The sequence below is a fragment of the Miscanthus floridulus genome, chromosome 4 (genome assembly GCF_019320115.1).
Source record: "Miscanthus floridulus cultivar M001 chromosome 4, ASM1932011v1, whole genome shotgun sequence".
Taxonomy (NCBI): Eukaryota; Viridiplantae; Streptophyta; class Magnoliopsida; order Poales; family Poaceae; genus Miscanthus; species Miscanthus floridulus.
The window spans coordinates 67,021,684-67,093,772 of NC_089583.1; the positions used below are offsets into that span (position 1 = coordinate 67,021,684).

At 44.7% G+C, this 72,089-nt stretch overlaps 3 protein-coding genes across 3 annotated transcripts; all 3 read right to left on the reverse strand.

Annotated features, from left to right (window-relative positions):
- Positions 1–11,330: 11,330 nt before the first annotated feature.
- Positions 11,331–12,215, reverse strand: LOC136551617 (probable glutathione S-transferase GSTU1). The gene has a single exon (XM_066543172.1). It carries the CDS (start codon positions 12,170–12,172, stop codon positions 11,501–11,503), a length of 672 nt encoding a protein of 223 aa, XP_066399269.1. The 5' UTR covers positions 12,173–12,215; the 3' UTR covers positions 11,331–11,500.
- A 35,160-nt stretch (positions 12,216–47,375) lies between these two features.
- Positions 47,376–58,805, reverse strand: LOC136551618 (calmodulin-binding receptor-like cytoplasmic kinase 3). Its single transcript, XM_066543174.1, has 5 exons — positions 57,766–58,805; positions 57,416–57,575; positions 57,244–57,333; positions 48,086–48,366; positions 47,376–47,921 (listed from the first exon to the last, which is right to left on the reverse strand). Exons 1-5 carry the CDS (start codon positions 57,934–57,936, stop codon positions 47,532–47,534), a joined length of 1,092 nt encoding a protein of 363 aa, XP_066399271.1. The 5' UTR covers positions 57,937–58,805; the 3' UTR covers positions 47,376–47,531.
- Positions 49,942–52,457, reverse strand: LOC136550652 (uncharacterized). The gene is made up of 4 exons (XM_066542278.1): positions 52,085–52,457; positions 50,964–51,958; positions 50,725–50,871; positions 49,942–50,661 (listed from the first exon to the last, which is right to left on the reverse strand). Exons 1-4 carry the CDS (start codon positions 52,455–52,457, stop codon positions 49,942–49,944), a joined length of 2,235 nt encoding a protein of 744 aa, XP_066398375.1.
- Positions 58,806–72,089: the final 13,284 nt, after the last annotated feature.

The following is a 72,089-nucleotide window of genomic DNA, read 5'->3' on the forward strand; positions in this document are numbered from 1 at the left end:
GCTACCGGACACGTCCGGTATGGTGACCGGACACGTTCGGTATTCGGCGATGTACTCAGCGACTGGACGCGTCCGGTGTGAATCAGAAAAGGCGGTGTTTGGTAGTGCAGTCGATCGGACGCTGGCAGCGTCCGGTCTGGTGCGACCGGACGCATCCGGTCACCAGAGGATGCTTACTGTACTCGACCGGACACTGAGGCTCAGTGTCCGGTCGGTTTCTAACTGTCGCGTCCGGTCGGCCCTGGTGGCTTACTAGACTCGACTGGACACAGCGGTGTAGCATCCGGTCATTTCATGTTGAGCATCTGGTCGTCTTGTCAGAGAGCCGTTGGAGGCAATGGATGGACACGTGGTGGTCAAACAGCTACTGGACATGTCTGGTATAGCGACCGGACACGTTCGGTATTCGCGTCTGGTGCGTCCGGTGCTGCGTCCGGTCGGCCCGAAAAACGCCTAGTAAAAAGGGTAACGGCTAGTTTAGCCCATGGGGCTATAAATAGAAGTGGCCTTCAGCCATGGCTGGTGCTGAGCACCTTGGGGGACTTTGTGTCCATGCTTGAGAGTGCTTAGGAGCCCTCCATCTCACACATACTTGATAGTGATCATCTGATTGTGTGAGTGAGCGATTATAGTGCGATTGCATAGTGAGGTCGCATTGAGTGGCACTAGGTGATTGAGTTACAAGCCGGTGGTGCTTGTTACTCTTGGAGGTTGCCACCTCCTAGACGACTTGGTGGTGGTCTCTGTGGAAGCCCACAAGAAGCTTGTGCGGCGCTCCGGAGAAGAGCTTGTGAGGGGCATTGTGCTCGCCCCATGAGAGCCACGAAGAGCAACTTTAGTAAAGCGTGTCATTGAGCTACCATCACTTCTGAGGTAGGTTCTTGTAGCGCCCGACGTACGGGCTTGGCGGGTGATGCCAATTAGCCACCGAACCACCAAGTGAGCGGTTGATACAACGGGGACTAGCGTGTTGGCAAACACGTGAACCTCGGGAGAAAAATCATCGTGTCAACCTTGTTTTTCTCATTGGTTTGCATCCCCATTACACAAGCTTGCTGATTATTTTCATATACATTAAGCTTGTGTTGTTGCTCTTGTAATTAGTTAGCTTGTGTAGGCTTACTAGTTACCTTCTTGCTTGTGTAGCATAGAAGTAGCTCCCTTACATGGCTAATTTGGTTTGTTTAACATTGTTAGTCACATTGCTTAGTTTGTGTAGCTAAGTAATTGCGCTCTCTAATTTGGCATTGGTTGCCTTGTTATTAAGCATTGCTAGTGAGCTTAGTTGGCTTTGTGCTTTTGCTTACTAGCATGTGTAGGAGCTCCTTTGTAGCTTAAAGTACTAGACCTTGCTTCTAGAATTGGTTAGGAGAGCTCTAGCTAGCCCTGGCACCTTTGTTGCTTGATTAGTATCTTTGCAAGGTGCTAGAGAACATAGATAGAGGGGTATAGTCTTGGCTAGACTGATAGTTATAATTCTGCACTTGTTTCGGTTAGCCAACACGATTAATTTTAGAAAAGACTATTCACCCCCCCTCTAGTCCGCCATCTCAACCCTTCAGCTAGTCCTTAGAAGGGCTCAAGGGCACAAAGGGATAGGGACAGGGTGAGTTGGGCCCCTACGGCTCTAATTGGTGGTATGGAGCCATGTGACTATCTCACTTTGTGTCCGAGTCATCTACTTCGAAGTCGCTCAGGTTGACCCCCTCTAGGGGGAGGCATCTTGCCCTCTGACCGTTGCGGAGGCGGTCGGGGACCAATAGGTTTGATGGCTGATGATTTATGGGATGTCTCTCGACAAGGCACAGTCGAACTCCACATCGATTGGGGAGGATATCGGGTCCCGCTCGGATTACCCATCGATCCTTATGAGGCGCACCGCTCCGACCATGTGGTTATAGTGGACATGCCTCTCCTTGTGTGGGACGAAAACAAAGCCACCTATAACAGGGCATCATGACCTCTCGAGGTCAGCAGGGATGCTAGGATAAAATAGGAGCTGGGTCCCCATGACCCCATAAAAGAGTTGAGGCTAGGCCACGTCCAAATCTCCTCCCGGCATCTCCAGGTCTAACGACCTAAGGCTAGCTTCGAAGGCTCACAAACCATTAGAGGTCCACTGACCTCTTCAGGAGAGATCGATGAAGCAGATAGCCTAGGTAACATAGCGGTGTCTTACATATGAATTGATGTGGGGCCCAAAGCGTGATCATGGCTCGGTCACACGGAAGACACAAAAAGGTCCAACACCAATGAGCCAACACACGATTGTAGAAAACAATCATGACCATGGAAAAAGAGGTCAGGAAAGTTCCTCGCATCATCAGGATATAATGACCCTTGTGGTGACCCAAACCAAAAGTATGACCCCGAACCCATGGCTCGAGGGCTTCTTGCAACCATAGGGGAAGCCTAAGAATTTATAGATACAACAGCAGGCCATACCTCTAAAACACATACCGCACCTGGTCCTCAGCGAATGGCACATCCTTGGGGACCACATGCTAAGGGAACTATTGCCATCCCTTCGGCAACAAAGGGAGCCCAGCTATCACCACAAGCGAAATGCAGATGGGACATAATCCTGATCTGTTCGACACTGGATAACATGATAGGGCCGCACAACTTTGTCCTCCCCTACTCTGCAAGTAGTCCCAAACAGATGTTGGGTGAACCTTTAGCGGGATCCTAACATGACACCGAACTACGTGTGAAACTCAGGGAGAAGCCAGAAATGCCTCTGGCCAGTCGCACATTTCGAGCACACGAACCACCAAGGTTCGAGGCGACAAGTGGCAATGGAGTAGTGGACTGATGTGGCGTATGACCCGACTTGATGGCCACACTACCTCTCAGTCCCTAGCTCACAAGTTCGCCTTCTAGTACCAGTTGTCGGGAGGGGCAATGCCAGCCTCTAGCCACCACAAACGATGCCCAGCGGATCACACGCTTGAAGCCCCATGGTTCCCTTTAGATTTTTCTTTCCTTCCTTCCTCTCAGACCCCTAGAGGGTATAGAACCAAGTTTGCAAAAGTAGCTAAAGGTGCCTTAAATGATAGAAGGGTCCCTATTTATAGGCCCAAAGGTAGACTGAATAGCCTGAGATCAGCCGCACCATGTGGTGGACCATGGGAGGTCACAGCCAATGTTAGATACCCGCATGAGGTCAGGGACTCAAGACGCTCCCAGAAACAGGGCCGGTATAGCGTCGATGAGACCACTCGGCCCCGCTTGGGTCACGAACCATGATACGTAGCACACTAACATGGTAGGGCTCAACAATCACGTACCACATTGTTAGGATGTCCTAACGGGGTAGAACATAAGGCCACTTACCGCATTGAACGTACCAGCCTACAAGGGATCAAGCAACAAAGCTCGGACAGGCCACGACCATGAACCGACAATCAACGAACATGCAACGCAAAAATGCTCGGGGCTACTGTTTGGGTTCTGATCTCCATGTGTCTCAAGGCAACAATTAGTTAGTAGGCCGACCGGCCTGCTATACATAAGCCAACAAGGTCCCGAATGACCGAGGACTAGCTGATCCAAGAAAACCAGGCCAAGCACTAAGGCTAAAGTCGGCCACGACCCCTTCACAGACTTGGCCACACGACACTGTAACATCTCTAGTGTTATGAGCTTGTTAGCACCGAGGTTTAGACATAAGAGGATTTACCGAAATGATTTTCTCGGATTTTAAAAATTTAGCTTATGTTTAAAAAGCATCATTTGGCGAATTATATTGAACAACGGGTTTTAAAAACACACATGGAATGACGAGCGAGTCTTATGTGGTTCACTTTGATGGACTAAACTAAATATCTGAGTAGATTCACCTAGGGCGTAAAAGTAATTAAAAATTGTCCAATAACGATTCTAGCAATTAAATGACGAATGGCTTGTTCGGTTGGATTGAGCATGAAAACAATTTTTATAAATAAAATTTGTTGAAAGTAAAAGTTGCTAAATAATAAAACCTTAGAGCTTTAGTTACGCTTGTACATGCATAAAGTTGTTTTAGAAAACGAATTTTTGGATGTTAAAATAATATAAAATATAAACCGGAAACATCATATCATCAGCAAGATATGAACATCGTGAATATGTGGGTATGCTTGTTCGAGTGTCAATGTGGTGTTTGTTAGTTTTAAAATTAATATAAACAAAATAAAATATAACTTGTATTTAGTACTTGAATAACCCTAGAGCGCAAGTTTAATAGATAAAAATGCAACTCTTGTTTTGGTGAGTAAAAGTTGCCCAATAGTATATTTGATAGCTCAAAAATCGGATCCAAGATTTAAACTAGAACTTTTCGTTGAGTCAGCGAGAAATTAGATTTATGTTCAAAAGGTCGTAGTCGTGTTGGGGACATGTCGTTGGCGTTCTGTTAGTGAACCAGCGACTGTAGGGAACGATCTCGGCCGCTCACATCAGCTACTTCGCCTCGCTCGCTCTTGGCCGTTCGTTCTATCCACTCGAGCTACTGCTGCCTGGGTCTTGTCTTTGTCTACCTCTACGGTCTGCCTCCATTGTCCCATAGCGCTACTGTCCTGGCCGCTTGAATACGTGGTGTGTCCCCCCGCTAGGAGTCAAGTCATCCAATTTATTTGCATCGCATTGTGTTGTCGAGTCATCGTTTGCTCTTTCTTTTCTCTGCTTGCCTGTCTAGCTTTGCTTTTGTTAATGCAGCGGAGCCCAGCATCCCGAACAAGTCCACCGTGCAGGAGCATCTAAAAGGGAGCACGTGGTTCTATCCCTGTCATGCTGTCCTTTCACTTCCCTATGCGTGCGCAGGTGCACCGCTGCCGGCCACGGCGCCCCGTCCCATCCTGGCCCTGCGTCCATGCTCTGGTGGGCGTACGACGTTCCCACCCTTGTGCTGCTTCCCCTCTCTTTCTTTTTCTGCTGCCGCACGCCACCGGTGCTCCCTGCTGCCTCGCATGAGCACCCGCCCTGACTACGCCATCATCGCTCGGCCACCATGCACGCGTGTGTCCTCGGTCCCGTGCTGGACCATAGCCCCATGGCGTGCCCGCTTCATCGTCTGTGGCCAGCGCCACCACCGTCCCTGCTGCTGATGCCGTCGTAAGGCTCGAGCTCGGCCAACGCTTTTCCACCGCTCTGCCTCTCCGCGCTCGGACGCCGGCACCATTTACCTCCGCCTCGCTCTCTGCCATGCCCCATGCGTGCTCACCTCACATCCACGTCGCCTGGAGCTGCCTGGGCAGTGCTGCTGCGCATCGAGGTCATTGTGCCACATCTCTGTTTCCGCCGTGGTCGCGCCACTACAGCCCCCACACCACCACCTCACCGTCGGCGCGCTCCACCGCTGTTTCCCCTCCTTTTCCCTCCTCACGTCGCACGCCCGTACCTCATAGCACCACCGCTGTCGTCGACCCCCATGCTGTGCTGCTCTTCTCTAAGCCGCGTCCGTCGCCTACGCCTTTGTGCTATGGATGCCATGGTCGCCGTAGCTCACCACCGCGTCGCCTTGGCCTACTCCCCGTGCCCCGTCCATGCTGTGCACCCCTGGCTCACACTCACCACGCGCCAAGATCTACAGCCACCCACTCCTTGCTCTTCTCCTTCCTCTTCTATTCGTGTAGAGAGAAGAGTGCCCCGTCGATCTCCTTCCTCGAGCTACAATAGACCAAGGTAGATAGTCCCCATACATCCCCTACCTCCCCTCTACCTCCCCATGCCCTTGGATTTGGAAGTCGTGGCCAGAATCGCTGTCAGGCGAAGGTCCAACAGCTATCCATGGCGGACGAGCTGAGGAGCACAAACACCCGATGCTCTCTATGTCTCTCTCGAAGAGTCCTAGCCGTATACCCGCTCTGCTCTTTGTTTAATCCATAGCAGCAGCTTGCCCTATGCCCATGTGCTAGTAGCAAAGCCGGGGACCAACTTAGCTCCTACACATGAAAAGTCAAGAGTCGTGAGCCATTAATCCACTTCACCCATTTCTTTATTCTTTTTCCCTTTCTAATAAACCAGCGGCAGCACGTGGCCACTAATCACGTTTCATTTTCTCTCCTCATGATTAATTAGCGGCCACCTTGCATACTTAATATCTCCACCATGCTAACTCTGATTCCGTCACTTCTTCTTCCTAAATTCATCTAAAATCGAACCCTACCTATCCATAAAGTTTCATAATTTTTGGAACGCATTTGAATTTATATGAATATTTATTTGTGTCTGTTTGTCGAGTACTGTGAGTTCGACACCGATGGAGGGACGTCGATGGATCGCGGAGTCATCGGGAGTTGCTAAAGAAATGGTACTTTTGGAAGCGTGATTAGATTTCTAAGAATTTCGGCTGTTGTTGATTATTTACATCTATGCATTTGCATCAATACATATCACAATAGGAACGACGGTGGATCGATGGTATCAACTGGAGTAGCTGAAAAGATGGTGCCAGGGATCATGTCACGAAGATGGAATGCTAACTTTTGGTTATATTTTACCTAGGCAAGCCTCGGTGCATAACCCCTACTCTTCTGCACTTTATATTATATTTGTGCATTAAGTTTTAAGGAGTTGAATGAAACCCACTTGCATATATATATATATATATATATATATATATATATATATATATATATATATATATATATATATCTTTATCCCATGAGTCTTACTAGTATGACAGGATCATGTAGATTGCTATGCTATAGGAGTCCGGTAGAAGTCGAGTGATTACCTATCACTCGCGAGAGATAGGAAGTATATATATTATTGTATTATTATCACTTAGAATATATAAAATGGTGGAAAGAAAAATGGTGACCGGGCAGGGATATGGTTTGGGTATTGGTCGGTGTAAGAGGTTGTGTCCTGCGGCCAATGGGACATAGCTTGGTTACACTGTGTTCCATGTCTGTGTCAGTTAAGGATCGGCCGTTGCATAAGACTCTATGCAATTCACAGACTTATTATCCCAAGCACATACTTGGGTATGGGCGCTTGGAAGACTTGTTACTCTCTTGTCGTGGGTTCTGGCTCTTTCCGAACCGACTGTCAGGGTGGTTTTTGGGTTTAGCAGGTCCTTGCACCGCATAGAGTCTGGGACTCAGGGGTGCGGGCTTGGAATCCTAGTTTGGATAGGGACCTAGGACCCCATGACAGGAGGGTAGTGGGTTGGTCCTGCTTGTGCCTGGGGTACAGGCGGGGTGTGTGTTTTCGAGTTACCCAGCTGGGGGCATTGATTCATGAATCGCCAGCGTTTCCGGTATGACTTGTCTTAACTCTAGGCATCATAGTAAGAACTGGAAGATGAAAGATGGAAAAAGGAACTCTGATTGCTTACCACCTGCTTGAAAGTAGTACAGGTGCTTACATAGAATGGTTAGTTAATGAACTAATGCACTGCTAATAAAAATCGAATATAAGGACGCACATTTAGTAATGCTTCCTGCAGACGAAAGAAATCCACAAGCCAGATAGCCTTGCATATCCTTGGGGTCTTTTCTTTCCTCCTGTCAGGTAAGTCTTGCTGAGTACAATTGAGTACTCAGGGTTTTAATTCTCCCTGTTGCAGGTGATAGGTGGAGGCTAGAGCTGACCTTTGTGTGTGAATTCCTCCTAGTGGGCTTGGACAGGATTTTCTTTACGCTGTGATTATAGTTTTTATTTATATCTCTCACTAAATGTTTTTATAAACAAAAGTTTTATAATCTGTTGTCATAGTTTATATAGAAATATTTCGTCACGTCATAAATAGATGTTTAATTCCGATCTAACTTTGTTCACATGTGTTATATTCCGTTGTTCAATTAAATTGTCCATAACTCTGATAATATGATTACATTCCGTTGTTTTAACAATAAATATCATACTCTGATGTTGTATTAAAAGTAATGTAAGAAATGGTTAAGAATGTTGTAAGCTTTATTCTCTTATTTGTAATCCTAATGAAAAATATGGATTTTCGGGTTCTCCCTTGGGGTGTGCCCGATGGAAACTGTGTAATTTAGTGTTTTCCTTGAGTGCTGTATCTAATGGAAGACAAGCACTCCTAGGAAGTATTAGATTAGGAGGTTCTACCATAGATGCTCAAGAAACTCATGACCTCTCCACATTCCTGACCCCTAGGAGGAACAAGGAGAGGTCGAACCTAGCCAAGCATGCCTGCTCTGATAGGAGTGAGCATGTTGCACTAACCCTGCAAGGACTGAGGGGACAGCGGTCACCTTGGTCTGGTCAAACGCCATCCCTGCACCACGTAGCTCAGACAAGATAACACCGCCTAGCGGTGATGGTCGGTACGGTGCCCACCATTAAGATATGGTCCAACAAGACGAATGTACGATTCTACCCACCAAGGGATGGTATCCATGAAGGAGGCCTTGACTTAGAGGCCACCTGCTCCACAAGCCAACCAGGCGACCAATGACCTGGGGGCGGCCACCAACTCTTGTACAGCTCCCCCAGGACACCAGGAAGCGATGATGAAGGCCACGGCAGAGACCACATCGCGTAGGATGGCTGACGAACCACCACTATGCCAATGGCGCTGCCACGGCCAGCACAGCGGCCAGCATAGTGGCACCACACCATACCTTACCGCGACATAGGCACAAGACCATGATGACAACCACGCCTAGACATGCACCACAAGATGGTGTAGCTTGCAAGCCAAGATAGATAGGCCCCTCCCTTAGGCTCACGACCCCTCGGTCGGGAGAACCTCCTTCTTTGTACATGCCCTGGCCCCGAACACTATATAAGGGCAGATAGGGCACCCTCTCCGAGGACATTCTCTCATTCTACACATCTCTGGACTCCTAAAGCTTCCCTTCAGGCAGTTCATCTTCTTGCTCTAGCTCTCCTACCTCTTCCACCATTCTTGTACCCCCATTGTAAGAACTTTAGAGCATTCAAGTGAGGAACACACACTTGATCATCTCTGAAACTAGACGTAGGGCTCTGGCCTGAACCAGTATAAATCCTTGTATCTTTTGGATGCTACCATAGTCTTCCTAGAGCAGCGCGGCAATTGTATAAATTTACTAGTCCGGTTTACAAAAACACCAACACCGCTATAAAGAACTCCTTGTAGACAACAACCTCATTGTCACAAGGGTCTAGAACAACTTCCCCTTTCGATGGCCTTGCAAGATCATGAGGGAACCAACCCATCTTCACGAACTCATCCAATTCCTTCAAGGTGACCCTCGTAGGACCAAACTCAAAACTCATAGCTGCATCCGACGAAGAATCAACAACATTAGAGCTGTCAACAGGCCTCGCAGTCCTCTTCATGCGAGCCATCAAGCTACAAAATGAAAACGCAAAGACTCATTAGCACAAATAATAGCGAAGTAAGTACACTTAAAACAAAAAACAACTAGCACTCACCCAAAAGGAAAAGACGACGGCAGACGGAGCAAGCAAACAACAAACCCTTGACCAAACCAACAATCCTCGCACCAACACAACCCTCGCTCACCAGATACACCAGCAGCAACTAGCCAGAAAACAAGAAGCCGAACAACAAAAAACCCTAAAACCTACCACACCTATTTATAGGTGCCCCATGACCACTCGAAAGGAATGTGTGCATCCCAAATCCCAAGAAAAACAGGAAACAACCCTCGACAATCGCGTGTCACATCAAACCTTAAGTAGCACCACCAACTAAAAATAGTGCAACCTCACCCCTCAACTACGGGCCCAAAACAGTTAAAGCCGAGCATTGGTCGAGCAAAATGGGGGGCGTCGTTGGGCCAGGCGGCAGGCTAGGTACCCTTGCCTACCCCCTTCCACGAGTTTCAACGTTGCTTCGACCCATCATGCTGGGCCCGACCCTCGTGGGGCTACTGTTGGGGGAAAGCTATCCTGGCACAGCTCCTACACTAGCACTCGACCATCTGCTGGCTTCGACTAGATGGCCTCGCGGCAGGAATCCAACCTCACCGTGAGGGTTTTCTATTCATAATGATGGACCCGTGTTTTCAGGTGTCGCGCGCGAAGGCCCGCCTCTTCGGCCGAAGGACCACTGCGGGCGAGGCGCTAACCAATGGCAATTGACGAACCCTCTCTCAGGACACGCGAAGGTTGGGTGCCGACCGCGAAGAGCAAACCACCTTGAAGGCGCGGTGGCCTCATCACGATGGCTGGGGTTCAGGGTAGTTGGCCAAGGGAAGGAGTTTACCGCCGTACCCTTGGCCGTTGTACAACAATTGTCTTCTCCAATGTAACCCTAGCATAATTTCACCGTAGCCCCGGGTGTGGTCTATAAATACCCGGGGCGCTCGTGTAAGAAAATGGACTCTTCTTTCCCAAACAATTTAATGGACATTTAATCCGCATTTACGCTTTGTCTCGTGCTCTGTAACCTTCGCTCATACATTCTCCCATGCCCACTCGATCTTCTCCATGTGGGAAACCCTCGGTCTCTCCCCGCGCGATCCTCAGCGAGGGCAAGAGGTCAGGAGTGACCCCACACACGGGCACATTTGCTAGTATTTTATAAAAAGGCAAAAATTTCTGCCTCTTTTTTTTGTCTAGGTTGTTTTTGTCTGGCCCATTCTAATGTAGGCTAACAGTCTGGTTCGCAGCCCACTCGCTCGTGGCCTTCTCCACTCACTTGTAGCCCACTGGCTCACGGGCCACTCCAGCCACAGTTCAAAATTTTGGTCATGCCCCACTCCAGCCAGCCACCCGCAACCTAAAAAAATGCCACTTATGGGATTCGAACTTGGCCACCAGGATTGCAAACAAAATTACCTACCACCGCACTACAGGAGACTATGGCTCTATTCGTTTTGTTGAAATTTGGTTGCTGCTGATGCTGATGCTAATTTCTTGCTAGAGAAAAACATGATTCCTTTGCTGAAATATACTATTGAAGTAGTGCTGAAGAACAGCATGCACGTGTTATCTAACAATACCTTTATGTATTTACCCGGTAAAACTTCTGCCATATAATTTTCCCTTCCGTTTGATTTTTTGTTGGCCTTCCGTCCGATTCTTTATTTAAGATTTCTTTTGCTTTTTCTTTTTGCATCCGTTATCCTCGTAGGTGACTTTTTCCATTGATTTTTCTTTAAAAAATAAATATTATGGACCTTTGAACCGTTGATTTTTTTTTTCTCTAAGAATTTTTTTTCTATTGTGAAGTTGTTAACGTAATTTGATCAGAAACATATTCATATTCAAACATGATGGCAGAACCTTACCGTGTTTGAGATCTCAGATGTAAAGGACAATTGGATTGTCGTCGAAACTTGTCGGTAAGTGGTAGAGGTTCACTGGGTTTTGCTCCATTTGGATGCAACGATGAACAATGGTTGCCCACAAGAACAGAGCAATTAGGAAATATCATTTTTATTGAATTGTCAAACACGGAGCCGTCACAAAATGACAAAAGTAGGAGACACAAACAAAATCAGCATCAAACATCATTGACCAACTATAAAAGAACATAAAAAAAAGAAACCGACCATCGTGAACATGCATTGTGATCGATGGATTTGTGACTCTACTTGTCGCCGTACGTGTCCTTGAGATAGCCGATGAATTCGTACACCTTCTCCGGCGGGTACAGGTTCTTGGCGACGCTCTCCCTCTCGCCGCAGCGCTTGGCCCACGCGAGCAGCCTCGGGCACACCTCCTCGACGCTGAACTCCGCGAGCCGGCCGTATCCGAGGATCCACGTCGCGAACGGCACGACGGCGATGTCCACGAACCCGAACGCCTCGCCGGCGAGGTAGGCCTTGTCCCCGAGCTCGGCGTCCAGGGTCCGCAGGGCCTCCACCATCTCCGGCCTCGCCTGCGCCTGCGCCTGGCCCGTGCGCTTCCACAGCGTGGTCCCGCAGTCGAAGACCTTCTTCTCCGCGTAGTCGGCCCAGAACCTAGCGTGCGCGCGGGCGACGGGGTCGGCGGGGAGCAGCGGCGGCGTCCCCGGGAACGCCTCGTCGAGGTAGTGCAGGATGATGAGGGACTCGCAGACGGGGGGCCGCCCGTCGTGGAGGAGCACGGGGATCTTCTTGTGGACCGGGTTGACGCGCAGGAGGAGCTCGCCCTTGTTGGCGAGGTCCTGCGGCAGGGACTCGTACGCCAGGCCTTTCTCGGCCAGCGCGATGCGGCACCGCTGCGCGAACGGGCTCACCCAGAAGTCCAGCAGCTGGAGCCCCGTCTTCTCGCCCGCCATTGCTGCCTTGCTCCGTCCGATGTTTTCTTCCTGTCTGTCTCTGTGTATGAGCGTCTACTGGGTACTGGGAGGGAGAGGATGATGCTATATGCCCATGGGAAGGAGGAGACGGTCAGAGGACGGAGAAGAGGCTGTCGCATGCAAAAGGCGCGCTACTGTCACGGCTTGCGTCATGGGTAGGCGCCTACAAAGTGGCTGCCGTGGGTTCAGGCAGCACAGACCAACATGCGACCACATTGCCCGCAGAGGATCAGGGGCTCCGCAGCGAGATGCGACACAGGGTGACGTACGCCGGCTCGTTGTCGAACGCAGGCTGCTGCGCGCGTTGGAAGATCGATCATCGCTACTCTACCCAGGGCCAAACCAATAGTCAAGGTTTTGTCACTATGGACACTATAGACAGCAACATGCAAATTGGCAAAAAAAAAAAAAAAGTGTACTCTGGTTATATTTTCTGTCAAGGTAACTTTTTCCAGCCGCATTAGGTGACTTGGCACGGTGATCTCAAGCCTTGGATATGGTTTGTACTTTGTACAGATTACCATTCATAATGGGTTAACGTTTTAACCCACTAGTCTTGATCGCTGTCCATTGGTTTGGATATTTTGTAGCGTGTTAATTTTTTTTTTAAAGTCATATGATATTCTTTATAATTAAAAAATATATTCCTAAGGTGCTGTTTGGATATTGGAAAATGTAGGGTGGGATAGGGAAATACATGTGCAAATTGGTTTACTGCATGTAAACAAGTAGCAAGGTGCAAAAGGATAGTGGATGGTTATGCAAAATGTTCTTAGAAGCGTCCTAGCATTTTTAGGACTGGTATATGCAAATTTTCAGAATTAATACCAAGCCTTTATTCATCCAAAAAATTCATTATGCTATGAAAAACAAATATGAGTATCTCAAGGATGAAAAGTCTAAGGTCTGTAGAATTGACAAAGCTCATATACCTTATACCATGTTTTTAGTGTAATCTTTCAATATTTATTCTTACAATTACATGGTATATAATTCATAATAATGTTGCGCTCGTATTTTTCAGATTTAAATTCAAAGCGTAGAAAAATTTCAGAATTAATAGACAATTTGATTCAGAAAAATTAAAGCTAGGCAAAACAACAATTAAACTACAGATTTAATGTTGTATATACAAACTCCATGAATATCCATCATCAGAGAATCTATGGTTAATTGGTCAGAAAACTACTATAAAAACTGAATTCTCAAGGGATTATATATATTCATAAACACTATGATTCTATAATTCCTATAGAAAATATAGTGTTAACTCTACAAGAGTACGGGTCAAATTCTTAAATTATTCCGGAAACAGGAGCCTATCCGTCGTGTGCGCTTGTCCATTAATGGGCCTGCTATGGCCTGTTTCTCGATTCGATCTGCTAGTAGACTGGACGGTTATAGGGTTAAAATCCCTTTCCCAAGCGAGGAAAACCAAAGGCGGTTCGTCTGGCGAGTTGGACGATGCGGCTGCTGGCCGTGATGCGTCACACGGTCGGCACGTACGCTGGCGGCTTGCAGTTGCAGGGTACCACCACGCGCGTGCAAGCGGCTACGGCCGATGGATAATGGCGTACAGGCCACAGAAAGTGGTACGTTGCAATTTAGGGGATGTTTAGTTCCACCATCTAAACTTTAGTCATTGTGTCATCAAATATTTGAATATATGCATGGAGTATTAAATATAGACTATTTATGAAACTAAATACATATATTGAGACAGTTTTGCGAGACGAATTTTTTAAGCCTAATTAGTCCATGATTTGACAATGTGGTGCTACAGTAAAAACATGTGCTGATAGCGGGTTAATTAGACTTAATAAACTCGTCTCACGGATTACTGAGAGTTTCTATAATTTGTTTTTTATTAGTAAGCGAACTTTAGTCATGCGATCAAACACACCCTTAGGCAAGATAGCGAGCTATTGCGGCATTCATGCCTGGCAGCCCCTGCACATAGGATGCACATGCTTGTGTAGGAAGGCGATGCCGTAAACTCCATGCCATGCATGCCAGGAAGCAGCTAGATTCCTTTTTCTGTTTAATCAACCCTATAGCAAATCCGATAAAACATATAGTGTTCGTGTACTGCATGTACAAAATAGTACGTATGTACTTCGTGTACACCATTAATATGTAGTATTTTTTTAATTAACCATAGATGCAACTCTGTATATACAAAAGCCTAGATGCTATTGCTTTGATATATTTATATAAGTACTTCTTGTACGTGTATCTACTACGTGTAGAACAAAAATTAGTGCAAAATGATCCGGACAGGCGCAATCTACGGGATGCGATTTTTTTTCATACCTGATACATGATGCCAATTTGATCTACATCATGTGCCACGTAGGGCAATTGTTAGTAGATACATACCGCGTAGGGCGTTTGACATTGTCGTAGATCTATCTGCTTGACGACAATGGTGCATGTCGATGAGGTGCACATTAGTAGCAGGTGGAGATAGCAAATCCGTTCCGCTAGCAACGTCGATGATGTCGACGTCGTCGATGTAGTCGCGACGGGACGTCGACAGTTCAAGCACCAACATCAAAGATCGGCGATGGCTTCAACGGTGATGTCGACGAAGAGTTTGTCGTGCTGATAATGTGTTATAAAACATGTTGCCAGCGGTTAGGACATTTCCCTCACCGTCTCTCATGATCAACATAGTAGATGAAAGTAGTAGAACAAGTAGACATAAGATAGGGAGACTATTTTATATTCCTCTGAATATTGGTGATTACAACATAGAGCCCCCACGTATATATAGTCCTTCCAAGATCTAAGAGTTTGATAAGAGCCCACATATAAACGGACTAGGATTAGGATTCCTCCTTCTCATTTTCTGATCTGATCCCATGTTTAGATAATGAGAAATGAATAGGGATAAGGAAATAAAGAGCAGTATACTCATTCCATACTCCTTTCTCCCGTCACAATCCATTTCCCAATCCCAATCTAAACGTGGGCTAAAGGAAAGTGCAGTGCTCCTTCTCATTGTTGAAACAAAAAAGATCTTCATTATTATAGTATTTGTACCCACAGGATGATAGGGACACACAACTTATCTCATATATACATATACAATTAAATTAAGAGCATGGATAAGATGAAAACTACAGCCCACATAAAAGCATGGTTTGTCAATAGATCTTTATCTTGCTATAAAATTGCTAGGGGCTTTGAAATTAACTGAAATAACGAAACAAGTTCCGAAGCTAGACAGGTGAGCCGACTAAACAATAAATCAATGTTAGCATTCTTAGAGCAAGTTCAATAGTTGAGAAGTGTTAGTCTATATAAGACAAGTCATAATAAACAAATCATACAACAATAGTCTTTTCTCTTATCTACAACTGTTTAATATATAAGACAAGTCATAATAAACAAGTCATAATTGTTTTTATAAGCAGCTTTGTTTTTTTTTTTTTTTTGGAACCCGTGATCAGCTGGTCGACTACAGGAGCGCCGAGCTGCCTTGGCTCCTATTGTCTCTCTCGTTTAGATTGGACAACAAGGCTCTGACAAGCTCGGCGAAACGACTACTAGTGTACCTGCTCTTAGGGCTTCTGGAGAGCTACCTGATGCCAGTTAAAAGAAGCCCAAACTTATAAAGGCTCAGCAGGCCTGTGAGGCTGTGAGTGATTCATGAATGTGCTGGAGATGTGAGAAGGTAGACGACAGCACTTTTACCTAACCCAAATCAGCCCAATTATGCATCGTTACGGATGTGGATTAAAATATAGAAACGTATGAAATTTCATTTTTATTTTTTTCTGGTATAACGTATGGGCATTTATCTAGTATATAATATATTCGGATCAGTTTATGAAAGTTGTACTTTCCATAAGAATCTAATCATTAGAAATTTAGAATTACAGTTTATAAAAACAATTATTTGCAGAATCAACAGCAAAGAAATCAACAATAGTGGTCCGACCATTTACATTTGCAGTAGGCACACGGATGAAGTCTAGTAACTCCGTTGACCACAGCAGGCGGCTTGCCAGGCCTGGACTCTGGTCTCTAGGGCGGTTTATGCTCTGGTTAGAGCATCTTATCCGGACGGTTGTGCTCGCGGGCCGCAGTACCAGCCCAATAGCCTAACCGGTGTAACTTTTTATCCACTTGCCTCTAGCCTTATCCTACTACTCCATTCTCCATAAGGCTCTCCACCGCAACACCACAAATAGTGCTCCACCGTGACCGTGCTCCGGAGCGCCGCGACCATTTCCTCCGCTAGCCGTCGGCTTCGCCAGTGCCCCTCGGAGTCCTTAATCTGTGGTGCCCCGAGGCCAACCGCCGCCCCATCGTGCCCCCTAGCCAGTCCGCATCTGCCCAATGCCTGGTTCACGCCAAGGCTGCGGTGTCCCCTGGCCGGTCCACCGACGACGCGAAGCTCCATTGCCTCACTCAAAGAAACGAAGGGCAGCTCTGCTCCGACTACCGCCCATCGTGCCCCTTGGCTGGTCCGACGATGACGCAGAGCTCCATCGCCGGTCTCAAAGAAACAAAGGGCAGCTCCACTCTAGCCGCTGTGCTCGATGGCTATCGCGCCCCTTGGCTGGTCACTCCGTGCCACCGGCGAGCTCTACACCGATGAACTTCACACACCGACAAGCCTCCATTTCTCCCAAGCATCAAAGAGATGTTGCGCTGAAAGCGCATGTTGCAAGCGTACATTTTAAATGTTTCAGAGGTATGTTGCAAGTGTTTCATACGGATGTTGCAAAAGTAAATCGGGATGTTGCATTTGTTGCGATAGTTTGTACACGTATGTGAAAGCTCTAATTTGGTTTTGGTTAATTGATGAAACCCTAAGTGCTAACCTAGTTTATCAAAGTGGTCATGAGATAGGTAGCACTATTTCAAGTGATGAAGCAAGGATGAAGATCATGACAATGGTGATGGCATGGTTATGATCAAAGGCTTGAACTTGGAAAAGAAGAAAGAGAACAACAAAAGGCTCAAGGCAAAGGAATAAAATGTAGGAGCTATTTTGTTTTAGTGATCAAGACACTTAGTGAGTGTGATCACATTTAGAATAGATAGCCATACTATTAAGAGGAGTGAAACTCGTATCGAAATACGGTTATCAAAGTGCCACTAGATGCTCTAATTCATTGCATATGCATTTAGGATCTAGTGGAGTACTAACACCCTTGAAAATATTTATGAAAATATGCTAACACATGTGCACAAGGTGATACACTTGGTGGTTGGCACATTCGGGCAAGGGTGAAGGAGATAGAGATATTAAAGGGTCAGTCTCGCTGTTTTTCTACTGACTGGACGCTAGCCTCAGGGGGACCGGCGCGTCTGGTCAGGCATGGCAGTGATGTCCCAGCGTCGGTCATGTGACCGGACGCTGGGCCTCTGACTGACCGGACGATGGAAGGATGCGTCCGGTCAGAGCTGACGTGGCTACACTGTTGTCAGGGTAACTGTTCGGACGCTGGATGTGTCCGGTCAAGTACCACCGAACGTGTCCGGTCAAGTTTTTCAGTCTTTGGGAGCTTACTGGAAATGACCGAACGCTGAGGGTTCAGCGTCCGGTCACTTTTGATAGAGCGTCCGGTCAACTGTCGACCGTTGAGATCAATCGATTCCTATTGAACACAGGATGACACATGGCCACCATCAGGCGACCGAACACTGAGCATTGCGTTCGGTCACCCCGATCAGTACCCAGTGAAGGGGGTACAACGGCTCAATTTTGTGGGAGCTTCTATTTAAGCCCCATGGCCGGCTCTAGCTCACACCTCTTGCACATTTTCATTGACATAGCAACCTTGTGAGCTTAGCCAAAGCCCTCCCACTCATCTCCATCATTGATCCATCATCTTTGTGAGATTGGGAGAGAATCCAAGTGCATTGCTTGAGTGATTGCATCTAGAGGCACTTGGTATTCGTGTTTTGCTGTGGATTTTGCTTGTTGCTCTTGGTGGTTGCCACCACCTAGACGGCTTGGTGTAACAGTGGAGGATTAGCATGAGTTGGTGATTGTTTGTGGCCGTCTCTGGTGATTGTGAAGGGAGTTGTACCTTCCCCGGTGGAGTGCCGAAAGGTAACTCTAGTAAATTGCTCGTGTCATTGAGTTACCTCACTTGTGGGTAGGTTCTTGCGGTGTCCAATTGTGTGGACGAGGTTCATGCAACACCTCTTAGCCGCCGAACCACCAAGTGTTGGTCGACACAACAGGGACTAGTGTGCCGGCAAGCACGTGAACCTCGGGAGAAAAATTGATTGTCTCTTGCCCTTTGGTATTCTCCCAGTGATTGATTTAGTATTTATCTTGTGATTGGTTCACTCCTCTACACGGCGGTATAATCACCCTACTCACTCATTTATATTCTTGCAAACTAGTTGTGGCAAGCTCTTTAGTGTAATTAGAATTGAGAGCTTGCTTTATTATTTTAAGTTCATCTAGTGGAGCTCTTTAGAGTAGCAAGATTGAGAGCTCTTAGTGAGTAGTAACTTTACAAGTTGTGTGCCTAGTAATCATTGCTACTAGAATTGTTGGATAGGTGGCTTGCAACCCTTGTAGAGCTAGAGTAAGTTTGCATTTCGCTATTTGTCATACTAATTAAATTGCTCTAGTTGATTTGTAGATTTTTAAATAGGCTATTCACCCCCCCCCTCTAGCCATATTAGGACCTTTCAGTATGTTGCAAGCGTCTGTTCCTAATGTTTCATCTATTTTCAAATGCATGTTGCAAGTGTGTTTATCTGGATGTTGCATATGTTTCACATATGTTGCAAGTATTTTATTTGGATGTTGCGTATGTTTTGCTATGGGTTTCAAGTGTTTTTCTGGTGTTTTTTGCAAGTGTTTCATCTGTCTTCTTTTGTATGTTGCAAGTGTTATATCTGGATGTACTATACCACACACAAAAAATAGCGTCAGACATCTGTCACTAAAAGTGGATAATTAGTGATGCATCATTGGTTGGTCGCTATAACGACTTATAATGACTCTTTTGTAGTTGCTGTAAAAAGTGTGTGGTACAGTGATGTTTCAAAAGTAGATCTGGTGTTGCACATGTTGCTATGGCTATGCATACATGTTTCAAGTATTTCATCTATTTTCAGACATACGTTGCAACCGTTTCATTTAGATGTTACAAAAGTATGCTAGCAGGACAACCGTCTGATGCTAGAACCCTGGATCGGACATCCGGACGCTAGCAGGATGAGCTTTATTAATAGCATCTAGCTGCTAAGAGCAGGAACGACTCCCAATTTACACTAGTTATTACATCCCTGATCAAGCATGAGATATGATGCTCTTGCTTAGATCAAATTACAACTGGACTTGTATTAGAAGAGCTAGAGGTCAGGAATAGAAGGGTCTGCTTAGCTAGAAGATCAGTGGTTGTATTTAGTTGTCTTCCAATCTTGAATGTGATTTGATTGTAAGAGTGGAGATTGTTGAATGGATGGATGCGTGATTGACTGATTTGAGGAAATGTCGTGTTACATATAGAGATGCCAAAGCATGCAGGCTGATCAAGCCTAACTAACAGCATGCAGGCCACACACATGCAGACCACACATGACTAGGTTGGCCGGCTAAATAGGCCAGCTCTAGACCTAGCACACACCTACACGTCCTAACATAGCATGCAGGCCACACATCTCTAACATCCCCCCCCCCGCAGTCGTAGCGGGAGCGCCACAGACAATGAAACTAGAGAAGTCAATTGACATCTCCCCGCAGTCACAACTTGGTGCGGTGCAGACGCTGTGACTGGAGAGAAAAGATTATAGCCCTTTGTGCCAATGTCAAGGTAGTCATGCTTAAGGGCGCAAGTGCTGTGTTCAAAGAAGTCATGCTGGAGGCAGCCGAGGTCGACGTAGTTGTGGTCGGGCTGTTGTGTTGATGGAGCTGCAAGCGCACAAGGGGTACTAGAATGATGATGGAGATGCGTCGAGGCAGTCGTCGTGGGAGGAGGTGATACCAAAGTCGACGCAGTCAGGGCCATCATGGATGTAGAAGAAAGGTGATGACACAATCGAGGCAGACAGGATGGGAATAGGAGGGCCAGTGCCGAAGTCGATGTAGTCAATCTGCCTGAGCCGAAGCATGGGTGGGTTTGCCAGACCCAACAATGCGTCGAGGACAAATGCATGCACTGGTGTTGCCAATGCCGTACATACAAGGTAGAGGACCCCAACCATGCATTAGCATTTGAGGGACCAGCAGAGAAGATCTCGATGACGGTTGTGACGTGCGCAGCAATGGGTAGATGGCGCAACACGTAGTTGTTAGAGTAGATGAAGTAGGTGGGGACGAGATGGCGATGTTAATGGCATGGTTGTGTTGGATGAAGAAGAAGCAATGCGGGAGAGGACACGTCGGTGAGCAAGGCTCAGCGATGATGCGAGGGGGCGGCTGGCGAGCAGAGCTCAGCGATGGCGTGGGTAGCGGTAGCTCGATGATGAAGACCTAATCAGTAGGACAAAATCCATGTGTAGACGTATGGCATCAAAGATTTCACAACATAGTCGTTGATGCACAGGGGATGACGATGTAGATGCAACGGGGAAGTGAACACACAGGCGGCAGTGCTGCGGCCTGATGAGGTGACATAGCGATGGCCCCGTGGCTCAGAGAAGATGCGCGTAGTATTCGACGATGGTGTCGATGACGAATCGATGATGGAGACATCAATGTAGTCAATGGTGAAGCCATATGTAAGGGACCATGATGCCTAAGAGGGGGGTGAATTAGGCAACATAAAACTCTAACTCTAAACTATGGCCTCTAATTTCACCTAGTCAAAACCAATGCAAAAGATAAACTATCTAAATGTGCAACTAAGGTTTTGCTAGGTGTGTTGCTATCTCTACTGCAAAAGAGTAATGCAACCTAGGTTCTAATCCTATCAACTAGCCTATCACTAAGCTAGGAAACTAAAGCACAAACCAAGATTGCAATGTAAATGTGGAAGCTAAAGAGTAAGGTAGAGATATGCAAACTCCCATCGATGACTCTGGTATATTTTTACCGAGGTATCGAGAAGCGCTCAAGCTTCCCCCTAGTCCTCGCTAGAGCCTCTCGCAAGGAATCCCTTGCAAGGGCCAACCTCCCGATTGGATAACTCCATAGATAGCCTCAGGCCTTCCCCATGTGCAAGTGGGTCTCTGATGTGCCTTCCGGTTAGCCTATCCTGGACCGCTCCCCGCCATCTTCACTATCAAGCTTCTGGCCAAACTGCCGTGGGCCTTGTTGAAAGGGTCGAGATGGTGACTAGAGGGGGGGTGAATAGTCCTTTTTAAAACTTAATCATATTGGCTAACCAAACAAGTGCAGAATTAAAACTATCGGTCTAGCCAAGACTACACCCCTCTATCTATGTTCACTAGCACCTTCCAAAGATACTAATTAATCAACAAAGGTGCCGGGCTAGCTAGAGCTCACCTAACCAATTCTAGGAGCAAGGTCACACAAACCTATACCACTAGTACTTTAAGCAACAAGGGAGCTCCTACACATGCTAGTAAGCAAAAGCACAAAGCCAACTAAGCTCACTAGCAATGCTCAATAACAAGGCAACCAATGCCAAATTAGAGAGCGTAATTACTTAGCTACACAAACTAAGCAATGTGACTAACAAGGTTATACAAACCAAATTAGCCACGCAAGGGAGCTACTTCTATGCTACACAAGCAAGAAGGTAACTAGCAAGCTACACAAGCTAACTAATTACAAAAGCAACAACACAAGCTCAATGTATATGAAAGTAATTGCAAGCTTGTGTAACGGGGATGCAAACCAACAGGAAGAACAAGGTTGACATGATGATTTTTCTCCTGAGGTTCACGTGTTTGCCAACACGCTAGTCCCCGTTGTGTCGACCGCTCACTTGGTGGTTCGGCGGCTAATTGGCATCACCCGCCAAGCCCGCATGTCGAGCGCCACAAGAACCTACCCCAAAAGTGAGGGTAGCTCAATGACACACTTTACTAAAGTTGCTCTTCACAGCTCCTGCAGGGCGAGCATAATGCCCCCCACAAAGCTCTTCTCTAGAGCGCCGCACAAACTTCTTGCGGGCTTCGACGGAGACCACCACCAAGCCATCTAGGAGGTGGCAACCTCCAAGAGTAACAAGCACCACCATCTTGCAACTCGTCACCTAGTGCCACTCAATGCAACCTCACGGTGCAATCGCACTAGAATCGCTCACTCACACAATCGGATGATCACTATCAAGTATGTGTGAGATGGAGGGCTCCTAAGCACTCTCAAGCATGGACACAAAGTCCCCCAAGGTGCTCACCACCAGCCATGGCCGAAGGCCACTTCTATTTATAGCCCCAAGGGCTAAACTAGCTGTTACCCCTTCACTGGGCAACTGTCGGGTCGACCGGACGCTCCGGTCGAGTTGACCGGACGCTGGACCTCAACGTCCGGTCGCTCGATGATAGCCACGTGTCACCTATGTTCAACGGCATTCTTCTGATCTCAACGGTCATCTTTTGACCAGACGTAGTAGCTTCAACTGACCGGACGCTGGACCTCAGCGTTCGGTCGTTTATAGTAAGGTACCAACCTTGACCGGACACGTCCGGTCGCACGTGATCGGACGCAGCCTAGCGTCTGGTCAAACTCTAGCTCCTGCGTCATCATGCGTCAGCCTGACCGGAACGCGCCCTGCCAGCGTCCGGTCACTTCTAGTGCTAGTGTCTAGTGCACCTAGTGAGCCTCTGTCTTTTCTGTGTAGGGCGCTGGTGCACCGTCAGACTTTCCGCACTCTACGGGCGGACACTCCGCCGGTGGAGTTTCTTCACCAAGTTGATCCACATCAACTCCAACTCCATCTCTATTGTAAATGTGCCAACACCACTAAGTGTACACCACCATGTGTATGTGTGTTAGCATTTTCATAATCATTTCCCAAAGGATGTTAGCCACTCAACTTGCCACGCCACTCGATCCTAATGACGATGCAAAGTTAGATCACTCGAGTGGCACTAGATGACCGATATGCAAACAAGTTTGCTCTTCTTGATAGTACGGCCATCTATCCTAAACCCAGTCATAAACTTCTCTACACACCTATGACCAGTGAAATGAAATGCCCTAGGTTATACCTTTGCCTTGCGCATTCCATTCCATCTCCTCCAATGTCGATGCAACACATGCACCAACACGATCAACAATGATATGATCCACTTCATATCATCACGTGATCATATTGGTTCATCGATCTTGACTTTACTTGCTCTTCACCATTGCCATCATCCATCGGCGCCAAGTCTTGCTCAAGCTTCACCGCCACGCGGTCCATCACTCCAAAGCCTTCGACTTGCCCTTCACGCTTGCAACCGATCCATCAAGCCAAGTCTTGTCTTGATCTTCTCCACCTTGATCACATGACTCAATGTCATGTCTCATGTGCATTTAAGCTCCTTCATCATCACATGTGTGAGCTTTGCAACATCTCCAAGCCATTTTCACCTTCATGGCATATGTTGCTCACACACATGTACCTGTGGACTAATCACCTGTGTATCTCACATAAACACAATTAGTCCACCTAAGTTGTCACTCAATTACCAAAACCAAACAAGGACCTTTCAATCTCCCCCTTTTTGGTAATTGATGACAACTCTACAAAGATATGGAAATTAAGCTCTTTTGGATTCATGTTGCTTGCCCAAGCAATTTTACCATGTGAAAATGATTTTGGACAAGTACCACAAACCCAAAATGGTAGTATTAGCTCCCCCTACATATGTGCTAGAGTGCTTGATTTGAAGCTCACACATATGCATAGATTAAAAGTGTGGGAGAGTAAATACTACAAAATGATGCTAAGGTGTATAAAATAAACCTTTGAAGCGTGTACCAATCGGAGTTGCACCTTTAAGTTTATCCTTAGCACCATGGTTAGCTAAACATCACTTGGCAATAAAAACACTAGATACCTCATGAGATCAACATTAAAAGCAAGGTACTAGCATTTCTTGAAAAACATACCAAGTGTCTAGCTATCATCCTATGCATGCTAGTTATCAAATCATCATCCAAGTTCTACAACTAGCATACACCACACAAGCATGCATATTAAATTTGAAAGCTTATGCAATGCAAGCAAGCACATGAATATGCACATATCAAATGTAATCAATCAAAGTTCATGAGCTTGCTCTCCCTACTTGTGTGCTTCTCTTGTCCAAGAATTTTGATCCATCTCTTTTTCTTCAATGTTGCTCCCTCTTTGTCCATGTCCAACCTCTATTTCTTTTATATCTCATCTCTCCCTATTGTACAATCTCTCCCCCATTCAATCAAGCTTTCATATCTTTGTACAATCTCTCCCCCTTTGTCATCAATTTCCATAAAAGGTGTGCTTCTCATTGATGCAAAGGTATGCATTTGGGGTAGATGGTTGAGGCTTGAATCTTGCATTTTTAGGGACATCACTTGATTGTTGGAATGACACCATTTGTAAATACCACTTGTAGCTTGTACCACTTGTATCTTGTGTAGGGCTTCTTGAGATACCACACATAAGATTTTTGATCTTGTGATCAATTTGTGGGACACCTCCCACTATGTGATAGCATTGGTCATCCATTTGATACACTTGAGCTCTTGTAGGTGAGGGATGCATTCTTCATTTGATGATTACTTAAAGTTGAGGATCACTTGTGGAACCATCATCTTGCATGATTGATATTATGTATAGATACCACTTGTAGGAAGTGAATATCATTTGAAAGAATCTTCTAGTATGGAACCACTTATTTGATTTATCAATAAAGACCATTTCTTGAACATTTGCTATCTTCATGAGTACCGCTTATAGGATATTACTTGTGAGTTGATCTAGACATTATTTGTAGATTCTTGATAAAATACTTGAGTCTAGATACCATTTGAAACAAACTAGATATCCATTTGCATTGTTGTCTTGTGCTTGTACTCTTATCACTATCATGAGCTTTTATAATTGACTTGAACTAAAATGATTTGCCTAAGCTTCCAAGTTCGGTTTGAACCAATGACAAGCTTCTTCACACCTCTTGCAAGGGTTATCTTGCTAATGTTGTACTTGTCACTTGTTAGCAATCCAAATTAAGTCAAGTACTTGGGTTCACTAGCTCATGAACAAATTCATGTACTAACCACTAGATCAAGTAATCATTCAAGCAATAGTGGTAGGCTATGAATTTAAACATTTCATTTGTTATGCATGATCCTATGAAGCATGTACTATATGCACTAACCGCATACTAGTAAGGGATGAAATGATCATGCACATTACAATGATACCTTTGCTATGTTGGAGTAGAGGATAGTCACATAGATTCCAATTTATTACTCCAATAGCAATGTGAAGTCCAATTATAAGCTTGATGAAGACCAATAGATACCATATTGAATTTTATTATTCACCCATATGAAATGAATACCACTTATAATCAAGTGCACTTTCTTGTTGTGGTTGACTTGCTTTATCTTTTGATCTTTGCTTGCATGAGAGTATCAATTTGTGAATACCACTTGAAATATCATGACTAGCTCTCTTTTGGGTGTTGCTTGCTTTTCTTGATCAACCCTTTTGATTTCTTCAACTAAGCATCTCAAATGTTCCTCATATCACTACTTCCATGTTAGCCTTCCAAGTACCACACTTGGTTTACCTACACATAGGTAGCAAGCCCCTTCACTAGGGAGACGTGACCTCTCTCCAAGAACCATTATTGACACTCACTTGAAATAACTTGATTGATTGATCCAAGTGATGGACTTAACTTGATGAGTAACCTTGATTTCTTCTTTAAGTCCTTTTCTTTCTTCTTGTTTAAGTTCTTTTCTTTCTACAAGATGATTTCCAATAGTCACTAAAACTTAAACTTCAACTTCATCTTGAGTTTGATCTTGATCTTCCAATTTGAGTACCAAATGTGTGCAAAGTACACTCCACAATCAAATAGCCTTATACTCATATCTTGTCATGCTTCTAGATCATTTCAAAACCAAACTTAGGTACCTCAGACACTTGTAAACATGTTTCCAACTTGAGGACCTTTCAATCAAAGTGACTCTAGATCAATCCAACATTTGTCACTTTTCTGACAGATTTTGTACCCTTTAAAGAAATAAGCATATATCCCAAAGTACAAATCCAAATACCACGAAATTTGGTGGAGATGTTATTTACTAAGTTATATAGCAGCTGTAAAAATTTGAGCTTCATTTGACTTCTAGATTGCTGCTATATATCAATTCTTCCACCACTGCTACATGCTGAAAACTGCTGCACTATAGCGGACAAGAACTACTCCAAAACCGAAGCATTTCTTATCCAATTTTCATGAAATTTCTACAGCATCTTATACCATAAGTCTAGAGCATGTACACCGATTTTTATGCCAATCCAATAAGTTTTCAATACTCAAACATGGCTAAGTTCACAGCTAGCTCAGATTTTGCAATATAGGACAGATTTCAACACTTGAGCTATTCTTCATCAAATATGAATCAAACTTGAAGCTAACTTGTTTGAATACTTCCATAAGACATATATCCATTTAAATCACTTACTAAATGTTATCTCATGAATTTATCCAACACAAATCAATCCAAATTTGATTACTAAGCAATTATCCATTCAATCAACTTATAGCAAGCAACTTTACATATTTATCCAATTCAATCAACTCATATGCACCCAAATGAAATGATCAACAAGAGATATACCTTGGTTAGCTCATGATCATCCAACTAGCAAGCTTCAACTCAATTATTTGTAAGTCATCAAATATATCCAATGAATCATCACTAACTTGAAATTTACACTTGTATATTGTAGCACATTTGGACTTCATTCAATTTGTCATGGCATTGGGATAATGATCATCACTTAGCAATACTTGGCTCAAATACATGATCAACAAGATGAATATCATTTGAACCAAGCCTCCAATGCCGTTGGTACCTACAAACAATCATCCACTTTTTGATGGTACCCAAACAAGTTTGGGTCCTCTCAAGTTAGGAGCAACATACTTAGGCGTAGCCTTAGTATGAATAGCGGGATGTTTTGCAATTGCAACCAATGAGGTACCATTGCCATCCTTTCTAAGCACATTATTATCAACAATTGAAATAGGCTTAGAAATATCACCTAGGGGACATGAATGTGCCATGTGTCTCATTTCCTGGCATGAGTAGCACTTTCTCTTTGATTGAGCCTTCTCTTCTTTGCTCATGTGGTGCTTCTCATTGCCTTGCCTCTTATGGATTGCTTGAGCCTTCTTCTCAAGCTTGGTAGGACACTTAGAGGCAAAGTGTCCCATACTTCCACACTTGAAGCACTTGATGTGAGCATGATCTTTCTTTTCATCTTCATTCTTGCTCATTATCTTAGCATCTTTAGTTTGCATTGGGTGCCTTGCCTTTCCACCCCTTCTAGTTTTCTTCTTCTTTATCATCGAATCACCACCATCTTCATGGTTGATCTTGATTTGAACTTGAGGTGTCTTCTCTTGCTCAACTTGTGGCTTTGGTTGAGGCTTCACTTGTTGCTTCACCAATTGCTTGCACTACTAGAAATGTGTTCATCAATGATGATTCAGTCGTGACGCTTACAAATTTCATCACAGAACAAGCGCTTTCTATGACGAAATTTCTAGCTTTGTCATAAGTAACAAGTGATGGAGCTTTGGCATGAAGAATAATGACGAAAACAAAAGAATCGTTATAAAACAACAAAACTAAATCATCATAGATCGTTTGGCTCGTATACCACCTCGAGGACATGGCACCGTGGTCCCACTAGCAGGTCCCACCTCGAGGACATGGCGATGTGGTCCCACCATTGGGTCCCAACCTCGAAGACGTGGCGATGCGGTCCCACTAGCGGGTCTCAGCCTGAGGACGTGGCGGTGAACAAGTGGGGCAGCGTGGCCCACACGGTCCAGGTGGACCTGCATCCTTCCGCCTCCCTTTTTTTTTTGCCAAAAAATAGCGCACGCAGGGAGATTCGAACCCGTGACCTGCTGCAAGACATGTTGGTGCGTTACCACTGGAGCACTCGCCGTTTTGTGATAAAGGCATGCATGTTTTTCTATTTGTAAACGTATAACATGATAATTGATGATTTTTTCCTAAAATTTTATAAAATTATTCTCAATCAATTTATTTTGTTGGTTTTGTCAATATATACATATGAAAAATTTGAGCAATTTAAATTTTGAATTTCAAAAAAATGCAACTTCAGACAAGATTTTGGTTCCCCAAATGATTTCAGCTGAAAAAGTGATAAATACCAAAGTTGAATAACTCATCAAGATCTACAACTTTTGTATTGGTCATTTCTTCATATGACAAAGTGGTAACGACATTGTTCACAAATATGACACATCTCTCATAAGGTTTTATAAACTATATGAGATATGTGTAAGATTAGTGAACAATGTGTGCTAAGAATTTGTCAAATGAAGAAATGACCAAAATAAAAGTTGTAGATATTCATGAGTTGAACAACTTTGGTATTCATCGCTTTCTATGTTGAAATCAATTTGGGTCTCAAATTTTGGTTCGAACTTGTTGTTTTTCAAAATTTCAAATTTGAAAGGTTCAAATTTTGTCAAATGACAATATGACTAAAATAAAAGTTGTAGATATTAATGAGTTGAACAACTTTGGTATTCATTATTTTTTATGTTGAAATCATTTTGGGTCTCAAATTTTGGTTCGAACTTGTTGTTTTTCAAAAATTCTAATTTGAAAGGTTCAAATTTTGTCAAATAACAAGATGACCAAAATAAAAGTTGTAGATATTAATGAGTTGAACAACTTTGGTATTCATCACTTTTTATGTTGAAATCATTTTGGGTCTCAAATTTTGGTTCGAACTTGTCATTTTTTAAAATTTTAAATTTGAAAGGTTCAAATTTTGTCCAATGACAAGATGACCAAAATAAAAGTTGTAGATCTTGATGATTTGAACAACTTTTATATCCATCACTTTTGCATATGAAATCATTTAGGGTTTAAACATTTGGTTTGAACTTGTCAAATTTCAAATTTCAAATTTTAAAATGTGTAAAACATTGTCACATTCAAGTTTGATCAAACCTAAATGCTGAAGCATAATTTTAGAAATTTTTAGAAAAAAAAACCATCACATTTGGAGTTAGTACGAGGAAGAACAACTAGTTACAAAGTTTACCCACAGATTAAAAAGAGAAATCATACTATTCTAGATAATCCTTATATGATCGTAGTGAACAGTGTTATTTCTTTTTTTTAATTTGTGGGTCAACTTTGTAACTAGTTTTTCTTCCTCATACTAACTCCAAATCTGATGATTTTTTTCCTAAAATTTTATAAAATCATTCTCTATCAATTTATTTTGTTAGGTTTTGTCAATATATACATATGAAAAGTTTGAGCAATTTAAATTTTGAATTTCAAAAAAATGCAACTTCAGACAAGATTTTGGTACCCCAAATGATTTCAGCTGAAAAAGTGATAAATACCAAAGTTGAATAACTCATCAAGATCTACAACTTTTGTATTGGTCATTTCTTCATATGACAAAGTGGTAACGACATTGTTCACAAATATGACACATCTCTCGTAAGGTTTTATAAACTATATGAGACATGTGTAAGATTAGTGAACAATGTGTGCTAAGAATTTGTCAAATGAAGAAATGACCAAAATAAAAGTTGTAGATATTCATAAGTTGAACAACTTTGGTATTCATCGCTTTTTATGTTGAAATCAATTTGGGTCTCAAATTTTGGTTCGAACTTGTCAGTTTTTCAAAATTTCAAATTTGAAAGGTTCAAATTTTGTCAAATGACAATATGACTAAAATAAAAGCTGTAGATATTAATGAGTTTAACAACTTTGGTATTCATCACTTTTTATGTTGAAATCATTTTGGGTCTCAAATTTTGATTCGAACTTGTTGTTTTTCAAAAATTCCAATTTGAAAGGTTCAAATTTTGTCAAATAACAAGATGACCAAAATAAAAGTTGTAGATATTAATGAGTTGAACAACTTTGGTATTCATCACTTTTTATGTTGAAATCATTTTGGGTCTCAAATTTTGGTTCGAACTTGTCATTTTTTAAAATTTTAAATTTAAAAGGTTCAAATTTTGTCAAATGACAAGATGACCAAAATAAAAGTTGTAGATCTTGATGATTTGAACAACTTTTGTATTCATCACTTTTGCATATGAACAACTTTTGATGATCTTGTTGTAATTGCAAAGAAAACTTAGAAAAAAAACAGGCTGAACCTTAACTCAAAGTTTATTGGATCTTCATGCTCACTGCCGAAATTCAAAGCCAAAAAGATGGCCAGCTCCTCCGGCAGGACCACCCTCCACGTAGCCCAAAATAGCCTCAGCCGTCCGATCACGCGCTCAATGGATGAGGTTTGTTGAATAAGATTTTACAGGGATCAGCTTCTTCTGCTTTTACTTGCCACCTGCAGCTTTTCATCTACTTCTATTTATCTTGCTGGCCTCCTAATGAGAATCTAGGAAAACAAAATAAATACTCAACTTCTGATTCTCCTTCCCGACCCTTCTCAAAAAAATCTCGCCTCCTCCCGTACAGGCTGCCTCACCGCTTCCTCTCTCTCACTCCCGTCTCCCTCCTCCCCCAACGCGGGCGGAGCGTCGGCACTCGCGGCACGCGGTGCAGCGGCCAGTCCCGTGAGGCCCGCTGGTGGCCGTCCCCGGTCACGAACCGGCGCGGGTCGGCCTCATCGGTGGCCGCGGTGGCGGATCCCCATGCGCTGCCTCCTCTGGGCGGTTTGTAGCCACTCCACGAAACCCTAGGTGCCTCCTTCGACGGTTGCGGCGAGCCTCACGGCTGTATCTCACCGAGGCCGTGCTCGTGGGCTTCCCCAGTGCTGCCTCCTCCCACTGGTAAGAAACCCTACCTACCTCTTCGGCGGCGGCTCCGAAGCTCGCGACAGCAGCAGCAGCAGCCACGTGCGGGGGCTGGCCTTTTGGGATGCCCCTGTTCCAGGGATTTCTTTGGTATTTCTTTTTAAAATTTTGGGTGAATCGATGTATAGTATATGGAGTGCAATCCATTCCCTTGGCAGGAGATGTTTCCAAGAGGCTGATGTTCAATCTATGACATATCGATAGGTAACCTGTGAGTCAATTTTTGATCGATTCTTCTCGTTCTCGATTCTGATAAATATGCAGGTCGTTCATACATGGGGAACTGCATACTCAATAGCGGCTGAGGCCATCGGCTGCTGGTAGGTAAAGATAGGCTTACATTTGGGCCTTTCGGTGTGGTTTACTTTTATTTATAGATAGATTTCCTGTAATGTGTGGCTCCTTCTTGATTTTTTGTTGGATCCCCATTTTTCCCTGTAGAGTGCACGTCGTCATCTACCAGGATTATAGGGGCAGGCTAAACAAAAAAAAGTAGGCAATTAGTGACTCCCTCTTTTGTGCACCAATAGTTCAACTTAAATTTCTGGACAAAGCACTTTGTAGGTCCCTGCAAGTGTGAGATTTGTACATGTATATTTCCTCGCACTATGGATGGCCATGCAGTAATAAACACATGATGAGAATTTATTGCTGCTCCTTGCTATGCTTCTTGCCAACAATTTTTATGAAAGTTTTTTTCTCTTATTATTGTCTATTGGACGTCGATAGTACATGTTCTAGGTATTTGTATGTAACTCGCTTTTCTTTTTGGACCTATGAGTTCTGATTGTTGCTAGGCAAGCAGATGGAGAAATGGTGGCAGCAAGGACAGCCAGCTAGGACAGTATGATGAGTTCTTAGTTTAACCCAACCACTTCAATTGTGTAATTCTTCTTGGCAAACATGATAAAATGTAGGAATGGATTTATTTTTCGTTCATTTAATATGTCTTCATTGCTTAGACACAAATGACATGCTCTATTGTGCCACCACTGGTGTTGCGTTTCTATAATAATATAGTCCTGTTTCTCAGTTAACCTTTGCTGAATAAACGTGCATTGTTAAACATAGTGTATGCACTGGCCTTGATTATTTCTTATGTCATTGTAAGGTTTAGTTCTTGGGCTACTAGATAAAGGAGAGGGATTGTCCTAACTTTAGAGGTTGCATATCACATTATCTAAGTGCTTCATAACACATCATAGCACTCATTTTTCTCTGCACGAGCGCGCGAATGCGCGCGCCTTTCTACTAGTCCTATACATTTCTGGTGGTTTCCCTGTTTGCTGCCTACAGGCTGGACCTTAGCCACTCATTTATTCCTATGATATATTCAGTACTATGCTTTCAGCATATAACATTTAGTGCTAATGGTCAACAACTATTGATTGCTTTAACTTGTATACTCAACAGAAATTAGTCATTATTTGAGAAAAACTAGAAGATGTGTGATGACTGATTATTAGTAATAACATGATGTTTGAGTTATACTTGTCAACATAGCAGCAAGAGTCTTGCCTGCTTGACTAGAGAATGAAACAACTTAATTTGCTACCTAAAAATGGTCCTAATTTTCTTGTCAGTAAACTTATAAAGTTCTTATGTAGTAAACTTTCTTGTCAGTTTAGTACTTACAATAAGTTCTCATGCTTGTCATATCTCTTTGATCATTGAGCAGAATGACTAATAAGTTGTCAGGAAAGTTTCTTTGGGGGCATCATTAAAATCAAGCCTATGAAGTAAAGAAGATAGACTATGAATCATATCCCCTTCCCTGTTGCAGCTTTATGATTACAGTACAAGCTTTTTTATGAAACATATCCTTACTGCATTGAACCTGGACTTGCTTATTTCTCTGAACTTTGAGTTATCTAAGTTAAGTGCTTATGTGCATTGGCTGCTATTAACTATTCTCTAACTGAACCTATACATGATAAGTAATAGATGATTGGGTTTGTTGCTCTATAATACTTAGCCATTTTAAATTTGGACAATGAAATTGTTTTCCACCAGTTCATAAGTAATAGATGATTCAGTTTGTTGTTCTATAATACTTAGTGATTTTAAATTTGGTTGAGTAACATCTATGTCCACAACTAATAGGATTCACATTTTCCTTTATCTGAAGCAGGAATAGGTGGAAGCATAGATTCTTGCTCAACAGGACCTCACTTGAAGCAAACCAAGCAGCAAATGTTTGTATGTTTGAACTTGTGTGATGAAACCTGGAACTGGTGTGATGTTTGAGCCTATAGGCAATTGTGTCTTCTATCTTTTGCTCTAGAATGTATGTGGATGATGGCTTGGCTGATATGTATGAGCTGTGATGAGATTGCTGGAAACATCTATGTGACATTCGTTATTTAATTAATACATATTGCTAGACATACTTGCTAAATAATAATCCTATGTTGTTGACTTCTACTTGTATTCAGTTACCTGACAACAAATAAATGACTCATGATTGCAAATCACTTTGGCATCAGTTTCTGTCAATGCAGCATAGGTTTTTATTTTTTAAAATACATCTTGTGTGATATTTCCTCCTCAAATTAATGCAATAAGTATCAACTAATGATGGGTCATTGTTGTTTTAGTCAAATATGGAAGCTTTGAGGACAGAACCTGTTGCTGAAGGTGAGACAGCAGTGTCCAGTGTGCAGGTTGTGTCCCAGGTGCTCTCCCAGAATAGCTCAAACCTTTTCCTGAAGAGTGTTGGCATCAAACCAGTGCCATCCCAGAAAAGCTGGCGAGGACACAAAAGGAGATGGAGGAGTACAAGAAGCTGACAGAGATAAACAACAAGGCAATGGAGGAGAACAATGCGCTGCTCAAGCGTATCTTGGCCATCAACAATGCTACTTCGACATGAGCGCTGCTCGTAGCTGTTGGTTCATTAAGCAAGGGGTCTACTGGTGATTTTGTTTATGTAGTAACTTATGTTGCTGGTGGTTGGCAACTTTTTATTATTTCCTGTGATGTTAATGTGAACTGAGATGAAACTAGTAGTTCAAATGTGATGTCTAGTGAGTTATGTGAACCGAGTTTAGAATTGTTGATTAAGTTGTTGATCATTGGAATACTGGATCTGTTAATTTATGGAAGCTTTTGGTCATTCCAGTATTATTTGCATTCTGTAATGAAATCAGCATGTGCACTTGTGATGAATTATCTGACCTTTCTGTGACGATTTGGTAATTGATTCTATGACGAATTTCTATTTACTTCAGTGACGAAAATGAGAACCTATCACAGCAAGCCTTGTGGCCCAATAAAAAGTGGACACGTGGATCATCCACATCACTGGCCACGTCAGCTGCCACGTGGTCGGACACGTCATCTGCAATGTGGACGCGCCACGTGGACAAGACACGTCAGCTGCCAGCGTGGCAGACGTCGTCTTGCCGCCTAACAGACGGCAAGTCATGACGAAAAAAGGGCTATATCAATGACGAAAATATATCGTCGTAGAAAGAATACACTTCTATGACTGACAGCCATTTCGTCATAGAACAAATGCACATCTATGACGAAAATAGACGTTTTGTCACGGTAGGTAAAATATGACGCGCATTCAATGATGAATACCATATCATCACAAATTCGTCATAAAATAATATATATGACGATTTTGGAGTCTTCAGTGATGAAAGAAGAGCATCATTGATGTACACATCCCTAGTAGTGTTGATTGGGCACATTGAGGTAAGATGACCCCAAGTGCGGCACTTGAAGCACTTGACATGCTTTAGCCTCTCTTTTTCTTTTATATTCTTGAGCTTCTCAATGTTAGGGCAACCATTTGCAAGGTGTCCCACTTCATGACACCGGTAGCATATGGTATGAGAGAGCTTTCTTTGTTGTAGCTTCTTCATCTTTCTCTCTCTCTTTCTTTCACCCTTTGTCATCTTCTTCTTGAAGCCAAGGCCACACTTGTCACCATAGTTTCTTTGAGTCTTCAACATATGCTCAAAGGTGACTTGAGTTGTAGCACCTCTCTAACTTGTTGCTCAATTTCTTCACTTCATTTTTGAGCTCATTGTTCTCCTTCAAAAGGTTAGTCTCACAAGACATAGAAGTAGAACAAGCATCTATTTGTGAAGAGCATGGCATATCTAATAAATCATCACAAGAGGTGGATACATGCTTCTTCCCTATATCACAAGGGTTAGCAACAATATGTGATTGATCAATTGACCCATGTGATGAACTCTCATTATTTTTAAGTTTCTTGGTAAACATTTTAATGAGAGAAGCATGTTGTTCTAATAATTCATCATGAGATGCAAGTAGTGTCTCATGATTCAATTTTAGCTCATCAAGTGAAGATTTATAAGCATCAAGTAATTTCTTATGTTCTTCACAAGAGTTCTTTAGAAATGAGTTTTCATTTTCTAAGTTCAATGTTTTAGATTTCTCATTTTCTAAAGACATGGTCATGCTAGCAAGTCTACTAACAAGCTCATCATATGACTCAACATGATCAACCACATTATCAATTGATACCTTGGTGTCACCTTGTGACATGAAGCAATGTGGTGATGTAGTTGGAGAGCTTGTAGTAGCATCTTTATCATGGCTTGAACATGAACCATCATCACCATCAAGTGTGCATGGGGTAGCATCATCACTTGCAACACTTGTGGCATCATCATCAACCTTGTCAAGTGAACTTGTAGTGGATCGATCATCATCATCATCACTTGACCATGAGGTGGAGCAATCTTCCACAATCACCAAATTGTGGTTATGCTCAACACACTCATGTGACTCCTCTTTGGGCTCATCATCATCATCGGAGACCGTCCCATATTTCTCATTGAGATAACTCCAAATCTCATGGGTGGTCTTCATGTCCATGATCTCTCCAAATATGCAATCATGCAAAGATCTATACATGATGTTAGTAGCATGGATGTCGAGATCTAGGCATTTCTCTTGTGCTTGAGTTAGATTATCTTCATCCAACACATGAGAAAAGCCTACATCTACCATCCACCACATTTGAGGGCATACATACTTAAAATTACATATCATCCAATTTTTTCATCGTGTAAAGTGTGTGCCATCAAAAATGTGTGGACAATCAACATCTAGCCCATAAGCCGCTATCCTCTTGGGTCGGTGAAGACCACAAATGAGAGACCTAGCTCCGATACCAATTGAAAGGGTCAAGATGGCGACTGTGAATAGTCCTTTTTAAAACTTAATCATGTTGGCTAACCGAAATAAGTGCAGAATTAAAACTATCGGTCTAGCCAAGACTATATCCCCTCTATCTATGTTCACTAGCACCTTCCAAAGATACTAATTAATCAACAAAGGTGCCAGGCTAGCTAGAGCTCACCTAACCAATTCTAGGAGCAAGGTCACACAAACCTATACCACTAGTACTTTAAGCAACAAGGGAGCTCCTACACATGCTAGTAAGCAAAAGCACAAAGCCAACTAAGCTCACTAGCAATGCTCAATAACAAGGCAACCAATGCTAAATTAGAGAGCGCAATTACTTAGCTACACAAACTAAGCAATGTGACTAACAAGGTTACACAAACCAAATTAGCCATGCAAGGGAGCTACTTCTATGCTACACAAGCAAGAAGGTAACTAGCAAGCTACACAAGCTAACTAATTACAAAAGCAACAACACAAGCTCAATGTATATGAAAGTAATCACAAGCTTGTGTAATGGGGACGCAAACCAATGGGAAGAACAAGGTTGACACGATGATTTTTCTCCCGAGGTTCACGTGTTTGCCAACACGCTAGTCCCCGTTGTGTTGACCACTCACTTGGTGGTTCAGCGGCTAATTGGCATCACCCGCCAAGCCCGCGCGTTGGGCGCCGCAAGAACGTACCCCAAAAGTGAGGGTTGCTCAATGACACGCTTTACTAAAGTTGCTCTTCACGGCTCCTGTGGGGTGAGCACAATGCCCCTCACAAAGCTCTTCTCCAGAGCGCCGCACAAACTTCTTGCGGGGTTCGACGGAGACCACCACCAAGCCATCTAGGAGGTGGCAACCTCCAAGAGTAACAAGCACCACTGACTTGCAACTCGATCACTTAGTGCCACTCGATGCAACCTTATGGTGCAATCGCACTAGAATCGCTCACTCATACAATCGGATGATCACTATCAAGTATGTGTGAGATGGAGGGCTCCTAAGCACTCTCAAGCATGGACACAAAGTCCCCCAAGGTGCTCAGCACCAGCTATGGCTGAAGGCCACTTCTACTTATAGCCCCAAGGGCTAAACTAGCCGTTACCCCTTCACTGGGCAACTATCGGGTCGATCGAACGCTCCGGTCGAGTTGATCGGACATTGGACCTCAGCGTCCGGTCGCCCGATGACAGCCACGTGTCACCTGCGTTCAACGGCATTCTTCCGATCTCAACTGGTCATCTTCTGACTAGATGCAGTAGCTTCAACTGATCGGACGCTAGACCTCAGCGTCCGGTCGTTTATAGTAAGGTACCGACCTTGACCGGATGCATTCGGTCGCACGTGATCGGATGTAGCCCAGCGTCCGGTCAAACTCCAGCTCCTGCATCATCTTGCGTTAGCCTGACCGGACGCGCCCTGCCAGCGTTCGGTCACTTCCAGTGCCAGCGTCCGGTGCAATCCAATGAGACTCTGTCTTTTCTGTGTAGAGCGCCGATGGCACCGTCGGACTGTCCGTACTCTATGGGCGGACACTCCGCTGGTGGAGTTCCTTCACCAAGTTGATCCACATCAACTCCAACTCCATCTCTATTGTAAATGTGCCAACACCACTAAGTGTACACCACCATGTGTATGTGTGTTAGCTTTTCACAATCATTTCCCAAAGGATGTTAGCCACTCAACTTGCCACGCCACTTGATCCTAACGACGATGCAAAGTTAGATCACTCGAGTGGCACTAGATGACCGATATGCAAACAAGTTTGCTCCTCTTGATAGTATGGCCATCTATCCTAAACCCGGTCATAAACTTCTCTACACACCTATGACTGGTGAAATGAAATGCCCTAGGTTATACCTTTGCCTTGCGCATTCCATTCCATCTCCTCCAATGTCGATGCAACACATGCACCAACACGATCAACAATGATATGATCCACTTCATATCATCACATGATCATATTGGTTCATCAATCTTGACTTTACTTGCTCTTCACCGTTGCCATCGTCCATCGGCGCCAAGTCTTGCTCAAGCTTCACCGCCACGTGGTCCATCACTCCAAAGCCTTCGACTTGCCCTTCACGTTTGCAACCGGTCCATCAAGCCGAGTCTTGTCTTGATCTTCTCCACCTTGATCACATGACTCAATGTCATGTCTCATGTGCATTTACGCTCCTTCATCATCACATGTGTGGGCTTTGCAACATCTCCAAGCCATTTTCACCTTCATGGCATATGTTGCTCACACACATGTACCTATGGACTAATCACCCTGTGTATCTCACATAAACACAATTAGTCCACCTAAGTTGTCACTCAATTACCAAAACCAAACAAGGACCTTTCACTTGTTCCCTTCAGTACACGGTGGCAGCCACACCACAAACGTGGTTGGTGTGATCTTACAAGACTACAAGCCCCTCTGATGTACAACAATGGTGCGCGCAAGCACTGAGTGATAAGAGGTGTGTAAACCTCACTAAACACTAGGCCTAAACCTAGTGCAAGCGCATAAGCGGTGGTCTAATCAACCTAAGCACTTAGCAAAGGCACCTACGCTAATCACCTAATAAATCACTAAGCACTATGCAAGTGGAGATCACTAAAATGGTGTATCAAGACCCTTGGTATGTTTCCTCAGCTCTCCACACCTCAAATGACCGGTTTGGGGGTCTATTTATAAGCCCCATAGAGAAAGTAGCCGTTGGGGGTGAAACCCATCTTTCTGCTACTGACCGGCTGCTGCTGTCGTCCTGATTGGACGCATCCGGTCATCCTAATCGTTGGAGCGCGCACGTTGATCGGACTCTAGGACGAGTCTGGTCTCACTCGATCAGACGCATCCGGTCGCGCTGGCGCCGCTCTAGAACCTCTCTGGATATGATCAGACACTGCACCTTGTGCGTCCAGTCCTCACTGAGTTGTTGGTGTGATGATGAACAATGAAGTCTGTGCGTCTGGTCACTACCTCACTCAGCGTCCGGTCACTACTGTTGACACCTGTTGTTGCTGAGCAACTGATTCAGACACGTCTGGTCCTCATAGGGCCACGTTCGGTCACCTCTACCGAGCTCGTTTCTTCGCGATCTTGCGTCCGTCTTGGTTCCCATCTTCGTGCTTGGACTTTGCTTGATATCTTGGGTCTTCTCTTATGCTTCTAGGGTCCTGCTTATAGTGTTGATCGTGGGATCATCATATCGCCTTCGTCCTAAGTCACGTCTTGCACCCTATTGAACTACAAAACAATTACATGCAAATTTATTAGTCCTAATTTGGTTGTGTTGGTCATCAAATGCCAAAATTCAAAGTAAATGGGCCTAGGGTCCATTTTCCTTACAATCTCCCCCTTTTTGGTGATTGATGACAACATGACCAAAACAAGCAAATAATAAAATTTTTGGAATTTAAAAACTATTTACTTGCTAAGATGCAATTCAAAGGGCAAGGTTATATGATGCTAAAAGATACCACATGTAAACATCTTTGTAAACTTATCTTACCCTTGCAAATGTCCCCATGTGGTATTATGGATTTAAGCCTCTCCCTAACTCCATAACCAACTATCCTCCATTTCTCGGACCATTACTACTTGTAAATTATTATGATCGGGCTTGCTTTTGGTCCTACAAATTCTTCCCCTTTGGAATCAAACACCAAAAAGAAAGACATTAGTAGCACAAGGGAGGGTCAAACTTTGTGATCCTTTGTATGTGGAGTGGAATAGGTCACAAAATTTGACTCTCACATTGCATAGACTAAGCTCCCCCTAAATATATGCATACATATGATGGAGAATGAAGTTTATGCATAATTGGCAAATTAATGCTCAAGGGGGTTTAATCACTTGCAATAGGTGGTTGATATTTGAAGTATGATGCTTAACTCCGGGGACTCCATTTTTCTTGCAATGAGACTACTACACACATGATAAGCTTGAAAAGGTGTTAGTCTTAAAGCATCCAGCTTGTAGAGTAACCTCCCCCTAAATTTGTGCACACAAGTATGGAATACTTGTAGGATACATGCACATTGATTTTAGAATCAAAAATACCACTTGAAAGATGACATCATATGAATGTGAGAATCATTTTCGAAAGTGATATTCGAGAGAAATTATCTACAATTTGGACTTTGGCACATATTAGATGAATAATTATAAAACAAGCTATGTGTCGTGCTCCTAAACAATTTAAACCATGTAGGTTTACTCCAAGGGTTAAGAGTGAAACCGAGCAAGCCTACCATAAGATATACCTAGTGTATACAAAACAAAAGATTAAACATGCAAATGCAAACCTAGGCATGAAAAGGAACTAGATGCTAATTAAGATTGCAAGAAATTAAATCTAGTTACCTAACATGGGAAGGGGAATTTGGGTCCATAGTATTCACTAACCCACTTGGCAATTACCTTGTCCATAATGATGCACCCCATGAAATGCACTCATACTTTGCCAACTCTCCAAATTCCCCGAAGTCCATCAGACTTCTCACTTCCCTTTTAGATCCAAACCTTCTTGGTGCTCTTCATGTTGGAAATGATCTCCTTTAGCACCCAAATGCGTTTGGCCCCATTGTTGGCTTGCTTGTTCACCTTGATGGCCACCACCTTGTCATTCTTCTTCTTCAAGAGATAAGATGTGGAGGCCTTCTTGTCCACCTTGTTGGTGTAGGTGTTGAAGAGCTTGCTTGTTTGCTTTTTGTTTTTCTCTTTCTTCTTTTCTCCTCCCCCATTCTTCATCTTGCGCTCATAGGACTTGTGGCCTTCTTTGTGGCATACGTAGCAAACCATGATTTGTCCTTCATCAAGCTTCTTCACTCCCTTGATGGTGTTATGTTGATGAAGTTGGGCTTGCTCCATCTTGCCTTTCACTTGAGTCAAGTCCTTGGTGAGGTGAGCCACTTCTTGCTTGAGTTGCTCATTCTCCATTGCAACCTCTTGTGTGCATATATCTACAACAAATTTCTCAACACAAACTTGGTTGCACAAGGGTGAGTCTAAACATAAATTATTGCAAGTAGTAGAGGCATCCTTTTTAGGCATGTCAAAAATTGAACCTTTCTTTTTAGGTACCTCAGTGGGGGTTGTACCGATGGCTTCAAGATTTGCAACTTTATTAGTTAGCTCATCACAATGTTTGCACATGGTTTCTATTTTAGCGAGAAAACTTTTATAAGCATCTTTTGAGCTAGCTAACTTTTCCTTTAATTTTTTATTTTTCTTTACAAGTTGCTCATCATTGATTGTGCAATTATTTTTGTTTGCACTAGTCTCAAGTTGCTCAATTTTAGTAGATAGCTCCAGTATTAAGATTGGCAAAAGTTTCATATTGTTCAAGCAAAGTAGCATAAGCTTGTTGTGACCTATCTAGTTTTTCTTTTAATTTTTCAAGCTTCTTTTATTGACTAGTGCAAACTTTAGCAAAGTTAAGATTTTCTTGCACAATTTCATCATAAGAAGGTAGCTCATCATCATTATCGCTATCATTGTCACTATCACTAGGGATAGGCTTTTTGTTACCTCGTGCCATAAGGCACACACGTGAGGTGCTTGATGATGAGTGCTTGTGCCCGCGCCTCTTGTGGTGGTCTTCTTCTTCACTTAAAGAATCATTCCATAAGTTTATTGATGTGAGGGCTTTGTCCTTGCACGCCTTCTTCTTTGTCTTAGGTGTGGACTTGTTTGGACAAACTTCCACAAAGTGCCCCAACTCGCCGTATCCATAGCATCCTTTCTTTCTTTGCTCATTTCTTTGATTTGTGAAGATGAAATCTTGAATTTGGATGGGCACACCCTTGACATTGAGCCCCAACTCATCGCATCCATAGCATCCTTTCTTTCTCCACCTTGTTGATAAGTTTGATTGATTCTTCATCAAGGTCGGAGGTGGAGAAAGATTGATCATCATCACTTGAATCTTCATCATCATCATCCTCATCTTCTTCTTTATCTTCACTTGAGGAGCTTGAGCTTGAGCTTGTCTCAACTTGCTTGCCCTTCATCTTCTTTTTCTCACTACATGCGAGAGCTTTTCCTTTGCTTGATGAAGAGGCTTCTTCTTGACCCATCTTGCAGTGACATTTCAAATGCCACTATCTTGCCAATGACTATGGCCGGGATCATGGTGCTCAAGTCTTCCATGTTGTGAAGGATGGTGATGATGCTTGCATATTTCTTTTGTTGTAGCACGGAGCTGATCTTCCTCACGATATCCGCATCATCTAGCTTTGTTAATCCTATTGAATGGAGCTCATTGATAATTAGATTCAAACGAGAATACATATCATGAACAAGCTCATCATCATTCATTTTAAAGGAATCATAATTTTGTTTAGCTAGACAATAGTTTTTGCTCATGGACATTAGTTGTGCCGTCATGGAGCTCTTAGAGTTTTAACCAAATTTCATGTGCCGTATTTAAAGTGAACACTTGGTTAAACACACCGATGCTAAAAGATTTAAACAAGCAATTTTGAGCTCTAGCATTGAAATGAATTTCTTTTTCTTCACTCTTTATGGGTTTATCGGGATTCTTAATGGGTTTCATCCCATCACGAGTGACTCTCCAAACACCCAAATCTACCGCCTCAAGATGACAAGCCATTCTAGCTTTATAGTAGGGGAAGTTAGTGCCATCAAAGTGTGAAGACCTAGAGGTATCCATCCCAACCACTCTAAATAGCATCGGCTCAACAACGGTGAAGCCAAAGGTCCAAATTGAGCCAACCGGCTTTGATACCACTTGTAAGGGACCGTGACGCCTAAGAGGGGATGAATTAGGCAACTTAAAACTCTAACTCTATACTATAGCCTCTAATTTTACCTAGTCAAAATCTATGCAAAAGATAAACTATCTAAATGTGCAACTATAGTTTTGCTAGGTGTGTTGCTATCTCTACCGCAAAAGATTGATGCAACCTAGGTTACAATCCTATCAACTAGCCTATCACTAAGCTAGGAAAGTAAAGCATAAACCAAGATTACAATGTAAATGCGGAAGCTAAAGAGTAAGGTAGAGATATGCAAACTCCCATCGACGACTCCGGTATTTTTACCGAGGTATTGAGAAGCGCGCAAAGCTTCCCCCTAGTCCTTGTTGGAGCCCCTCGCAAGGAATCCCTCGCAAGGGCCAAGCTCCCGGTCGGGTAACTCTATGGATAGCCCCGAGCCTTCCCCATGTGCAAGTTGGTCTCCGGTGTGCCTTCCGGCAAGCCTCTCTCAGACCGCTCCCCGTCGTCTTCACTATCAAGCTTCCGACTGAACTTCCGCATGCCTTGTTCCCTTTGGTACACGGTGGCGGCCACACCACAAATGCGGTTGGTGTGATCTTGCAAGACTGCAAGCCCCTCCAATGTACAACAATGGTGCATGCAAGCACCGAGTGGTAAGAGATGTCAAAACCTCACTAAACACTAGGCCTAAACCTAGAGCAAGCGCATACACGGTAGTCTAATCAACCTAAGCACTTCGTAAAGCACCTACGCTAATCACCTAATAAATCACTAAGCACTATGCAAGTGAAGATCACTAAAATGGTGTATCAACACCCTTGGTATGTTTCCTCAGCTCTCCACACCTCAAATGGTCGGTTTGGGGATCTAGTTATAAGCCCCATAGAGAAAGTAGCCGTTGGGGGTGAAACCTAGCTTTCTGCTACTGACCGGATGCTATTGTCATCCTGACCAGACGCGTCCGGTCATCCTGACCGTTGAAGCTGGCACATTGATCGGACTTGGCGCTGAGTCCAGTCACTGTCGATTGGACATGTCTGGTCACAGCTGGCGCCACTCTGGAACCTCTCTAGACTCGACCGGATGCTATAGTTCCTGCGTCCGGTCGATCACCCTCCAACGTCCGGTCAGTGCTGAGCTATTGTTCGTGATAGTGAATAGTGTCATCGTCGCGTTCGGTCACTTGAATCCTCAGCGTCCGGTCGCTGCTGCCGACGCCTGCCATTGCCAAGCATATTGATTGGACTCGTCCGGTCGCTATAAGGACCGCGTCCGGTCACCTCTGTGAAGCTCGTTTCTTCGCATCTTGCGTCCGGCTTGATTCCTATCTTCGTGTTTGGACTTTGCTTGATATCTTGGATCTTCTCTTGTGCTTCTAGGGTCTTGCTTATGGTGTTGATCATGAGATCATCATGTCGCCTTCGTCCAAGTCACGTCTTGCACCCTATTGAACTACAAAACAATTACTTGCAAATTCATTAGTCCAATTTGGTTGTGTTGGTCATCAAACACCAAAATCCAAAGTAAATGGGCCTAGGATTCATTTTCCTTACACCGTAGTAGGTACGCGCGAGGTCAACGGTCGATGGGTGACGCAACCCCGATCAGTGATCGGGCAAACCAAAAAGATACAACAGCAGGGGATCGGGTGTACCCAGCAATGCAGCACCCAACCGATAGCGGCGTGACTCGATCGGGCGGTGCTTCTAGTCGACAGTGCGGCCAGCACGACTTGTCCCGTGCGGCGGCACGAGCAGCCGGAGTCAGACAAGGCAACGCGGCACGGATCGCACGGTAGGTCGTAGTCGCGCGGGGTTGCACAAGGATGGCGCAGATGGCCGACCTCCACCATGGCGGCTTTGTTGGGGTCGATCTAGCCTGGGCCATCTCCATGGTGGCGCGGGATGTGTGACGCCTAGCGTCCTCCATGGCGATCGTGGAGAGGGCGATGAGGTAGTGCGACATCGCGAGAAGGCCCGATCTGCTACTAGTGACGACGAGGATGGCAGCAGGATCAATAGGACCTGGCGTCTAAATAGTGGTGCTGCCCCCGGCGGAGATCGATCTCTCCCCAGGGGCGCGCGGTGCGGAAGTGGCGGTGGCTAGGGTTAGGATCTAAACCTAAGCGAATGATACCTTGTATGAGTGGAGATTGTTGAATGGATGGATGCGTGATTGATTGATTAGAGAAAATGCCGTATTACATATAGAGATGCCAAAGCATGCAGGCCGATCAAGCCTAACTAACAGCATGCAGGCCACACATGGCTGGGAACACATGCAGGCCACACATGGCTGGGAAGGCCAGCTCAAGACCCAGCACACACCTACACGTCCTAACACAGCATGCAGGCCACACATCTCTAACAGCGATGACGACCTTCATTCGCTGATGAAATTGCTGGTGAAGGTCTTGACTCTCCAGTCTAGCGGTGATGAGAAATCCGATCCATTCAAGAAAGTTACCAAAGCCCTGGTTGTCTGACAGGTAGGTTGGACTTTGCAAGTCGAGACGAGAAGCCATCAGAGCTTCTAGCGCAAGTGCAACTGCTTCAACCATTAATATAGAGGTGGCATTATGTATTGCCCCTTGAATGTATATGTTTTGGGTTGGGTGTGTGTGATTGTTGATGATGAGTATTCCAAGCCCAGCAGGTCTGTGTATCTGTTGCCTTTCTAAGGGGTGGCAGGGTCTCTTTCTCACTCTCTAGACTCTGAGCTACACGAAGGGCACACTCTCCATCAGCCTCCATATCGGCAGTAGCCCTTCTCGTCCTTGATTGCATACTCTAACACAGACTGGGTAGGTCGTTGTCCAGACTCTCGACACTCCACGTGCGGCTATTGTGTTTTTCTTGGCAATAATTTGGTGTGGCTATTGTGTTTTTCTTGGCAATAATTTGGTGTGATGGTCTTCCAAGCACCAGACAACAATCTCTCAATCCAGTGTAGAACTAGAGTATCGCGCCATTACCAATGCCGTTGTGAGTGTTGCGTGCTTCCTGAGCTTTTGCAAGAGCTTCATGTTCTAATTGCTTCAACACAAGTTCACGTGCTTCATATCTCGTTATCACACCAATTCACGGATATCGTGACTAAAGGACTGCTTGTACAATTGCTTACTCCCTCCGCCTCAAAATAAATGCACATCTCACTGTACGAGGAGTCAAGTTTTTTAAAGTTTAACCAAATTTATACAAAAATGTACTAATATTTAGATATATAATAAGTATCATTAAATTGAGCATAGAGTATGCTTTTATAATAAACTTATTTAGAAATATAAATATTGATACTATTTTCTATATTTCTAGCCAAACTTAAAAAAAAAAATTGACTTCTCGAGAAGCAAGATGGCGCATTTATTTTGGGATGGAGTGAGTACTTTTTAAATCCAATCTTTGCATCTGGGATGCTCCCACGCACCATACAAACCTAGGGCGTGTTGTATAACCGAATCATGTATTTAGAATTGTGGAACTGAATAATGCAAGTAAAGAGAGTTTTGATTATAATTTGACAAAATGTGCATCCTTATATGTTTTTGGAGAGCCAAATTGACACTTCTATTTATAATGACATTGCCAAATCTACATTCCCTGGGTGTATTTTATGCTTTACTGATTGCAGGAAAGGCATGACTTTCAGAGTTCAAAGGTGATTTGGCCTGAACAAAGCATTGCGCTGGTGGACGGTGGTGTTTAGCTTTTCATATCGATATGAGACACCTAAATTAGGATTATAAACAAATATAACTATCTGAACACTAGCTTGTTATACATAGATTTTCTTGAGATATGAAATTTGCCTTTTCAGTTTCTACAACGTATTCATAGTGTTATATGAAATTATGGAGTGTGGTATGAATCTTTGTTATAGCTTTTATTCAAAAACTTATGTTTCATCTTTGCTTTCGGTATCATGTAATTTTATGTCTTCTTCCACTAGACTGCCGACAAGAAATTTGAGCTGAAATCACAGCTTTACACGTTTCATGTGGCCATGGAACTCCCGATCATATCGTTTCCCTCTATAAACACTGCCAAGTACATGATTCGGTTGCACAATTCAACACACGCACCTAGCCAGTCGTGTTCTCCATGCCCTCTCCCCGTGCGCAACAGAGCACACGTGACATCCTTAGTAGTAACCAGGGGCGGATCCAGGGCCTGGGCTGCAGCCCGGGGCGAGTTTATGTAGCCCCTTTAACATATGTGGTGTTTAGCCTAAAAAACTATAATCTTAATTAGACAAAAGGAGGCCTAGGAAGCAAGATCAGACTGTTTTAAACGTGAATCAGCAGCTCAGCCCGGGGCGCAGCCCCGTTCTGGATCCGCCCCTGGTAGTAACCATTCCGTCTGCGTACAGACACCAGGAGTGTGAAGGAGGAAATAAGATATTATCTTTCCAATCTACACATGTAATACCACGGAGAAAATAGAATGAGGAAAACAATCGAATTGGAACTTTCTAGTTTCTACCGAGGAGACACTGTGATATCATCCAATGAAATATATAGATCGCGAACGAGAACCTTCTTGAACCAATTCAATCTGCCTAATATACCCAGACCAATCCTCCTCCGTTGCTGAAGGGCCCCAATTTCTCTTGAGCACAGACTTTTGATGCCTCAGAATTCCCTCTTGCTCGACAAATTCTGCCCAGCTTCCTTCGTACTCGTGCTGTTCCCCTATGTTTCTTCGATGATCTTGCCATATTTTCCACAGTCGCTCCCCAACAACTTCTATGCTTGGGCGATCAATGCCACGAGAAACCACACAACTCAATGCTAAGCTGAGCCAATCCCTGAGCACATCTCCATCCACGCGATCCTCCATACGGTAATCCAATATCTCATTCATGAGGTCGTCATAGAATTTCTCAAGAGCCTGCGTGCATACAGAATTAAGAACACTCTCTGTCAGCTGGAGCAGCATTCTATATCTTCATGGGAAACTACACTAAAATTGTTCTTAACAACCAATACTTAATTAACATCAGTTTGATCGTGATAAAGACAACTGGATATCAGAGCATATGGTTTCCAACTTACCCATTGTACAACACTGCTCTGCCGGTGGTTCATCAATACATCCCAGTCTTGTGGCCCATGAGAAGATATGATTTCTAAGAGTATTATTCCAAAAGAGTAGACATCAGATTTCACAGTGAGCTCAGATGTCTCGAAGTACTCTGGATCAATGTAGCCCCCTGTTCCCGTTAATAGCACGACATTACCACTTTCTGACAGTTCAGAACAGCATACTTTGGCTCGGTAGCGCTCTGTCAGTAGGATGTTTGACGTCCTCAGGTTGTAACAGATTAAAGCTTCCCCTGTTGATAAGCATATACAAATTTGAACTACCAAGCAATAAAACAAACAATATAACTACTTCAGTAGTTGTCCAACAATTGAAACTTAAAATGTGTTCCACTGGCTACTCTCCTATTCCATCTTCTGCTCTTCTACAGTGAACAATTTTCTAACATGGTTTTCTTAATTCCTGCAACACATTCATGGCCACAACATATATTACAGGATCAAATACAGGACATCACTTTGGAAGATAGGGATGCAAGTTTTTACTAAACTCTTCCGAGTAATGAAATTTGGTTCATCCGTGGTGGAAACAAAAGATAGGGATGCAAGTTCCACTTGTTTTGGTCCATTGGGCCAACCCAAAATTGTTCAAATATGCTAAGATAGCATGCCACATAATTAATTTAGGGTGACAACTGAACTAAGATATCTGAGAAAACATCATTGGGTACTCTGCTTGCCTCCCTAGAAGAAGATTACAAAATAGACCATCCAATAGCACTTTTACATCAAGGACAATATCCCACTGTTCATAAGTCACATTTGCCACGATTTCGCAACTATGAGAGTAACTGAATCATAAATGAGATCATTTCATAGAAAAATTACGTAGGAGTGTGACAAATGGTTCATGGTCGAGTTCGTAAAACACTTCAACAATTAGGTAAATCAGAATATACATATTGAACTATTAGGAATCACATGGAACCTGCCACAGGATGGTTAAGTGTATCAAGGCACATGTAATACTATAGGCCATATGGCACATGGGGTCACTATTGTAGAGCTGACATTCCCAAGGTTAGTAACATTGCTTCATAGCCATGGATTAGGTTAGGGAGAGATAATAAAAAATTATAACCCACTCATGATCCATTTTTCACACCAAATGTGCGTCACCCAACTACGCCAAGACACCAATCATCACGATTGTTTTCCTCTGTCTCGCTACTCATTACAGCTCATCTCTGCTGTTGTGAGCTCTCTACCTCAGGCCACCAGTCACGACACCATTTGCATGTCGCATCGCCCATCCGCCCGTCCAAGCCACAGGCACCTAATGGATCAGCCCGTCAGCCACCGTGGCTCGTCTTCATCGCGTCTTGTCACCACGCTTACCAAGGTATGTACTCGCAGATTGATCTGTGCTCCCGTCATCAGCACCAGGGCCGAGCCGACAAAAATCCAGGCCCTGTACCAAACTCTAAAATGAGACCTACCTCCCTAAAAAATATGACTGTAAATAAGATATATGATACATATCACACTAAGATATACTCCCTCCGTTCCTTAATATAAGCCATATAGATTTCTAAAGAAAATTCCAAAATATAGGTATGTATCAGCTCCCACGCCGATTAGTTTGGAAATCTTCCCACCGTACATAGCACATGCCCCGACCAATCCCTTAGATTTAGGAAGCAATCTGATTGGGAGAGAGAAGATGACCTGATTTTCTTTTTTTTCCTCGGTCTCACATCCTTCCCCAAGCCGTGTGTTAATATTGGTGCTAAAAACTATATGGCTTATATTAAGGAACGGAGGGAGTATCAAAAACCGTACCTATTCGACTTTTGCTTTCATAATCTTTAATTGAAGTACTTCATTTTTTTAGTGTTCCTTGAAATGAAATCTTCAATGATATGCTCATAATCAATCTTCTCCAGCAATCCACTCTCAAGTGCTATTGTAGCCAAATCATTAAGTCTTTGTTGTGTCATTGTCGAACGCAAATATGATTTCAATAGTTTCAATTTAGAAAAGCTTCGCTCTGCCGATGCAACGGTCACAGGAATGGTCAACAGAACTCTATATGCAATACTTGCATTGGGAAAACAGTCATGCCGCTTTAGGAACTTTAGAATTTCAACAGGACCTATATTTTCTTTAGGAATGAAATCTTGAAGAAACTTCAACTCCACATACAATTCATTGGCATCAACATCAGATTTTCCGTCTTTTGTAAGGACAGCCCCAAGATTATCACAAGAAGATTTCAAACTCGTGTCATCCAATGACTGTAATGTTTTAGAGGTAAATAAGAAACCAAAATTTTGTTGGTAACTCTGGTATTGTTCAAATCTTGTTGTAAGTGAGGAAATTGCTTGATCACCAACAGGTAAAAAATAGCTGATTCTAAATAGCTCCTCTGCGGACTGTGTATCAGCATTTGTGTCATCTAAGTTCTCATCAAAATGTCTCTTTCTTTTAATTTCTCTTCTTTTACGAAACGTTGTACCAATATCCATCTCAAGTGCAATTCCTTTGGCAATCTCTAATGCTTCTAAGAAACCAGTTTCCCTATAATCCTTGAAGAAAGAAATCAACCCTTCCACTTTCTCAATAGCAACATCAATAAGCATATCCTTTGCTTGCAAGTGTTTGCTTACTAAATTAACGGCATATAATACCTCATACCAAATGACTATTGCCAATATAAATTCATACTCTCCAAGTTCATTGTTTGCCAAGCCCTTAGCCTCACTGTTTGTTTTTGGATCATTATCAACATCAGATACCTGAAATTGAAAGGAAGAAAATTTGTGTTATAGTTGGAGATAGCCAAAATAAGTACATCATTATCAAATATCAATACAACAATATTGGGTACCTGAAGTAGAGCCTCTCGAATGTCTGTGCACTGAAATCTTATAGCTTTAACACTTTCAACTCGACTCTCCCAACATATAGCTGATACTGACTTGAGAGTCAATCCTGATATGTTATCTTTTAGAATCTGCCATTTCTTAGTAGAATTAGCAAAAGTTGTATAGATGCGCTGGATGATTCCAAAGAAGTCCTTAGCTTTACCACAAGTCTTAGCCATATCACAAAGTGTTAAATTAAGGCTATGGCAACCACAAGCAGAATAGAAAGCACGAGGATTTACATCCAAAAGTTTCTTTTTTACCCCTTTATGTTTTCCTTTCATATTTGACCCATTGTCATAACCTTGTCCTCTCACATCATCTATATCAAGACCAAGGAGCTTTAGTTCATTCTCCAGCACATCAAAAAGTCCTTGCCCAGTTGTATCGTTGACATCCAAAAATCCTATAAAGGATTCTTCTATGCGAACATCACTTGAAGATGAGTCAACATATCTTATAATTAAAGACATTTGTTCTTGGTGGCTTGCATTAGGAGTACAATCAAGTATGACAAAGAAGTACTTTGCACTCTTTATTTTCTTAATAATTTCAGACTTAATAGCAGAAGCAAGCAAGTGTATCAACTCATTCTGAATCTTAAAATCAAGATAATGAGCTTGAGTTTCCTCACTTGTAATACAACTAACATGTTCTTGAATAAATGGGTCAAATTCAGCCAACATCTCTACCAATCCCAAGAAATTCCCATTGCTATCTTCATACAGTTTGCTATTAGTCCCACGAAAAGCATGATTATGCTTGGCAAGAAATTTAACAATGCAAACAATTCTAAACAAAACTTTTCTCCAATGGTCCTTTTCTTTCTTGAGTTGTCGTTGAGCGACTTTATCAATAGTTTGATCCTTTTGCAATCTACTACGCAACTCATACCAAGTTGCCATACTCAAAACATGATTTGGACTTGTTTCATGCTCTTTAAGTCTACTACCAAGATGTATCCAATCATTAAACCCCTCATTTGCCAATTGACCTTTTCGATGGCCTTTTGTAAATAATTTACAACCAAAGCAAAAGACCCTATCGAGTTCCTTAGAATAGAAAAGCCAATCCCTATCACAATGCTCTCCATTTGATAAAATTCTTGTATAGAATAGTGCAGAAAACCTTCTAGCATATCTATCCTTAGGATCTTTCTGAATTGATAAATCTCTTCTAGGGCCCTTCTCTGCTAAAATATCAATTTGTTTATGATCAAGGGAATCCCAATATCTAGGATCAAATATATCAGGCTGAAAGGAATTATTAACATCCGCAATTGGTGAAGTACTATTGGCCCCAATGTTATCAGCATTGTTATCCATTTCAATGTTTGTGTTATCAATAAGAACTTCCTCGACCCCAACAATATTTTCTGTCTCCATCTGACCATCTCTAGGATCATTGTCATCATTATCGATGGACACTTGTGACTCTTTTCTAACAAATTTATCCATAGCCCCCTTTTGAGATTGAGTTAAATCCTCTATTCTTTGTTTTTTCTTACGCTTTTGGTAACCAGATTCATACTTTCTAGACCAATTTACAGAAGACATGACTACAATCTTGTATCGAAACACTAGATAATCCAGAACCAGAACAAATATAATTAAACACCTAGATGGATCAATATTATATTAGTCATTATTCATCAATGTTGATTAAAATATTGAAAATTAATTGCATCAGAAAATCAGATTAGTATACCGATCTGCCGCGAGGCGCGAGACACGAGATGGACTGACGGATCACCGATCACGGACGACGGGACGAGACAGGATCTGTGAGACTGCGATGTGCGCGAAGTGCGATGGAGTCCTGCCATCCTGGTGTCCTGCCTGGCCGGCGCGGCACCTAGCGGCTAGCATGATGAACTGATGAATTGATGATGCGGCATGTAGTGATGTACCAGTCGCGGTACCTGCGCCTGTGATGCGAGACAGCAAGAGGGCCAGAGGGGCAGGGCATGCCGCTTGCCGCTTGGGGGCTTGGGGCCTTGGGCCTGGCTGCCTACTGCCTGCCATGTGCCATTGATTGGGCCTACTATACACATACAGGCCTGTACAGTACATGTACATCTATACCTATACTATACCTGACTGGTTGGTGGGCCCCTCCTATTTGGGGGCCCTGTTCGACCGAACCGGCCGCACGTGCTTGTGCTCGGCCCTGCGGCTACCCACCAAGAAAAAGAGCACACCTGACTAGCATTGGAGCAGAAGAAGCCACATGATTGTGTTCCTCCTGTTGTTTTGCCGTTTTACTGTGGTAATCTCTGTGCACCATCTGCTATGATACCAGATAAAATAAATGGTTTTATGATTTTCTAAATTTTTGAACCTTTGTTTAAATTGTTACCAAGTTAAATGGAAAACAAATTATTTATTTAAAAAACAAATCAATATATTTATTTACTACATTGCAAGCATTTGCATTGTTTAAATGTGCAAAAGAATGAAATCAAATGTTCAATTCAGCAACAAGTAGGTTTTGTTCTAGTTTTAAAATTTAAATTTGAAAAGTTTGTTTCAAAACAAGTTTAAATTAAGTCTTAAAACATGGCAAAATAATTTAAAATTTTTCCTTCAAAAGTAGTTAAAATATAACTCAAATAAAGTTCAAGAGTGTAGCAAAATATTCTTAAAGAGGTTTAAAAAATGTTCTGTTTGAGAAGTTTGATAATTCAAATGGTTTAAAAGAAAGTTTTAAAAATGATATTCAATTTTTCAAAAGTTCTGAAACCTGCTTTGGGCCAAGACCAACCCAAAAACTCAGCCCAATCCTCCTTTTATCCTTTCTTCATTTCCTTTTTCTTCTCTTTGATTTTTTCATGTCTCGTTTCCTTCTCAGGCCGAGCCCAACATCCAATTGCGCCCCTCCCATTCTCTTCTTGGGCTGCTGGTCCAACAAGCCCGTGAAGAACAACACTCCCTCAACTCACTAATATGTGGATCCTACACGCCTTCTTCTACCTTCCTCCTCTCCCTTTTTTCCTGCAAGGCCAAGCTCGATTCACCACCATGGCCACCCCTTGTCCTTCCCCCTCCCCATCTTTGTGCACCATCAAGGGTGCACTCAAGCCCTAGTAGAAACCGCCACCTACATTCATCCCTCCACCATCTCCCCCTCATCTCTTCCTCCTTAGTAACAACACCATTAATTCCCCCACTGAGCTCATCCGCCATCGAATGTTCACTTCCCTTCCTCCCTCTTGACCTATAAGTAGCGCCCTTATCTCTGCATGCACACGCCCCATCCACCCTACCACTCTAGGCATGCCCACACCCAATCCATCACCACCGCAAGCCACCTCCCTGACCTTACCACCACCCGCCTCAATATCTCAAGCTAAACCCTCCCCACCACCATGCTTCCATCCTCTAATTCGCAAGCATGTAGAGTTCTCCCCACTACACCTTGCCTCTGATTGAAACATTGCTTGAATTGTCGACCTTGTCTGTGGAGGATGTCACGGTGAGGTTGAAGGCAGCTGCAGTTGTTCCTAGCACGGGTGGCAGGATACCTCACCAAGGAGGAATCGGTCGCGTGCATGAAGGAGCGGCAAAAGGGCGAGGTCTCCTCTGACAGAAGCAACCACCGGCGGCATCCACGTCATGGCTCTTCAAGCTGGCAATGGTGGCGTCAATTGCTCAATTTCCATTGGTGGTCAGGACATGAGTAAAGACACGTGCAATCTTCCCAAGCCCAAACGTGTTGTGGACCATATTGCACAAGGTGAGGATGATGAGTCCATTCTCCTGATGGCTACAGTTGGGCCATCCACATATGATCTCCTTCGGTCCATGTAGAGGACTTGTCATGGCCACTCGTTCCGCAATGTTGGTGCAGGCGAGCCCCTCCCGAGCCCCTATGACCTTGGCCGAGGTGACTCCCTCCCAGGCCCCTACAACCTCGATGCAGGAGAGCTCATCTTCGGCTGCTGCGAGCCTACGACTGGTGGCATGGACAAGATGTAAGCATCCTCCTGCTACGTCGGCGCAAGGGAGCTCTGTCCCAAGTGTTGCGACGCCTCCACCGATAGCCACCCCAACAGATGCGGCGCCGGCGCAACTGAGCACCTCCCCAGTTGCAATGCCAGTCTGGCCAGGTGCCTTGATGATGTTGGTGGAGGAACATGTCTTCACTTAGCTAGGTCGGAAGGATGAGGAAGATGACGACTTGTGGCATCTCGACACTGGAGCGACGAACCACGTGTTAAGATAGAAGGTAACCTTCTCACGCAGATCGAGAAAACCCCTAAACCTCTGCACCATCCATACACAAGGCGCCGGTGCCCATGTGAGAACCTAGTCCAGTCCTTAGAGCATCTCCAAGAGACTGTAAAGTGAATCTCCAAACACCAAGATTTAGAGGCTCTCTAAAGAAATTGGCTCTCTAACAAATTAGAGCACCACAACAACCTCTCTATATTTGGATGCAGCTAAATATTTCAATGGGACAAACAATGGTTTTTCTCTCTCTTTTGCTCGTACCATCTGGTGCCTCCCGACGGGAAGACTAAATGCTCCAGTGTAGCAATGCCACCAGGCCCCGGATCTCCCATGGACTCAGCGAGTTGCCGGCGTCATAGTACTCTGGCCAGCACTTGCCCCATAGCCCCACGATGGAGAAAGGCGTCATCACGCAATGCGCGGGCGTGGCCCTGGCGCAGCCACGACACTTGTCCATGTTCGAGAAGGGCGTGCGCACGAAGGGGAGGAGCACGCGCAGCAGATTGGACACGCGACAAGGGAGGTGCGAGCTGGGATGGCGAGTGACGACACTCACCTTTTCTTCTGAGCGGAACTTGCGGGATACAGGATCGGAAAAATTGAAGAAGGCGACAGAGAGGCTGTTGGAGATGTTTTTGTTCCCTCAATAGCAATACCGGAATTCATGCAGAGATTTAGAACATCTCTTGGAAGGGCGGGCCTGGTGCCAGCGGTAGAGTCTTACCGCCTGTGACTGAAAGGTCCTGGGTTTGAGTCACGGTCTCCTCGAATTACACAGGCGAAGGTAAGGCTGGCCACTGACATCCTTTCCCAGACCCCGCACGGAGCAGGAACTCTCTGCACTGGGTACACCTTTTTTTTATTTAGAACATCTCTTGGAGATGTTCTTAGGAGTCAACCCAGGACCTCCGTTCGCTTCAACGGTCATCAACATCAAAAGGTGTGGCACGATTCTCTTCACTTGCAAGAACGGTGAACATCGTGCTCTCACCAACGTGTCACTGATTTCGCGCCTCACCGTCAACCTCATCAGTGTCGGTCAGCTTGCGTCGGACAGCTGGATGAGACTAGATGTGGCATCCACATCAAGGACAAGATGACGCGCATGCAGGATCAGCAGCAATGCCTCTTGGCACAGGCGCAACGCTCCTCCAATAGGCTCTATACCCTCCACCTCAACATCACACGCCATGTGTGCCCCTCTGTGCAGCACACAAGGGAGGCGTGGAGAGCACTACGGGCCATTGGCTTCTAGGCGTTGTGCAAGCTGGCCAACGGTGACATGGTCCGCGGCTGCCACACACGATAGCTGCCTAGGAACCACTCGGGGTAGTTTGTCTTCCTGAGCATCGAGTAATTCGCCGATCCTCCAATCCTCCAACCTCTCACTAGTCACCACACGGTGGATCACCAACCCACGGTTCCTACTCTCCACTATCGATTCCTATTCTCTCCACTATCTAACATCACGGTGGCTGGATCTAGGTGGTGTGCGCCTTGGCGACATCATCCGACCTCGAGGCATTTGAATTCTCACTAGTGCTTAAATTGGATTTGTTGCTAATTGTTGGCTTATAGTAGGAACACTAGAACACACACAAGCACTCACAGATGAACACAGTGGTTTTGGTGTAGAACTAACAGAGGTACTTTTCTCAGGTGAAGTCTCTTATTTATATGAATACAACAAGCTAAGTATAGCAACTAATATGCCCTTCCAAAATGTGACTAAGGGGGCTGCACCTAGTTTTAGACAAATTGTTTACACGATATTTGGTGATATGCTGGAATATTCCAACAAACAAAATGATTTTCCATATGAGATTGTCGATAGTAACGAAGAAAGACCGCAACAAATGAGATTGACATATGAAACAACCTGTTCTATTTGGTTCATGCTACTATTAGCAAACTATGAGAACTATTCAAGTTATTGAAAGCAAACTGAACCAATATTCAAGCAATGATTTCATCTAAAGAAAATTCAAGCAATGAGATACTTCTTTCTTACCAGAACACAAATGGAGGTAAGTCAATGCAATAGCAACATCAAGGGCAATCACTATACGTTGATTAAAATCCAGGATTCTCTTACGTTGGTCTGCAAGGAGGTTAAGAAAAAAGAATTGAAGTAATTCAAACTATCTAATGAAAAGGAGAAGATAATAGCAAACTTAACATACCATGTAGGTGTTCCCTAAGAGTGCCATTTGGAACAAACTCTGTGATCTGAATACACTCATCTTTTTTATCAATAAAACCTAGGAATCTCACCAAACTCCAGTGATTAATTTCTGTAAGGAACTTTGCTTTCATGAGATGTTTTGCCTCTTGAACGTGACCCTGGGAATAGAGTACAGTCTGTAACTACTGGCTAGTGAAGAAGAAAAGGTGGTAGTTATCTAGCCAATTCCAGTTCATATTATGCAGTATTTCAATTAGGTTGATCGATTACAACCCCGTGGTAAATGATATTGAAAACCAATTGGTAAGAGAGGACACAGGGAGAGAAAATAAGAGAATTTGGATCAACCTTTTTAGCTCTCCGGATGATAACAATCTGGTTATCTGATAATATAGCCCTGTAAACTGCCCAGATTCCCCCTTCACCTAATTTAAGTAAAGGTGAGAAATTCCGAGTCGCCTTCCGAACCTGCTTAAGGCTTAAGTTTAAAGATCCATCTCCAGGTATTACTGCAGGCATTTTTTACTTTTCCAGCCTGCTTAAAGTTGATGGGATCTCCTTGGATGGCGTGCTGACTTTAGAGGACGAAATAGGATCCACTGAAAAAAAAAATGATAAGGCAGAATAGTTCAAACATGTTCCGCGTTTTGACACTAAATTTGCCTCTAGATGTTTGTAGATAGCAATGGCACTTGTGTCTTGGACTAGAAAATGAGGGTACAATTAAAGATTGGTTGGGAGCCTATGAAATCTGGTGCATTGCAACTTACAAATTACCAAATTGGTAATAAAGCTTACAATGAAAAAGATGATCATTTTATATACTTCAACCAAACATACCACCAGGAAAATCCCAGCTTACTTTACAAGAAACCTTAGAGAAAAAGATAAATCCTAAATTCTCAGAAAAATGAAAAACATCAGCCATCAATTCAGTAGGTTGTACACTTGTACCATCATTGAAAATATCACAATAATAGCATCAGACTTATTTTATTTTCTGAAAAGAAGAATCACATTGTATAAGAAATAACACAAAGGTGCTCGAGAAAAAAAAAAGAAATAACACAAAGTAACCACCTAAATCTGAATCTAAATTATCCACATAGCCACTATAATAGGTAATCTAAATATCCCTCACATTTGTATCTAGATTACCTACTTATTCCATTATAACACATGATCTAGTAACATCTTAAATTTGCATCTAAATTGCTTGTATTTGCCATTACAAAAAAAATCTAAAATATCCCATTAAATTTACTTTTAAGATTACCAACATCTAGTATTAAAAAATAAATAATCATAAAATAAGCATATATATGTTTCTAAATACTCGTTTCTACCACTATTAATATGCTCAAAACAAACATACATGATGTGTGCCACAGACCCAATAATTAACTAAATTTGCATCTATATCACACACCTCCGCCATTGATCAAAATAAACAAAAATATCCCCTCAAATTTACATCTAAATTACCAGCACCTACTATAATAAAAAAAATTAAGTAACCATAAAGTATGCCTATGTATGTTTCTAAATATCCAGCCACTATGAATCTATAAACAAAACTTGGTCTATGCCGCCATGCAAACAAAGTATACATGCATGCATAATAAACAAAAATTATATATTTTATACTTTAATTTTATCCAATCATGAACAAAATTTGTATTTAAATTACCCGCATATGGTATTATTAAAAATAAACTAAAATGTCCCCTCAAATTTATTTCTAGTTACCAACATCTACTATAATGGAAAGAAAATATGTTCATATGTTTCAAAATACCCACTTCTACCACTATTACACGTGGTGTGCCACCATATATACAAGTATACATGCATGGATGAGCAATAGTTATATATTTTTATAGTTACCAATCATGAAAATAGTTTCCTTAATGAATCACATACCAATGACACTGTCAGTTCATTTTAAGTTATATACTAGGAAATAGGCCTGTGTGGTTGCTACAGGGTAACAAAACTATATTAACATTATTATTCACAAAAGGGAGAAAGAGAGGGTAAAGTTTACTTATTTAGCATTTTGATCTCTTGATGGAAGGCAAAACGGTTAATATAAGTTCTACTCCCTCTGTCCTAAAATATAAGGTATCCAAATAATTCTAGAACATATTATGTGGTGAGACAAATGACGCATATAACCCTCCCTGACTACCATATTTAGGTTGGTGATAAAGATTAATGGTAGGTATGCATGTGAATATTACCTTTTAGAGTGTTTCTTCACCTAGAATCCCTTATAATTTGGTCCCTTTATTTCAGGACAAGGGAATGTTAGATTCTTTAATGGCATTGGTTCTATCAGAGTAATTTATGAATTTAATGTAAAAATAACTATTTTTGCATCATAAGTTGAGAAACATTGAGAGCAACAAAAAAAAACATCATTTATTTCCATTTGGTCGCTTGGTTTTTGTCGTTTTTATAGTTAATGAGCATCAAACCGAGTAGTCATTAAAATACTCCCGAAGTCATAACATTCCCGTACTATAGAACACCTAGTATTAGATCAGGATCATATGTAATATTTCATTTTATATTAGACTTGATTAAGGAGGTCTCGGATTTCTTGATTTGGAAATACTTGGCTGGGCTTTGAGAATGAGATGGTTATGGTTGAAGAAGACACAACCTGACCGTCCATGGGCTGGTCTTGATGTTCAAGTCCATCCTAATTCAGTGGTCATAGTTAATGTTAATCCATCTGTCGCTAAAAACAGATATACCGTTGATCTATCTATCGCTTAAAAAATGGGCCCCACACCCAGCTCTGGCACCCCAAAGGTAAATGCTTGATACTACAATTGAAAATTAATTGAATGACAAGTGACTATAAACAACATTGGTCATAATACAACCACAAGTCACAAAACCAAACATATTACTTATCAGGTCTCTAGCAAGTAATAACTTATCGGAGTAAATGAATTTACCTTATGAACAACTTATTATACTTAACTGCAGAAGCGTAAAGTTGACTTAATTTAATAATAAGGCTATTAACTTTAGTCTTAAATTAATTAAAAAGGGTCTTAAATATTTGTTATAGCCTTCCTTAAGAATGTCTAAAACTTTGCATTATGCCCAAGAATGAGCCTTATAAGTATGACTTATGACGATAAACAACTTATTAGTGGACAACAGAATTGTGACGATCAATAGTTGTAAATAACTTTGGTCAAAAATACAACTATGAAAGCCACTAAAATAAAGCCCAAACTCAATTATAAACATTTTGCTTAAGAAGGTCAAAACTTATCACTTAGAGAATAAATAAATAATTAGAACTAGAGAAAGAAAAAAATACTTATGCATTTTTTAATAACTTAAATAGCGCATTGTTCAAACTTAGTTTACATGTGCCCACACTTAATAGCGCCTAGAGATGCCCACACTTAATAGCGCCTGGAGATGCGCCGCTGCAGGGGAGGGGGCTCGCCTGGAGATACACCGTCGCAGGGGAAGGGGTTCACCGTTGCCCGCGACCGCATGGGAGGGAGCACCTGGTCACCTGGAGATACGCCGCCGCAGGGGAAAGGCTCGCAATCTCCCATGGAGATGTGCCTCCGCAGGGGAAGGGGCTCGCCTAAAGATGCGCCGCTGCAGGTCGTAGCGGGGCTAGGTGGAGTGGTGAGCAGCCGTGCTGTGGCAGGGGCCGCGCTAGCCGCCAGGGTTCGGGCAAGGCTTCCCTCCGGCCGGACATGGTCGAGTGACGGCGGACTCTCCTCGCGATGCGGACGGGAAAAAGAAAGATAAAACGAACTGGTATTTGCACGTAACCAGTGGCAGGTGGGTAATTTTTTTTCTCGAAAAACAGCTGAAAGTAGGGGATGAGGTGCTTTCAGTTTTGTACTAGAGAAAAAACAGCTTTTGGGTAAAAGTAGATGTGGCTTTTGGGTCCTTTAGTTGGCTTTTGGTTTTTGCAAAAGCAAAAGCAGTTTTGCTAAAGCAGGTTGGAAAGCCCAATCAAACAGTGCTTAAAAGGTGAGGCAGCCTGGGTTCTAGTCCCATTTAGCAACCCCTTGGTGACTAATTGGCTAAATGCCCTTTTAATCCCATTTAGCCATAGTGTTTAGGTAAAAAGAGATGAAATAGGATTAAAATTAGCCAGCTAAACTTTAGCAGCCCAATCTAAACCCCCCTTAATCGTTGGTGATGGGTCTCGGCTTGGCATAATTCCACTAGTATACTCACATTCCATGAGTTGTGAGCCTAAAAAGTGGACTACTCACACTATCAATAATATTCTTCATACTTTTTGTGCCATGTCAAGTCAAACTCCAAGCTGGTCTAAATCTTCTATACTTTTAACAAAAAAGTGAGCCATGATGTGAGAGCCCGGATCAAAGTTTTCTTCCCTGTGGCTGATTTCGACCACAATTCCATGCACCTGGGCCATCCTTTGCTCATTAGCCATAGGGATAAAAATAAAGCTTATGATTTTATTTATCAAAGATTCAAAACTAGACTCACTCTCACAAAGGCTAATACTCTCAGCCATACTGGAAGATTAACTTTGATCCAGTCAGTTTTTGCTTCAATTCCAATTTATTATATGGCTAACATCTTATTCTCTAACAAATTCTTGGCAAAGCTCACTTCTGTTATTAGGAAATTTTGGTGGCAAGGTGTACAAAAAAGAACAACAAAAAAAGCCCATCCGCTACAGATCATGGTAGACAATCTGCAAACCAAAAAAAGGAAAGCGGTTTGGGAATTAGGAAGTTGGAGTTAGTAAACAAAGGTAAGTTAATTAACACAGCATGGAGACTAATCCATGATTCGGATTCTACTGTTGCCACCTTCTTATGTTCCAAAATCTATCTTTTGGTCTTTTATGCTAAACATTATAGGCACCATCCTGAGAACAATATCACCTTTTAGTTTGTCAAAGGAAATACCTCTATTTGGAACCAACCGTCTCATTTGGAGGGAGATGCATGATTGCTTAAATTTAGAACAATCTGAATATCAAATTCCAGATAAAGTTTTAGATCTCTGGTTCCCAAATTGTAAAAAGTGGGATGAAAATAAGATTATAGCTCTCTTTGGTCAACAAACTTTGTGTCGGTGTTTTCGAACCACCGACGAGTAAATTTGTATTTTCGCGTCTGGCTCGAATGGTGTGCTCGGAGGACACAAGGGTTTATACTGGTTCGGGCAGAACGTCCCTACGTCCAGTTTGTTATTGCTCGTGTTACCGGCACTTGGTTTACAGTAGGGGTTACAAACAGGCGAGAGAGGGAGAGAATCCCAAGTCTCTAGTGGAATGAGTGAACGGATGCTGAGAGCTCGCTTGCCGCTCAGCCGTGTGCTCGTATTGTGCTCTTGTGTCAAGATCCCTCCGCCCTTCATGGGGCGCCCTGCTTCCCCTTTTATAGGCGAAGGGAAAGCGTGGGTTATAGAGGAGGAAAAGGAGAGGAACGAGAGAGAAGAAGGCTTCCAGGGTTGCTGGGTACTTCTTCTCCTTCATGCGGGCCCCGTCGATCATGTAGATGTCAATAGGGACAGCTCCATGTCGTGGCCCTGTTTATCACTGGCACCATGCGCAAGCGTCATCTGCCGGTCATGGCATTGCACTCTGTCCCGACGGACGTCGTGGTGAACTGACACGTCTATCAGCGTCCGTACGATGATTAGGTAGAACAGCACCGGCACACCCGACACTGTTCTTGGTGTGAATCCCTAGGTATGGCCCGTTATGGCCACGGGTTACATCGGGGCGTGCTAGCCTCTTCCCTGGTGTCAGAGTTTTGACCCAGGTCCATACGCTTGGACCTGGAGTGGTTGGCGGCGGTATGGGTCCCCGTCGGACGAGACGGAACCCGCATCCTCGAGCCCACGACCTTAGACGAGACAGAAACCGCATCCTTGGGGTTGGGCGAGACGGAGCCCGCACCCAAGGGGTCGGTCAAGACGGAGCCCACACCTAAGAGGTCGGGCCAGACGAAGCCCGCACCCAAGGGCTCGGGTGAGACAAAGCCCGCGGCCTCGAGGTCGGGCGAGACGGAGCCCGCGACCTTGGGGTCGGGCGAGATGGAGCCCGCAACCTTGGGGTCGGGTGAGACCTTTTAATATGTCTCAAGCCATCTGGGGAATTCAGCGTGGGTGCTAACTTCCTTTGTTTGGGTATCCCTAATATTGATACATGACATTAGCCCCCGAGCCTGTGGAGGAGTAGAATACTTCTTTGGAGGCCTTTCTAGACAGGAGGACTCTAAGGACCTTGGCCTTCTTTTTGAAGCCCACGGCGTGTCCTGGTAGGACGGCGATTCCCTTTTGTCACGATTGGTCTTCTTAGGGGCATGTAACCATAGGATTCAGGAGGTCAAAAAGATTTTTCTTGATTCCGGTCCCCTAGGATTCGATCGGTCCCCCTGTCGTACTATGACCGCGCATTCGGTCTCCTTGCGAGTCCAACTTCCCTCGAGCCCCACGCGTAGCAGGGGTACGGTCGAGGGTCGGCTCGTCTTTATGATCGTCATCCCTCAAGCATTTTTTCGATAAAACGGAGGGGCTGAGCCATGCCATGTTTTTCCTCGATGGACGAAACATGGTGCTCGGTGGGCTATTAATGGGCTAGTCTGAGTGGGGCCCTAGCTTCCCGTTCATGGGGGGCTAGCATGGGTCAGCTGGTGACCGACTCTAGACTCTTAGCGGTCAATCCATATAGTTCTTGGGTCCGTTCGGCCGGTCCCAAGGGGTCGTTGCCTTTCTTTGAGGAAAAACCATGGACTAGGAACTGACCAAGACTCGAACATGGGTCGGGATGCCTACGGTGCTCGTTCGCCCAGGTACTGGCCGCTAGTGGGCCCATCCCTTTCCACCCCTCGCTCTAAGGGTGCCCTAGAGCGGCTGTGAACCCGTCGGTGGGCCAGCCTTCAAACTCTTGGTCCTGAATGGGCCGTAGGAGTGTTTTTAGCTCTTTATCCCTCCTTACGTACGATGGTGCTTGGCCTATCGACCGGGCAAACCATCATTCGATGTGTCCTTCGAGGGTGTGGCCAGAGATAGCATGCGCACGATCTTTGGATGGAGGTGACGTGACGTGGCATAGCGGGCATGTGAACCTAGGTGGACGGTTCACCTTCTCACCCCTCTTTGTCCTATAAATAGCGGCCTCCCCCTTCATGTTTCTGCACACCAAAAACCATAGCCTTACCTTCTCCGTTTCTCCACCGTTGCTATTTGGATCTGCTGTGCTTGCTAATCCACCACCAGAGACCTAGATCTATAGCTACTGCTTCTCCGTTGCTGCCTTTGCTTCTCCGCAGCTGCCTCCATCCACCATGGATTTGTGGTACCGCTCTGAAGTTACCCATGCGCACATGGAGGGCCTCATCAAGCATGGTCTTCTCCGTGGGAGGACCGATGCGGTGGAGTGGCTTGTGCCTGGCTGTGAGGATGCATCGGCGCCGCCCGACAGCTATGTTGTCTCCTTCGCGCCCTTCCATGAGCACGAACTCATGGTTCCTCCCCACCTATTCTTCTGGGGTCTGCTGCACCACTATCAGATCGAGCTGTAGCACTTGAACCCTAATGGGATCTAGCACATCGTGGCCTTCATCGCGATGTGCGAGGAGTACCTGGGGATCGAGCCCCACTTCGAGCTGTGGAGATATTTCTTCTCCATCTCCTTGATCAAGAAGGAGAGAGGCTGGGAGACCCCAGTGCCGATGGGATGCGCGGGCATCCACCTCCGAGGGCAGCGGGCGATCGAGTACATGCCCTGCCAGCTCTCCAAATCCAACAAGGGGTGGCACTCACACTGGTTCTACCTGAAGAACAACCCTGCCGCTCATTTGCCAGTCTTCTCGGGCTGCCTGGTCGAAGAGGTACCGCCATCATGGCCATAGGGGCCACCCGTCAAGGAGAAGAAGAGGATGCGTGACCTCCTCAAGGCCATCCCATTTCTAAAGACCCATAGCCTCTGGGGTTAGCATCATCTATGGGGTATCATGTGAGGAGGGTGGCGCCATTGATGGTGCACGTCCTCCCATTGTACGGGATGATGCTCGATGCGTAGCTTGTCGGGACGACGCTTGCCTAGGAGCTACTCCATAACAGCGAGGTTGCGTAGCACATCAAGGAGGCCACAGTGGAGGCCGACATCATGTTCCCAATCTTGGGGCATCCCATGATGCTGCCGGACATGGGCTTCCTCGAGCTACCGGTGGGGTTAGTCTTCCAGGACTCATCGCGCCACTACCAGAGCACGCGGCCGTGAGGGGGGCAAACCGTGCAGCAGATGAACAAAGAAAGAAGAAGAAGGATGATAAGGAGAAGAAATGGCAATTGAAGCAGCGAGTGAAGCTGCAGCAAGGGAAGCGACGTCAAGGTTCGTTGGAAGAAGAGGATGAGGAGGATGAGGATGGCTCTGGATCACCCATCCTGTGGGATGATCTAGCCACCGAGGACGATGACTCACCTTCGCCATAGGTGGGGCCCTTACTATGGCATGCCACAGGGCAGGAGGGGGAGGACGTGCCCCCAGAGCCGGTGGAATCAAACCGCCTCGACCCTTTTGGACCTTCGATGGCGGCCTCAGAACTGGCAGAATTAGGCCACCACGCCTTCTCTAGGCCTTCAATGGTGGCCCTAGAGCCGATGGAATTAGACCATCCTGCTCCATTTGGGCCATCTATAGTGGCCCTAAAGCTAGCGGAAACAGGTCACCCCGCTCTATCTGAGCCCTCAGCGGTGCCTCCAGAGTCAGTGGGAGGCGACCATTCTGATTCGTCTAAGCCCTCTAAGCCGAGGGAGGGCTCAAAGCGGCAACGTACCGATGAGGAGCAGCCAGGGTTGAGCAAGCTAGCCCCAAAACATCCTCGCATGATGGCGTCAGGGTGAGTCAAGGGTTTTTTGTTCTTTTGTCTTAATGAATTTTTGCCGCGAACTGACCGCCATGTCCCTTGCAGCGTTGGAGGATGTGGGACTCTCCTACGGCTCACTCTAAAAAAGATCCCCCTCTAGCAAACACGCTAGGAGCCGACTGGCACCACGCTGATGGTGAGCGTGAGTAGCGTTGGGGTGGCCACGGCATCGACCAAGGAGGTGCAACTGATGGCTATGTCCATGGGAGAGTAGGTGGAGGAGGGTGTGTCTAGGGCACCCATGGCGGGCGTAGCGCAGCCGATCATGTCCTCAACATCGCAGGCGGAGGAGGCATGGCTGGAGCCATCGTCCGTGTAGGTGGCCGTGTTTGTGGTAGGGCGGACGGAAGGGGGCGCACTCGAGGCATCCTTCACAGATGTGGTGGTAGGGTAGGCCTCTGTGTCTGTGTCACCCACCCCCTCTATCACTAGAGGAGCCACTCTAGAGGAGCTGCCGCCGCAAGAGAGATCAGCGCCACTTGAGGTCGGTGCAGGGATGTCCCAATTTTGTCTGGGTGGTTGCCCTCGATGAAGCAGTAGATGAGAGGGAATGGGGGAGCGTCCACATGGAGGTTGGGGACATGGTTCACACCCAGACCACTATGCTGAGCTTGATGCGTGACATTGTCCCCCTGGTTGGCTAGGTATGATATGACCGTGCTTCCGACCCTCATGTTCTCTTTCCACGCCTCTAAGCCTTGTCTTCTTCCCAAATCCTTATGGCCCATAGCTGGTAGAAGTCCTAGTTTCTTACCGAGGAGACGTGGTGGAGTGAGGGGCTAGCCACATGGCTGGCTGTCGCCCATTAGGAGGTGGCTGAGCTTGCCCCTAATGCCTAGGAGGTGGCCGACCTCTGAGTCAAGGAGAAGGATGCTCACGATGATGCCTGTGAGGCTGAGGAGAAGCTCATGGCCCTGATCAAGAGGGTGCGCATGGACATTGTAGAGGCCGAGCGGCTATGGATGGAGTGGTATGATTTGCTCTGGGCCATAGAGGAGGTCCGCACGGGGATTGACTTGGCTCACCAGGAGCGTGCCAATGCTCAGCAATGGATCAACCACCTCGAGAATGAGCTTTAGGGGGAGAGGGACCTAAAGGTTACAGCCGAGGGCGTGTCCGTTGGGCTCACCATGGAGGTCGGTCAGCGCTAAGAAGAGGTCTAACACCTAGAGGCCAAGGTGACCTGGCAACGCGATGAGGTGTGCAGGCTTTGGGTGGATGTGAACGGTAAGTCTCTGGTTTCCCTTGTTGTCTTTCTCCCATGAATCCATGGTAAGCCTTTCGACACGGTCAGTACGTGACTTGGGTAGGTCTCGACGACAAGCTCAGGCCGAAGGTGGTGAAGAGTCGTGGCCTGGAGAAGGAGCTCAGCAAGGTGAAGGACACCCTCTAGAAGGAGAGCGATGAACACGACAACCTGTGTGTCACCGTCCAGCTAGTCTACGACGAGCTCAAGCTAGCCCCGGAGTAGGAGACAAGCTCACTCGCAGTTCACACCACCCAGATCATGGACCAGGCACATGATATGGCAAGGGGGCGCTTTGCTTTGGTGTTCACCGATCGTTCGTGATCGCCTGTTCTCATTACAAGAACATCGATCTAGTGACAATAAGCTAAGGCTTCGTGCCCGTCTATACCAATGCTGAGCTGGACAACATCGAGAAAGAGGTGGCTCTCCTGGCGCATGACCTTTCTGCCAAGATATAAGATGAAATCATCCCCCTCGAGGGTTTAGTTTAGTTAGATAGGTCAGACGATGCATTTGTAATAAGCGGTCAAGTTCCAACCCTTTTGTTTCGTTTAAACAAGCTTGTTCTTTTGTTTGGGTTGAACAAATTTGTTCTTTCTCCCTTTTTATGTGTAAAAAGGGTTAATGTGTTCCGACCCTTCCTATTGTTAAGACTGTAGAGCTCGAGGTGTGGGCAAAAAACTCTGATCACACTGGTAAACAAGAGTGACATAGCCGCTGGGGCGTAGGTTTCTTACAGTCCAACCAGTTTTACTCAGTGTTTATTTCCACAAACCTTGCCTCTAAGTTTTTAACATGAGAAAGGGTTAGGCACGGCGACTATTTCAGAATGGATATATATACCCTTATTAGCCCATGCTCGTTTTTTTCCTCGATGGACGAAACATGGTGCTCGGTGAGCTATTAACGGGCTAGTCCAAGTGGGGCCCAAGCTTCCCATTCGCAGGGGTCTAGCATGGGTCAGCTGGTGACCGACTCTAGATTCTCAGTGGCCAATCCATATAGTTCTCGGGTCTGTTCGACCGGTCCCAAGGGCTCGATGCCTTTATTTGAGGAAAAACTATAGACTAGGAACCAACCAAGACTCGAACATGGGCTGAGATGCCTGCATCGCTCATGCACCTGGGTACTAGCCGCTAGTGGGCCCATCCCTTTCCACCCCTCACTCTAAGGGCGCCCTAGAGCGGCTGTGAACCCATCGGAGGGCTAGCTTTTGAACTCCGGTCTTGAATGGGATGTAAGAGCATTTTTAGCTCCATATCCCTCCTTACCTGTGACGGTTCTCACGCCTGTCTACACCGACGCTGAGCTGGATGACATTGAGAAGGAGGTGTCCCCTCTGTCATAGGACTTACCTATCGAGATAAAGGATGAGATCATCCCCTAAGAAATTAGTTAGGTAGATAAGCCAGGCAGCAAACTTGTAATAAGTGGACAAGCTCTTAAATTTTGTTATGGCCAAATAGATTTTTAGCTTTTCTCCCCTTTTTGTATAAAAAGGTTCATGCGTTCTGACCCTTTTCGTTGTTAAGGCTGTAAAGCTCAAGGTGCGAGTGAAAAAAACTCTGATCATGCTGGTGAGCAAAAACACTATAGCCAGTGGGGCATAGGTTTCTTACAGTCTGACCTGTTTTACTCAACATTCGTTTCTGCAACCCTTGCTTTTAGATCTTAACGTGAGTAAGGGTCATTGGCATGGAGGAAGTCGGTGAGCATGCTTTCCTATTTGGAGGAAAGCATGGTGCCGATGCGCACCACTTTGCTCTCAGAGCCGCTAGGGTCTATGAGGATCTTCTTGGTGCCCTCTACAGGCTTGAAAGACCTAACCGACCGCTTGGGGTCGGGCGCTTCTTCGACGACCTCCTCCCTAATGGTCGTAAGCTCTTTGTAGGCGACAATTACCGCGGCGTGTTTGTAGCACTCGATCTCGCACTCATAGGCATGCTAGAAGGAGGTGCCGATGGTGATGACCCAGCATGGACCTGGCATCTTAAACTTCAGATAGCTATAGTTGGGGATGGCCATGAACTTCACATAGCATGGACATCCCAGGATGGCATGGTAGGTCCTATGGAACTCGACCACCTTGAAGGTAAGGGTCTCCATCCTATAATTGGTCGGATTCCTGAAGGTGATAGGCAGATCGATCTGCCCAAGTGGCACTGCCTGCTTTCTAGGCACGATGCTGTAGAAAGGCGCCCCGGTCTACTAGATGCGTGATCGGTCAATACCCATGGCGTCGAGCATTTCAGCATACATAATGTTGAGGTCGCTGCCTCCATCCATCAGCACCTTGGTGAGCCGCTTCATGCCGATGATTGGGTCAACCATGAGCGGGTATGTTCCTAGCTGCAGGATGCTTTCCAGGTGGTCGGTCCGATCAAAGGTTATGGCAGACTCCGACCATCGGAGGGAGGAAGGCACGGCCGGCTCAGCCGTATAGACCTCGTGGCACACAAGCTTCTAGCGGCGCTTGGAGTTGTAGGCCACTGACCCTCCAAAGATTATGAGGCAACCATCCAGTGTCAGAAATCCATCATCCATCCCCTTGGTGTCATCTGTGTCTAGCTTGGGCTCCTTCCTATGCTCTCCCTTATTGGAGCCTCTGGATAAGAACCACTTCATGAGGATGTAGTCCTTGTATAGGTGCTTGACGGAGAAAGCATAGTTCGGGCATAGCCCTTCGAGTAGCTTCTCAAAGTGGTTCGGGTACCTTCAGTGGGCTTCTAACCCCCCTTATGGTCGGTAGTGGCCACGAGTGAGCCTTCGCACCACTGCTTGTTCTTCTTCTTGTTGGGGCGGTTGGAGGCGCCTTCGCCGGTGTCCTTGTCCCGCTTTGCCTTGCCCTTGGGGCGATCAAAAATCACCCCGACCACCTCCTCACCCAAGGCATGGCTGGTGGCAATGTCAAGAAGCTCCTTGGTGGTTCACGGGCCCTTACATCCCAGCTTGTGAACCAGGTACTCGTAGGTGGTCCCGGATAGGAAAGCTCCTATGACGTCGGCGTTGGCGACGTCGGGCCGCTCGTTGCACTACCGGGAGAAGCACTGGATGTACCCATGAAGGGTTTCCTTGGACTTCTATCGGTAGTTTTTGAGATCCCATGGGTTCCTAGGACCCACGTATGTGCCCTAAAAGTTTCCCATGAAGATCTCTTTTAGGTCTGCCCAACTTTGGATTCGGTTGGGCGGAAGGTGTTCCAACTACGTTCGCGCCGAATCGGCCAAGAACAATAGAAGGTTGCGGATAATAAAATTACCACTATCCACTCCACTAGCTTGGCAAGCAAGCCGATAATCCTCGAGCCACAGTCCAGGGTATGTTTCCCCAGAGTATTTTGGGATGCTGGTCGACAATTGGTACCGTGGTGGAAAGACGACGTTGAGGATGTGTCGGCCAAAGGCCTGAGGTCCCAACAAGTCGGGGCTTGGGCTTTGGTCCTCACCGCTGTCATAGCATTCGCCACGACGAGGGTGGTAGCCATGGCTAGCCTCCTCCCTCTCATCACCGTGGGCACGCCTGCGGGGATCTAGGTGTTGCGCGCGTCACGATGGAGGCTGAGACACTCATACACCAGGGCCGCACCACGTGACCTGCTGCCTCGCTACGCCTGGTAGACTGACACATCCCTGTTGGGTCACTCTAAGGGCGTGCGCTGGCTGGTGTCGAGCTCACATCGTTGGGACAGTGAGCTCTCGGCCTGCTGTGCCGCCGCACGCTCGAGTAGCATGCGAATCTCGCGATGGGACTGATGATCCTCAGGTGTCATGGGCTTCGAAAGCCCTCGAAGCAAGGCCACCATGGTAGCGATGTTCTGGCTTGCCTAGGTGAAGTGTGGGAGGGCTTCGTCATCCTTGATGATCCTTCGGTTCATGTCGCGGGCCACGGCACATGCACGCCCACCATCTCCATGGCTCTCGATCTCTCGCTCGAGCTCCGTGTGTTCCTGCTCGAGTTGGAGTCATGCTTCTTTGAGCTCTTGGTGGCGTGCCCTCAGCTGCTCTACTCGCAGGCAAGGTAGGGCCCCTACATCCCCCTTGACCTCATCATCGAGGTCCTCTGTTGGGGTGGCCCCTTCCTCATGGATGCTTTCGATGTATCCCTCAGGGGTACCTGCCATGAAACATTCACGCGAGGGGTGATGGCTCCCCTTACTGGAGTCAGAGTCGAAGGGCGACTCTGATTCTCTCGTGGGAAGGTCGTGGAAAGATCCTGTGACGTATTCGGTCATCCCCATCAACTCATCGTTCGTAGGGGATGGGGCGTGTGCTGTGGCACAAGGTGGCCAACGGTCTCTGCGACATTGCACTATCGGGGCGCTCCGGATGAGGTATTCCGGGGAGAGCGACTCTCCTCCAGCAAGCTACGTCATGACATTGGTAAACGAGAAGGTGAGGCAGCGCAACTCCACCTAGGATGGTCGGGGTCCTAGGAAGGCGCTGAGCTGGTGCTCTAGCCTCCCGTAATCAAAGCCGAGGAGCTGGTCGCTCTCAGGGGCATGGGCCTCTAGTGCG

Coding starts and splice junctions, on each gene's coding strand:
- LOC136551618 (XM_066543174.1), bottom strand. CDS start 57,936: ATGCCTGCAGTAATACCTGGAGATGGATCTTTAAACTTAAGCCTTAAG. Junction 57,576..57,765: donor TCATCCGGAGAGCTAAAAAG/GTTGATCCAAAT, acceptor CTCTATTCCCAG/GGTCACGTTCAAGAGGCAAA. Junction 57,334..57,415: donor TCTTAGGGAACACCTACATG/GTATGTTAAGTT, acceptor ACCTCCTTGCAG/ACCAACGTAAGAGAATCCTG.
- LOC136551617 (XM_066543172.1), bottom strand. CDS start 12,172: ATGGCGGGCGAGAAGACGGGGCTCCAGCTGCTGGACTTCTGGGTGAGC.
- LOC136550652 (XM_066542278.1), bottom strand. CDS start 52,457: ATGGATAAATTTGTTAGAAAAGAGTCACAAGTGTCCATCGATAATGAT. Junction 51,959..52,084: donor AATTTTATCAAATGGAGAGC/ATTGTGATAGGG, acceptor ATGATTGGATAC/ATCTTGGTAGTAGACTTAAA. Junction 50,872..50,963: donor TTCGAGAGGCTCTACTTCAG/GTACCCAATATT, acceptor TTTCAATTTCAG/GTATCTGATGTTGATAATGA.